The 72,089-nt window shown below is 41.3% G+C and overlaps 1 gene segment (V, D, J or C); it reads left to right on the forward strand.

Moving 5' to 3' along the window:
- The first annotated feature begins 45,018 nt into the window (after window positions 1-45,018).
- Window positions 45,019-49,793, forward strand: LOC311147398 (immunoglobulin heavy constant mu-like). The segment is given in 7 exons: window positions 45,019-45,060; window positions 46,279-46,578; window positions 46,786-47,058; window positions 47,189-47,506; window positions 47,851-48,168; window positions 49,032-49,186; window positions 49,708-49,793.
- The last annotated feature ends 22,296 nt before the right edge of the window (window positions 49,794-72,089 follow it).

Below are 72,089 nucleotides of genomic sequence, written 5' to 3' on the forward strand. Positions count from 1 at the left end.
CCACTCTCATGGAGTCTGTTTCTGACCGTTTGAGCAGACACATGCACATATGTGGCCTGCTGGAGGTCATTTTTGCAGGGCTCTGGCAGTGCTCCTCCTGCTCCTCCTTGCACAAAGGCGGAGGTAGCAGTCCTGCTGCTGGGTTGTGCCCTCCTACGGCCTCCTCGACGTCTCCTGGTGTACTGGCCTGTCTCCTGGTAGCGCCTCCATGCTCTGGACACTACGCTGACAGACACAGCAAACCTTCTTGCCACAGCTCGCATTGATGTGCCATTCTGGATGAGCTGCACTACCTGAGCCACTTGTGCGGGATGTAGACTCCGTCTCATGCTACCACTAGAGTGAAAGCACCGCCAGCATTCAAAAGTGACCAAAACATCAGCCAGGAAGCATAGGAACTGAGAAGTGGTCTGTGGTCACCACCTGCAAAACCAGTCCTTTATTGGGGGTGTCTTGCTAATTGCCTATAATTTCCACCTGTTGTCTATTCCATTTGCACAACAGCATGTGAAATGTATTGTCAATCAGTGTTGCTTCCTAAGTGGACAGTTTGATTTCACAGAAGTGTGATTGACTTGGAGTTACATTGTGTTGTTTAAGTGTTCCCTTTATTTTTTTGATATTTCAGCAAACAGAAATATACTCAAACTAAAAACAGTAATGGATCAATTATAGATCCCTGGGGAACTCCACAATAGATTCCCAAGAGGGGATAAGCAGTAAGAGATACATATAATTCAATACTAATTGTATTGTCCCACATAGGGAAATGTGCTTGTTTCTGTGCTGTTCAACATTGTATAAAATAAAAAAAACATATCTAGTCTGAAAAATATGAAGAGAATAATAAAGGAGAGATAATCAAGGAAGATCTCTCAGTCTCTATTTAAACCTCTAGAGGGAAGTCTAAGGTCTCCCTCCACTTCATCGCTTTATAGTCTGACACTCAGCTCTGGCCTTCTCAGTCTAGGCAGCTTGGACTGACATTACAGCAAGCCCTGCACTAACCTGACTAGCACCGAACATAGTTTAGTACTCTGTAATAAGTACGTGACAATATTCTGTGTCCACTAGAACAAATGTACCATAATTTTCAGGGATTTTTCAGAAATCAACTGCTACAAAGACGTCGCTGATTATGTGTGTGAGTGTCTTTTTGTCATTTCATTTCCACAGGTGTTCAGGGTGAGACACTGACTGAGTCTGAATCAGTGGTTAAAAAGCTTGAAAAATCCCACAAACTGACTTGCACATATGCTGGGTTTAGTAGCAGCTATTGGAATGCTTGGATCAGACAGGCTCCTGGGAAAGGACTGAAGTGGGTTTCCTATATTAGCAGTGGTAGTAGTTCTACTACCCCTAGTCAGTTCAGGGTCAGTTCACCATCTCCAGAGACAATAGCAAGCAGCAGGTGTATCTCCAGATGCTGTTTATTATTAATGCACGTCAAGACACAGTGACACGGGAGGCTGATCAAGGACTTCTCTTACACTCGTAGAAAAAAATTGTTCCAAAAGGGTTCTTTGGCTGTCCCCGTTGGATAACCCTTTTTGGTTCCAGGTAGAACTCTTTTGGGTTTCCATATTGATACAATGTTTTTTTGGTGTAATGATGTCATGTCATAGTATCGTGGGGAACAGGTTAGAGTTACTAGATAAGTGGTTATGAGACAGAAAGTCTACATTCCATTATGTCAAAGGAGATTACTGATGTTTAGGATAGCATGATTGATGGACAGGATACTGACTTGGGGTAAGGGTGATGAACATCAAAGACAGGGAGTGCCCATGGAGACTTACCAGATGTATGCCAAGAAGAGGGTAACAGAAGGTATATAAGGTAGAGAGTTGTTCAAGTTAGTTCGTAACACCAAGGGCAAAGCTCTGGTCATTGTTGTAACGAACCCGGTACCGATCATTAAACATTTGCATTAACTGTCTACAAAGTGTCTAAGTATATCCTTGCATCCTTGATTCTTTGATACCCGAGAAACTCATCATAATACATATAGAACCCTTTGTGGCAAGGGTTTTTACATGGAACCCAAAAGGGTTCTACCTGGAACCAAAAAGGGGTTTTCAAAGGGTTATCCTATGGGGACAGCCGAAGAACCCTTTGAGGTTGATTGTCAGACTCTGAGACAAATCTTTGCTCCAGTCTCTGTCAACATCAATCCCATGGCCCCACCAACACTGGGAAAGAATAGCCTAGACACATCAAACTCTAAATTATAACTCAAATATCCATAATTAGTTGAAAAGCATAAAACATACCTGTCATCTTTTGTAAGATAACTGTATGAATATCCTCATGAAACGTTCACTGAAAACTGTAAAGCCATTCAAAGTTAGTTAACATTGGCAAATAACCAACAGTATCAATTAGAAATGTGGTCATTCAGTAAAAGTATCATCAATGTCAAGCAGCTCAAACCATTTATTTTGTAATGTATTTCAATTAGCTTAGCTTATTTGCATGAAATCATATTTAAAATATATGCAATTCAGAGGTATTACATCAGCAAACATAATTAACATTACACTTTTGGGTAGCATATAAGGGTTATTAATGTAAAGTAAATATTGTAATGAACCAAGTACAGTATACTGTATGCCTCATGGGGAAAGCCAATAGTTACATTCTGCTGTTCTCATTCTGTTCCAAAAAACAACAACAATTCCAATAAGCATGCACAGTGATACAAGTCATTTATTTATCTCCCCCTTTCATGCCAACTCTCTCACTCTATGCAAAGCAACTCTCCTGTCTGTATATAAAGAGAAGTGTCCGTCTGTCTTTCACTCAGTTGCTGAAAAAGCAGTTCCCACTAGTTCAGCTTCAAAACAAACCATGTTCCCTGCATCTCTACTGCTGCTGCTGGCAGCTGCTTCCTGTAAGTTATTCTGGATGTGGGGATGGAATGACATGATGGCAAAGATAATAATAATATTTATTATAGAAGCAATTCTATCAATAGTCCAAACAAGTATTACTGATGTATACTATTTTTTTTTTTTACAGGTGTGCACTGTAGTGTTGAACTCACCCAGCCAAACTCATTGGGTGTAAAGCCTGGAGAGTCTTTGACTATCAGTTGTGCGATCTCTGGGTATTCTCTTACAGACAACAGCTACGCGACAGCCTGGATCCGACAGCCTGCAGGGAAACCAATGGAATGGATTTTTCATATTTGGGGTGGTGGTAGTTTTCACCAAAAGGATGCACTAAAAAACAAGTTCAGCTTTAGAAGAGACACATCCAGCAGTATTTCAATTCTAACAGGACAGAACCTACAGACTGAAGACACAGCTGTGTATTATTGTGCTCGACGACCACAGTGATACAAATCAGCATCAGACCTGTACTAAAACCTCTAGTCCCATGAGTAAAAAAAACTCTCAGAATGGCTTGTGTACGTTTTGTATATACAATAACTGAAATGATGTGCTGCAGTACGATCCATGTTCATTTGTACTGCACTTCTTGGTCCATCAAACATACTCAAACATACTCCATCAAATATCTAAACAATTATGTAATCATTATATAAAAGGAAGACGATATTTAGTTAACTTCTTTCTATATAATAGTTTAAGGCTTATCAACCATCACCTCCCGAATGGCGCAGTGGTCTAATGCACTGCATCGCAGTGCTAGCTGTGCCACTAGGCAATGATCCTGGTTTGAATCCAGGCTCTGTCGTAGCTGGCTGCGACCGGGAGACCCATGGGGCGGCGCACAATTGGCCCAGGGTAGGGGAGGGAATGGCCAGCAGGGATCTAGTTCAGTTGGTAGAGCATGGCATTTGCAACGCCAGGGTTATAGTAATAGTAATAGACAATAGTAATAGTAATAGTAGTCCAGAACAGACTCTGGGAAACGCACAGAACTACATAGAGCCATGACTACATGGAACGCTATCCCACATCAAGTAACTCATGCAAGCAGTAAAATCAGATAAAAACCCCCAGATAAAACTACACTTTATGGAACAACATTGACTGTGAAGAGACGCAAACACACACAAATACTCACACAAACGCTTGCACACACACTCTACACACGCACATTGTAATATTGTTGTATGGTGGTATAATACATGTTGTGTTGTAGATATGTAGTGATGTACTGATGTTATATGATGTACTGCTTTATTTTATTTTTTGGTTTGTTCATTGTGTTTGTTAAGTAGTGCCTTAATGTGTCTGGACCCCAGGAAGAGTAGCTGCTGCCTTGGCAGACGCCAATGGAGATCCATAGATCCATAATAAATCCAAATACAAACATAAACCATGTTCCCTGCATCTCTGCTGCTGCTGCCGACAGCTGCATCCTGTGATTCTCTCTCCATTTGGGGGGATAAAAATACACAAATAAATAAAGTATTATTATTTCAAAAGCCCAGCTAATTAGTAATGCTGAGTTACTCTTTTCACCACAGCTGGCCACCTTGTCATCCCCAGGTCCAAGTGCCATAGCTTCAGCGGCAGGGCCTTAAACAGGGTTGGTAGTAGGCTCTGGAACTCCCTTCCTCCATCACCGTCTTTCAGTCCCTCATAAAGACCCACCTCCATGACAAGGCAAGGCCTAGCCTTGGGTCTGAATAGTTATGTAAATGTCATTTTGGGAAAAGCATTGGAGTGGATTGGATTAATTTGTCACGATGGTAGCACATATTACAGTGATAAACTGAAAAACAAGTTCAGTATCTTCAGAAACACTTCCAGCAGCACAGTAACTTTAACAGGACAGAGTCTGCAGACTGAAGACACAGCTGTGTAATATTGTGCTCGATGACCACAGTGATACAAACCAGCACCAGACCTGTACTAAAACTTAATATGCATGAGAATCAAGCACAAGTGAAACATACAGTGCATTCGGAAAGTATTCAGGCCCCTTTACTTTTTCCACATTGTGTTACATTAAAGCCTTATTCTAAAATGGATTAAATACAAAACATTCATCAGCAATCTACACACAATACCACATAATGACAAAGCGAAAACAGGTGTTTAGAAATGTTTGCACATTTATTAAACAGAAATATCTAAGTATTCAAATCCTTCGCTATGAGACTCGAAATTGAGCTCAGGTGCATCCTGTTTCTATTGATCATCCTTGAGATGTTTCTACAACTTGACTGGAGTCCACCTGTGGTAAATTCCATTGATAGGACATGATATGGAAAGGCACACACCTGTCTATATAAGGTCCCATAGTTGACAGTGCATGTCAGAGCAAAAGCAAAAACCAAGCCATGAGGTCGAACAAATTGTCCGTAGACCTCCGAGACAGGATTGTGTCGAGGCAAATTTCTGCAGCATTGAAGGTCACCAAGAACACAGAGGCCTCCATCATTCTAAAATGGAAGATGTTTGGAACCACCAAGACTCTTCCTAGAGCTGAACGCCTGGCCAAACTGAGCAATCAGGGGAGAAGGGCCTTGGTCAGGGAGGTGACCAAGAACCCGATGGTCACTCTGACAGAGCTCTAGAATTCCTCTGTGGAGATGGGAGAACCTTCCAGAAGGACACCATCTCTGCAGCACTCCACCAATCCGGCCTTTATGGTAGAGTCCACTCCTCAGCAAAAGGCACATGACAGCCAGCTTGGAGTTTGCAAAAAGGCACCTAAAGACACTCAGACCATGATAAAATCAAGATTGAATTATTTGGCCTGAATGCCAACTGTCACGACTGGAGGAAACCTGGCACCATCCCTACGGTGAAGCATGGTGGTGACAGCATTATGCTGTGGGGATGTTTTTCAGCGGCAGGGACTGGGCGACTAGTCAGGATAAAGGCAAAGATTAACGAAGCAAAGTACGGAGAGGGCGTTGATAAAAACCTCTCCAGAGTGCTCAGGACCTCAGACTGGGGCTAAAGTTTACCTTCCAACAGGACAACGACCCTATGCACACAGCCAAGACAACGTAGGAGTGGCTTCGGGACAAGTCTCTGAATGTCCTTGAGTGGCCCTGCCAGAGGCCGATCGAACATCTCTGGAGAGACCTGAAAATAGATGTGCAGCATCGCTCCCCATCCAACTTGACAGAGCTTGAGATGATCTGCAGAGAAGAATGGGAGAAACTCCCCAAATACAGGTGTGCCAAGCTTGTAGCGTCATACCCAAGAAGTCTCAATGCTGTAATCACTGCCAAAGGTGCTTCAACAAAGTACTGAGTAAAGGGTCTGAAGAGTTATGTAAATGTCATGATATTTCAGTTGTTATTTTATTTATAAATTTGCAAAAAATTCTTAAAAGCTGTTTTTGCTTTGTCATTATGGGGTATTGTGTGTAGATTGATGATGGGGGGGGGGGGGGGGGGGGGACAATTTAATACATTTTAGAATAAGGCTGTAACGTAACAAAATGTGGATTGGGTAAATGGGTCTGAATACTTTCCCAAGGCACTGTATGGCCCTCAGTGATTCAATAGAATATAACAATATCAATCGAAGAACTGCCCTATAAAATACAACTTCTTATTGATACATTGGCACAATAAGTGAGTATGTCACTATAACATGTCAAACTTAATTCTTCAACAAACATTTCTCAACAGTGCCAAGATATGTAGTATATAGACCATTAAAGCTAAGGGGAAAGACATTTAACACCATGAAGATGCTAATGTGTGTCTGTTCATGTATACCCAAGGTCTCCTCCCATTTCAGTAGTCTGATATAACTGCGCTCCACAGACCATCTACCTCAGTCACGACAAGTAGTCCCAGTCTATGTGCCTCCTTTTTCAGAATTCTAGAACCGTCCCACAATGAGAGTTCTAGAATGTCTGTTCCTCCTGGCTCTCATCTCAGGTGGGTTACTGGAGTTATTTCTGTCCAGTGTAGAAGACACGAGAGGAGCTGTGCTACTTGGCTGGGGGGTCACATTCATCTAAACTCTCAGGGGTAGTCACGCACCTCCTCTGAGCCAGTGGTGAAGAGACCTTGAGAGTCAGTAACACTGTCCTGTACAGTGTCTGGTTTCTCTATGGGTAGCTACAACATGCACTGGATCCTTCAGAAACCAGGGAAAGGACTTGAGTGGATTGAGAGCATTGACACTAGTAATATATTTGCTCAGTCTGTCCAGGGCCAGTTCACCATCACCAAATACAGCTCCAAAAACAAGCTGTACTTAGATTGGGAAAGCTTGAAGACTGACGACTCCGTTGTTTATTATTGTTCTCAACAGCCAGAGTGACACGAGACTGCAGCACCGTACAAAAATGTATCAGGCACTTATTTTAATTTAGACAATTCTGAACTCCAGTCTCTGTCGACATCAATCCCATGGCCCCACCAACACTAGGAGAGAGTAGACATATCATACTCTTAATTATAAACCAAATATACACTGAACAAAAATATAATTTATCCACCTGACAGGTGTGGCATATCAAGAAGCTGATTAAACAGCATGAACATTACACAGGTGCACCTTGTGCTGGGGACAATAAATGGCCACTTCAAAATGTGCAATTTTGTCACACAATACAATGCCACAGATGTATCAAGTATTGAGGGAGCATGCAATTGGCATAGTGACTGCAGGAATGTCCACCAGAGCTGTTGCTAGATAATTTAATTTTCATTTCTCTACCATAAGCCACCTCCAACGTCGTTTTGGAGAATTTAGCGGTACGTCCAACCAGCCTCATAACCGCAGACCACGTGTATGGCATTTTGTGGGCGAGCGGTTTGCTGATGTCAATGTTGTGAACAAAATGCCACATTGTGGCGGTGGGGTTATGGGATGGTATGGGCATAAGCTACGGACAACGAAAACATTTGCATTTTATAGATAGCAATTTAGATGCACAGAGATACCATGACGAGATCCTAATGCCCATTGTGAGGCCCATATTTTAAAAAGTATCTGTGACCAGCAGTTGCATATCTGTAGATTAGGGTCTCATTTATTTCAGCTGACTGATTTCCTTATATGAACTGTAACTGAATAAAATGAAATTGTTGAATGTTGCATTTATATTTTTGTTCAGTATACATGATAACTTGAACATCTTAAATTACGCCTGTTAACCTGTTACGATTACTGTATAAATATCCTCATGAAACTTTAACTGAAAACCTTACAGCCATTCAAAGTCAGTTGGCAATAGCAAATAACGCCAAACTGGTGGACACTGATCTTGGTATGAGGTTTCTCAGACACAGATTAAGCCTAGTCCTGGACTAAAAAGCATTCTAAATAGAGAAGCTCAATTAAAGGTGTTTTTAAAAGTTTAAAAGTGCTTTTTAGTCAAGGCTTAATCTGTGTCTGGGAAACTGGCCCTATGATTATATGTTCCACTCATGGCATCAACAATACACATTGGTTAACATATGCCATGTCATACGCATGTTATACTCTCAAATCAATCTAAAAGAATATCTGCCATTTGGATAAGAATATGAAGTAAACTCAATAATCCAAATATAAATATGTAATGAGCTGAGTATAGATCCTTGAGAGACACCAACATTTAGATTACTATATTCTGTGACATTCCAAGAGACATTGATGGGGTGGCAGGTAGCTTAGTGGTTAAGAGCGTTGTGCCAGTAACTGAAAGGTCGCTGGTTCTAAGCCCTGAGCCGACTAGGTGAAAAATCTGTTGATGTGCCCTTGAGCAAGGCACTTAACCCTAATTGCTCCTGTAAGTCGCTCTGGATAAGAGCGTCTACTAAATGACTAAAAAATTATAATAATTTTCACTCAATTTTGTATTTCAGTTAGTAATACAGGTTGATGCAGTTTATAACAATCATACACAATGAAGTACAGTATATTTGCATAGTTGTTAGCACAACGTGGTGTTTATTTGGTAGTCAGCATCACTATGAATCCAGTATGTCCAGAATTCACATTCTAAAGGAGTACTTCGTCAAAATACCCTACATGATAAACATGATAAACATTTAATCATATTATGAAGTAATTTAAACGCTTAACAATCATCTAGACGTACAATACAGAGCCTCTTGAGTAGTGAAGTAATCCATGGACTGTATGTGATCTTCCCACCCAGTGAGGAGGAGTCAATGCAAAACTCTGAGCTCTTTCATCACTACTTATCTCACTGCAGAGTGGATGAAAGGCACACTGACTAGACTGAGGAACAGAGACACATCATACTGAATTCATCATGACATTTACTACTGTGTTTCTACTGATGATAATAGGCCTGACCGGTAGAAACTTTAATATTGTCAGAAGAAAACCTTCATATTGTTATTATGTGAGGTTTTGAGTCTAGCTATTAACTCTAATGTTACTTTGTCTCCACAGGTGTTCAGAGTCAGACACTGACTGAGTCTGGACCAGTGGTTAAAAAGCCTAGAGATGCCCACAAACTGACATGTACAGCCTCTGGTTTAGACATAAATGGCTACTGGATGGCTTGGATCACCATCTCCAGAGATGACAGCATGAAGCAGGTGTATCTCCAGATGAACAGCCTGAAGACTGAAGACTCTGCTGTTTATTATTGTGCCAGAGACACAGTGACACAGGAGGCTACAGCGCTGTACAATAATTGGTCGACACTGATCTTGGTATGAAAGTTTCTAGGGGGAGACAGATTAAGTCTAGTTCTGGACTAAAAAGCAAGCTCAATGGAGAATAAAAAAGAGACATGTGATCGTGTCTCAATGTAGTCAAGGTATGACATTTCTATTTTCAAATAAAATCTATTTTTGGGCTTAGTTGTGGTCAATTTGCAGTGTACACATTATCGCACAAAAATCAGCCTGCTGCTGAATCTAGTTGCCTACCCCTGGTCTAGGGCTTGGTTTCTCAGACACAGATTAAGCCTGATATACCACGGCTGTCAGCCAATCAGCATTCAGGGCTCGAACCACCCAGTTTATAATTTACTATATACCGGTATTAATGCATGAACCGGTTTGGGTTTTTACTTTACCTTCTATAACGGTATTTGAATGTTTGGTTTGTTAAATGTGATATGCCGTGTGTAACGTCCATTTTCATAATTTATACAGTATCTTCTAAATCAATGAGGAATAGGGGAAGCATGAATATGTTGGCTACATGAAGAAACATTTAATGTAGCCAGATTATAGGGTCCCCTAGGAAACACTGACCAACACTTTGGTTCCTACCCTGTCACAATAACTCATCATGTCAAACACTGTATTCAAAGTGCCCAGTATTATTTATATTCTAACAATAGAATTAGAATAAACATTCTATTTTCAAGATTCCAACAGATCACCAAAGTGTTTTGATCTAAATCACAAGTCATATCGCAACTGCAACATTTGGTTAAAAATAAGGCCTAGAGTTCATGCCCATATCATGCAGCCCTATGTGGCAGTGTGGAAAGGATCTCAAATGAGTGCAGGAAATGCAGAAATTGATGAAATTGCAGGAAATAATTTTGTGTTGAAATTGAATTGAACAGTATAAAACAATCAGCATGGAGAAAGACCCATTAATATCACTTAGAATGTATGTGTTGCCATCCTAGGGTCAAGCACTACTCATAAAGCAAATGTATAACTTTTATTATTCAAAAACATAAAATACCGTCATACCGTAAAAAATGTTAAAAATATTGTAACATTATATTTTGTCCATATCGCCCAGCCCTAGTAAAAATACAAATGTTTATCCTCTTATACCAGCACTGTACAAAAACTGGTCAAAACTGATCTCAGCATAAAACTCTCTATTAGTCTATAACTCATTGTCTGTCAGCATCAACCCCATGGCATCAACAATACACACACTGGTCAACACATACCATACTCACACAGACTAATAATGAAATATAAAAAACATAAAAACATTTGATAAGAATATAAACAACTTACAAATAGACATTTAATGGGCTGAGTATAAATCATTGAGGGACACCAGCAGTTAGATTGCTATGTTGTGCCATTGCAAGAAACATTGATGACAATTTACCATCCATCGAGTTGGACTCAACCATTACAAGCTACTCAGTAATGATCAATTAGCTGATATAGCAACTATTGAATCTGAAAAAGGGGAATTACTATCAGAACCCAAATTAATCAATCAAAGATTCTCCCGCTTCTATAAAGAACTGTACACCTCTGATTGTAAATCTACACCAAGCCAGACTAAGTCCTTTATAAAATAATTAAGAACTCCTCTTCTCTCAACAGAGGAAGCCATCTCACTGGAAGCCCACATCTCAATTCACTCAAAAGGGCATTTGATAGCATGAATAAAGGCACATTTTTACATTTACATTTACGACATTTAGCAGACGCTCTTATCCAGAGCGACTTACAAATTGGTGCATTCACCTTATAGCCAGTGGGATAACCACTTTACAATCTTTTTTTTGGGGGGGGGGGGGGGGGGGGTAGAAGGATTACTTTATCCTATCCCAGGTGTTCCTTAAAGAGGTGGGGTTTCAAATGTCTCCGGAAGGTGTTGAGTGACTCCACTCTCCTGGCGTCGTGAGGGAGCTTGTTCCACCATTGAGGTGCCAGAGCAGCGAACAGTTTTGACTGGGCTGAGCGGGAACTGTGTCTCAGCAGAGGTAGGGGAGCCAGCAGGCCAGAGGTGGATGAACGCAATGCCCTCATTTGGGTGTAGGGACTGATCAGAGCCTGAAGGTACGGAGGTGCCGTTCCCCTCACAGCTCCGTAGGCAAGCACCATGGTCTTGTAGCAGATGCGAGCTTCAACTGGAAGCCAGTGTAGTGTGCGGAGGAGCGGGGTGACGTGAGAGAACTTGGGAAGGTTGAACACCAGACGGGCTGCGGCATTCTGGATGAGTTGTAGGGGTTTAATGGCACAGGCAGGGAGCCCAGCCAACAGCGAGTTGCAGTAATCCAGACGGGAGATGACAAGTGCCTGGATTAGGACCTGTGCCGCTTCCTGTGTAAGGCAGGGTCGTACTCTCCGAATGTTGTAGAGCATGAACCTACAGGATCGGGTCACCGCCTTGATGTTAGCGGAGAACGACAGGGTGTTGTCCAGGGTCACGCCAAGGCTCTTCGCACTCTGGGAGGAGGATACAACAGAGTTGTCTACTGTGATGGCAAGATCATGGAACGGGCAGTCCTTCCCCGGGAGGAAGAGCAGCTCTGTCTTGCCAAGGTTCAGCTTGAGCTGGTGATCCGTCATCCATACTGATATGTCTGCCAGACATGCAGAGATGCGATTCGCCACCTGGTTATCAGAAGGGGGAAAGGAGAACATTTGTTGTGTGTCGTCTGCGTAGCAATGATAGGAGAGACCATGTGAGGATATGGCAGAGCAAAGTGACTTGGTGTATAGCGAGAATAGGAGAGGGCCTAGAACTGAGCCCTGGGGGACACCAGTGGTGAGAGCACGTGGTGCGAGACAGCTTCTCGCCACGCCACTTGGTAGGAGCGACCGGTCAGGTAGGATGCAATCCAAGAGTGAGCCGCGCCGGAGATGCCCAGCTCGGAGAGGGTGGAGAGGAGGATCTGATGGTTCACAGTATCAAAGGCAGCAGACAGGTCAAGAGTAGAGGAGAGAGAATTAGCTTTAGCAGTGAGGAGAGCCTCCGTGACACAGAGAAGAGCAGTCTCAGTTGAATGACCAGTCTTGAAACCTGACTGGTTTGGATCAAGAAGGTCATTCTGAGAGAGATAGCAAGAGAGTTGGCTAAAGACGGCAAGCTCAATAGTTTTGGAGAGAAAAGAAAGAAGGGATACTGGTCTGTAGTTGTTGACATCAGAGGGATCGAGTGTTGTTTTTTTGAGAAGGGGTGCAACTCTCGCTCTCTTGAAGACGGAAGGGACATAGCCAGCGGTCAAGGATGAGTTGATCAGCGAGGTGAGGTAGGGGAGAAGGTCACCGGAGATGGTCTGGAGAAGAGAGGAGGGGATAGGGTCAAGCGGGCAGGTTGTTGGGCGGCCGGCCATCACAAGTCGCTAGATTTTATCTGGAGAGAGAGGGGAGAAAGAAGTCAAAGCATAGGGTAGGGCTGTGTGAGCAGGACCAGCAGTGTCATTTAACTTAACAAACGAGGATCGGATGTTGTCAATCTTTTTTTCAAAATGGTTGACGAAGTCATCCACAGAGAGGGAGGAGGGGGGAGGGGGAGGAGGATTCAGCAGGGAGGAGAAGGTGGCAAAGAGCTTCCTAGGGTTAGAGGCAGATGCTTGGAATTTAGAGTGGTAGAATCACCTGGATGGGATGGTGTTCCTCTTGAGGTCTATTTAATATTTTTGAATCAATTAGTTATTGTTCAAAATGATTATCACAGATGTTAACAAGGGTTCATTTATTTTTAAAAAGATAAGGATGCCACCCAGTGTTCTCACTATCGCCCCCTATCTTTGATAAAGAGAGATACACTTTTTTTTCAAAACGTTGTCATCCCATCTCGAGACTTACTTACCCAAATTGGTCCACACCGACCAAAGCAGGTTTGTTAAAAAACATTTATCCATGGGATACCCTCCATCGACTATTACGTATCTTAAATGCTTCATCAGAAACCACAGCTTTGGCTGTATTATCTCTTAATGCAGAAAAAGCTTTTGATAGACTAGAATATCTAGAATATATCTCTGGTCTGTCTTGGAACATACGATTAAAATGCTATATGCCAATCCCTCAGCCATAGTTATAACCGACAATATCTGCTCTGCTAATTTCAGAATCAATAGAAGCAGCAGACAAAGCGTTCCAATTTCACCTTTGCTATTTTTATTATCCATGGATCCCCTGGCCCAGACAATTCGTCAATCGAAGGAAATAACACCAATTTCAATCAAATCTACTGATCACTTAATCTCATTATATGCAGACGATATTTTACTATATCTAGACAATGTATCTCAATCGCTCCCAAAAGCATTGAAGATCATAGATAAATTCAGCTTAATCTTAAATTACAAAATTAATCTAACCAAATCAGCCCTACTGCCTATCAAGACCCCGATGGAGGACTCCATCTCTACTTGTGGAATCCCAATTTTTTCCATTTAAAATATTTGGGAGTAGATATATTTCCTTCCTTAGATAAAACCATAACCAGAAACTTTAACAGAACGCTCAAAGCAATTCAATCCAACCTCACTAGATAGAATAATGTCCCAGTTGCTTTAACTGGCAGATTATCTATTGCCAAAATGAATATTTTGCCCTGGCTGAATTTCTGTAGTTCAACGCTTCCCATGGCTCCCCCTTCTGGCTATTGGGATACAATTCATAGTGTGCAGTTCCAAAATTGATATGGCAAGGTAAACGATCCTGGATAAAATTAACGAACATACAACGAGGGAAAGACGTAGGAGGACTATCCGTACCAAACTTTAAATTGTATTTCCAGGCACTAGAGGTGGTCTTCACTGATATAACCATTAAACAATGTAATCTACGATTTGGTCCTATTATTGCTCACACAATCTGATCTCTATAATATATAAACTACTTTTAAAAAAGCATGGTCCTCAGATCTAATTGAATCTAAACTCCTTAACTGGAACAGAATATGGAAAAATAAGACCTAGGCATCCCTTAATCCGAACTATCAATTTATACATTTTAAGTTTGTTCACAGACTGTATTTAAGACCAAGGAAACATTTTACAATGAAATTGGCCACACCTCCCAACTTTTCACTGTGTCCCCTAAATCAGGTAGGCACATTCCTTCATATGATGTGGGAGTGCCCTGCATTTAATTGCTTCTGGAAAAAAAGTTACATTCATTTAGAAGTGCATGAATGTAAACATTCAATGCTTTGCACCTACTATATTATGTTACTTAACGATGATAGCTCCTTGAATCTCTCAATCAATTAGAGATGATTACTGCTGGCAGGCAGCACTGCCAGAAAAAGTATATGTTGGCTCTAAGATGGAAATCACCTCACTCTCTCCCAATTTGCCAGTGGATACAGTTACCAGTAGAAGTTATAACATTATAATTATCGAGAGCGAGAATTAATGGTGCTAGTCAAGGAACAATTGAGGCCTGGACAAATATACATAACTCTGTAAAAGATCATCTCAGCTAAAGCCCAACACATGCATACAAACAAACAAATATATATATATTTACTCCAGTGCTTTTCCTGCAGGCTGTCGTACCCAGCCTGTACAGTAGGTGGTACTGGTTACTGAATACCCAGAGACCTTACAGGAGAGGGTTAGAGGCTGTCCAGGCTGCAGGGTCATAGTGCCTGCTGGTGGAGTTTAGTCTGACAGAACACACCTGTTCTATATATATATATATATATATACCTATTTAGATATGTTTTTACTTTCTTCACTTTTAGGCCCAAGGGGAAGGTGTGGTATGGGGAGGGTTTTCTCTGGTCGCCGAAAGGGGGCTGACGAGCAATCCTAGTTGCTTGGGGGCTGGGAAGTGGTGGGAAACATGGTTACCGGGAGGGGGCGGGGGGGGGGGGGGGGGGTTGGATGAAAGATGTTGGCTGGGTGGGGTTGGGGGAATGGGATGGGAGGTTTTCTTTTTGTTTTCTTTTGTTTATATTGCATATATTATTACTTAAACTCAGTATGTATTTATTACTGTTGTTTGTCTTTTGAGTGGTAGCCTACGGGTACATGTTTTATAAACGTATAAATTGAAATGGATAGCCTAATGTACCTGTAACCAACAAAAAAATACAAAACAAAAACTTGTCATGTCATTGTGATATTAGTTGTTTCACTCTCTACTTCTACGAACTCTCTCAACTGTATGCAAAGTCCCACACCTCTTCTCTCTGTTTATAAAGATACGTGTGTATCTGTTTGTCACTCAGAGTAAACAAGTGCAGCTCCCATCAGTTTAACTTCAACACAAACCATGTTTCCTGCATCTCTGCTGCTGCTGCTGGCAGGGCCATCCTGTGAGTTTTTGGGTCAGACACATGAACAGAGGAGTAATATTAATTGTAAAATGTATGGGAAAATATGATTAACTAAAAGTTCTACACTGTTTTGTTTGTTTTGTTTTACAGGTGTGTTCTGTCAGACTGAGCTCACACAGCCAGGCTCTATGACCCTGCAGTCTGGACAGCCTCTGACCCTCTCCTGTAAGGTCTCTGGGTATTCTTTAACCAGCACCTACTGTACAGGTTGGGTAGGACAGCCTGCAGGAAAAGCATTAGAGTGGGTTGGAGAAATATGTGGAGGTGGTAATATATACAGTGGGGAGAACAAGTATTTGATACACTGCCGATTTTGCAGGTTTTCCTACTTACAAAGCATGTAGAGGTCTGTAATTTTTATCATAGGTACACTTCAACTGTATGATTTTTAAGTAATTAATTTGCATTTTATTGCATAACATAAGTATTTGATCACCTACCAACCAGTAAGAATTCCAGCTCTCACAGACCTGTTCGTTTTTCTTTAAGATGCCCTCCTGTTCTCCACTCATTACCTGTATTAACTGCACCTGTTTGAACTCGTTACCTGTATAAAAGACACCTGTCCACACACTCAATCAAAGAGACTCCAACCTCTCCACAATGGCCAAGACCAGAGAGCTGTGTAAGGACATCAGGGATAAAATTGTAGACCTGCACAAGGCTGGGATGGGCTACAGGACAATAGGCAAGCAGCTTGGTGAGAAGGCAACAACTGTTGGCGCAATAATTAGAAAAGTTCAAGATGACGGTCAATCACCCTCGGTCTGGGGCTCCATGCAAGATCTCACCTTGTGGGGCATCAATGATCATGAGGAAGGTGAGGGATCAGCCCAGAACTACACGGCAGGACCTGGTCAATGACCTGAAGAGAGCTGGGACCACAGTCTCAAGGAAAACCATTAGTAACACACTACGCCGTCATGGATTAAAATCCTGCAGCGCACGCAAGGTCCCCCTGCTCAAGCCAGCGCATGTCCAGGCCCGTCTGAAGTTTGCCAATGACCATCTGGATGATCCAGAGGAGGAATGGGAGAAGGTCATGTGGTCTGATGAGACAAAAATATAGCTTTTTGGTCTAAACTCCACTCGCCGTGTTTGGAGGAAGAAGAAGGATGAGTACAACCCCAAGAACACCATCCCAACCGTGAAGCATGGAGGTGGAAACATCAATCTTTGGGAATGCTATTCTGCAAAGGGGACAGGACGACTGCACCATATTGAGGGGAGGATGGGTGGGGCCATGTATCGCGAGATCTTGGCCAACAACCTCCTTCCCTCAGTAACAGCATTGAAGATGGGTCGTGGCTGGGTCTTCCAGCATGACAACGACCCGAAACACACAGCCAGGGCAACTAAGGAGTGGCTCCGTAAGAAGCATCTCAAGGTCCTGGAGTGGCCTAGCCAGTCTCCAGACCTGAACCCAATAGAAAATCTTTGGAGGGAGATGAAAGTCCGTATTGCCCAGCGACAGCCCCGAAACCTGAAGGATCTGGAGAAGGTCTGTATGGAGGAGTGGGCCAAAATCCCTGCTGCAGTGTGTGCAAACCTAGTCAAGACCTACAGGAAACGTATGATCTCTGTAATTGCAAACATAATTGTTTCTGTACCAAATATTAAGTTCTGCTTTTCTGATGTATCAAATACTTATGTCATGCAAGAAAATGCAAATTAATTACTGAAAAATCATACAATGTGATTTTCTGGATTTTTGTTTTAGATTCCGTCTCTCACAGTTGAAGTGTACCTATGATAAGAATTACAGACCTTTACATGCTTTGTAAGTAGGAAAACCTGCAAAATCGGCAGTGTATCAAATACTTGTTCTCCCCACTGTATATAATCCTCTGTAGCTCAGTTGCTAGAGCATGGCGTTTGCAACACCAGGATAGTGGATTTGATTCCCGGGACTTACCAAATGTAAACTTCTTTGAACGTTGATAAACTTGTAACCTCACTTTTGAGAAAATGTGTGTGCATAAATACTGTGGCTGTTTGTAACCAGTGGCGACCCGTCATTCAGGGCGGAGCCCCACCTTTTTTTAGCCCAACATTTTAAGCTAAAATAATTAAATATATACACTTTTTTGGGGGGTCTTTCCTGTTTTGCATGTTATTTTGGCATTAATACGTGTCACATATCAGTTTGTAAACAATGTAAAAAAAAATCAGTGAGTTAATAAAGCCGCATACAAACATGGTCTCTTTTTTTACTTTCTTGAGTAAGGCAGCTCCAAAATGCAGGTGTTTCAGCCTAGCTCAGTGCTTTCTGTTGTGGTGGGGCAGAGAGTGGAAAATACAGAGCGTAGGTGTTGGTAATGTTCTCTAGTTGCACCGTGATTAGCTCAGTGTTCTGTCACTCGTTGGGACAGTACGTCACCGCCAAGTCTAAGGGTAGATCTCGAAAATTCAAACCCTTGGGTGCTGCCATAGAGTTACATTAGAAGTGCCCATCCAAGAAGGCTCAAGGTCATTGGCCACAGATAAAATGACGTCAAATCACGTTATATCTACTGTAGCTTTGATTGGACTGATCATGTCAAATCCTTTTTAATCCTTTTCATATGAAGAGAAATAATTAAGAGAAATTATAGATAAAACGTATCGGTGCTCATTGTCCATTGGACATAAACATTACATAACAAGTTGGAAATCGCAAATTCAACAATGAGTGGTTTGGAAGGAATCAGTGGCTAACTGCAAGCATTGCAAAGCAATCACTAGCCTGCTATTCAGTTATGCACTACTTATTTATCTGAGAATGAGGCAGATATATAGAATTTTGCAATTAAATGAAACCATCAAGTGATAGATTTCAAACAAATAAATGTCTGTCATTGAATAACGGGGCCAGATAGGTAGGTCTGGCCGGCCGGCCAAATAGGTAGGTCCGGCATGGTCGGCCAGGTAGGTCTGGCCAGCCAGGTAGTTAGGTCCGGCTGGCTGGCCGGCAAGTTACTGTAGGTCCAGCCTGCCGGCCAGATAGGTAGGTCCGGCAGGGTCGGCCAGGTAAGTCCAACATTTCTGAAAATGGATATATAGCGTTTTCGAATGAATCTCTTCAAATATACTTTTAGATACCAGATGAAAGTCATTCATGTAAACAAAAATCAGTAATGGACCAAGGAGAGATCCTTGAGAAACCCCCAAAATGTAATTATTATGTTCTGATTTAGAGATGTTCAGTGATGACTATAACAATGGAAGTGATAAAACTAATAATACACTGTTCTGTAAAGAAATTGACAATCCAAAATTGACAAAATGTTGTATTTCATTTTGACCGTTCATAATGCAGGTCAACCCAGTTTATAACAGTCTTATCCTTTTATACCAACTCTATATGCAAAGGAGCCTAACACACCACCCCTCTCCATATAAAAAGTGGACTGTCTGTCTCAGAGTCAGTTGGAGTAAAAGAAGAGCAGCACCCACCAGTTCAGCTTCAGCTTCCAACCATGTTCCCTGCATCTCTGCTGCTCCTGCTGGCAGCTGCCTCCTGATTTGGGGGAAGGAATGGGTTGATGTTCAGTAAAATATATTGAGAAAATATTATTTAAGAAATAGCCTTAACAGTCATACTGTGCTATCCTGTATAGCATATGACTAATTATGTTTTTCCCCATAGATGTGTACTGTGGTGGTCTTGAATACAGCCAGCCAAGTTTAATGGTTGTAAAGCCTGGAGAGTATCTAAGCATCACCTGTAAGGTCTCTGGGCATTCTGTTAGTGAGAGCATTATAAGCTTTGCCACAGGTTGGGTTCGAAAGCCTGCAGGGAAAGCAATGGAGTGGATTTCACTTATATGAGAAGATGGAGATGTACAAAAAAATTATGCTCTGAAAAACATCATATCATACTAAAGCCATTATATATAGTCAACACATCATACTAAAACCATTATATGTGGTCAACACATCATACTAAAGCCATTATATATAGTCAACACATCATACTATTGCCATTATATATAGTCAACACATCATACTAAAGCAACTATAGTCAACACATCATACTGTTGACATTATATATAGTCAATACATCATATTAAAGCCATTATATGTAGTCAAATGTCATGCTAAAGCCATTCCAGTCAACACATCATACTAAAGCCATTATATAGAGTCAACACATCATACTAAAGGCATTATATATAGTCAACACATCATACTAAAGCCATTATATATAGTCAACACATCATACTAAAGCCATTATATATAGTCAACACATCATACTATAGCCATTATATATAGTCAACATATCATACTAAAGCCATTATATATAGTCAATACATCATACTAAATACATTATATACAGTCAACACATCATACTAAAGCCATTGTTTATAGTCAACACATCATACTAAAGTCAATATATATAGTCAACACATCATACTAAAGCCATTATAAATAGTCAACATATCATACTATAGCCATTATATATAGTCAACACATCATACTAAAGCCATTATATATAGTAAACACATCATACTACAGCCATTGCAGTCAACATATCATACTAAAGTCATTATATATAGTCAACACATCATGCTAAAGCCATTATATATAGTCAACACATCATACTAAAGCCATTATATATAGTCAACACATCATACTAAAGTCATTATATATAGTCAACACATCACACTAAAGCCATTATTTACAGTCAACACATCATACTAAAGTCATTCCAGTCAACACATCATACTAAGCCAATTTCAGTCAACACATCATACAAAAGCCATTATATAGTCAACACATCATGCTAAATCCATTATATATAGTCAACATATTACACTAAAGCCATTATATATAGTCAACACATCATATTAACGCCATTATAAATAGGCAACACATCATACTAAAGCCATTATAAATAGTCACCACATCATACTAAAGACCTTAAATATAGTCAACACATCATACTAAAGCCATTCCTGTCAACACATCATGCTAAAGCCAATTCCAGTCAACACATCATACTAAAGCCAATATATATAGTCAACACATCAAACTAAAGCCATTATATATAGTTAACACATCATACTAAAACCATTTTTATAGTCAACACATCATGCTAAAGCCATTATATATAGTCAACACATCATACTAAAGCCATTATATATAGTCAACACATCATACTAAAGCCATTATATATAGTCAACACATCATACTAAAGCCATTATTTACAGTCAACACATCATACTAAAGCCATTATATATTGTCAACATATTACACTAAAGCCATTATATATAGTCAACACATCATACTAAAGCCATTATATATAGTTAACACATCATACTAAAGCCATTATATATAGTCAACACATCATACTAAAGCCTTTATATATAGTGAACATGTCATACAATTCAATTATATATAGTCAACACATCATACTAAAAGCCATTATATATAGGACTTTTTGATCCAAAATGGCATATCAGTGCGGTCGTGTTCTTTGTGTGTCCGTGTAAATAGCCTGTTTTTTGTATTTTCTTGTATTTTTCATACTTATTTCCCTATCACACTTTTCATCCTTCTACAAAATATACTTTCCTGCAACCCGCCTCACTCAATGTGGAACGGATTCTATTATTGATATACCCTTTATCTAGAATCTCCAGTTGAAACTAGCTAGCCAGCTAGCCAGCTAACTAGCTACTTGCTATTAGCCACCATTAGCGGTTTTCACCCAGAACACTGGATTTTCTGCCGGAATAACTGAATCACTGGACATTAACACCGGATCGCAACTAGCTAGCCGCAACCGGATGGATGTTGGTGTTGGCTAATCACCGCTGCCCCCGAAGCAAGCAGCAGTTAGCCTCGAGCTAGCCTCGAGCGAGGCCCATATCCCGGCTATCTACCTCGCTGTCTACCGGACGGGAGTAGCCAGCTAACTAGCTCCTTGCTATTAGCCACCGTTAGCGGTTTTTCACCATTGTCCGTGGCCTGCACTACCTACCAGCCAGCTCTAGCCTGGACTATTATCGGCCAGTCTGCACTGTCTGCACAGCGCGTTATCGACCCAGAACATATCGGTTTTTCTGTCGGAATCACTGAATCACTGGACCTTTAATACCGGATCATTGCAACTAGCTAGCTGCAACCAAATGGATGTAGTTGTTGGCTAATCAGCCCTGAGCTAGTCTCGAGCCAGGCCCATCTCCCGGCTATCTACCTCTCTGTCAACCGGACGGGACCTCCTAGTGTTGACATAGAGCCCCGCCGATCCAACACGACTGGTCTGCCGACGAAATCTTCTGATGTGGTTTCAACAGGCTTCCTGTTACGACCACAAAGATCCATCTGCTAGCCCCGGCCCGCTATCACACGCAAGCCGTGGCCTCTTGCTCGCCAGTGCTGTAGAAGCCCCCGAACTACCTCCGAACTCTCCTATTGCTAATTCAGAAATGTCCATCCCCAACTACAAAATTTTCCGTCTCGATAGAACTGCCAAAGGGTGTGGGTTTGCAATCTACTGTAGAGATAGCCTGCAGAGCTCTATCGTACTATCCAGGTCTGTGCCCAAAAAGTTTGAGCTTCTACTTCTAAAAATCCACCTTTCCAGAAATAAGTCTCTCACTGTTGCCGCTTGCTACAGACCCCCCTCAGCCCCGAGCTGTGCCCTGGACACCATATGTGAACTAATTGTCCCCCATCTATCCTCAGAGTTCGTACACTTGGTGACCTAAACTGGGATATGCTTAACACCTCAGCCAACCTACAATCTAAACTAGATGCCCTCAATCTCACACAAATTATCAACGAACCTACCAGGTACAACCCTAAATCTGTAAACATGGGCACCCTCATAGATATCATCCTGACAAATTTACCCTCTAAATACACCTCTGCTGTCTTCAACCAGGATCTCAGCGATCACTGCCTTATTGCCTGCATCCGTAATGGGTCCGCGGTCAAACGACCACCCCTCATCACTGTCAAACGCTCCCTAAAACACTTTAGCGAGTAGGCTTTTCTAATTGACCTGGCCCGGGTATCCTGGATGGATATTGAACTCATTCCGTCAGTAGAGGATGCCTGGTTGTTCTTTAAAAGTGCTTTCCTCTCAATCTTAAATAAGCATGCCCCATTCAAAAAATTCTGAACTAAGAACAGATATAGCCCCTGGTTCTCCTCAGACTTGACTGCCCTTGACCAGCACAAAAACATGCTGTGACGTACTGCATTAGCATCGAACAGCCCCCGCGATATGCAACTTTTCAGGGAAGTCAGGAACCAATATACACAATCAGTTAGGAAAGAAAAGGCTAGCTTTTTCAACCAGAAATGTGCATCCTGTAGCACTAACTCCAAAAAGTTTTGGGACACTGTAAAGTCCATGGAAAATAAGAGCACCTCCTCCCAACTGCCCATTGCACTGAGGCTAGGAAACACTGTCACCACCGATAAATCTACAATAATTGAGAATTTCAACAAGCATTTTGTTACGGCTGGCCATGCTTTCCACCTGGCTACCACTACCCCGGCCACCAGCTCTGCACCCTCCGCTGCAACTTGCCCATGACTCTGTCAACCACCGCATTCTTATTGGCAGACTAAATAGCCTTGGTTTCTCTAATGACTGCCTCGCCTGGTTCACCAACTACTTCTCAGATAGAGTTCAATGTGTCAAATCGGAGGGCCTGTTGTCTGGACCTCTGGCTGTCTCTATGGGGGTGCCACAGGGTTCAATTCTCGGGCCGACTCTATTATCTGTGTATATCAATGATGTCGCTCTTGCTGCTGGTAACGATCGGATCCACCTCTATGCGGACGACACCATTTTGTATACATCTGGCCCTTCATTGGACACTGTGTTAACAAACCTCCAAACGAGCTTCAACGCCATACAACAATCCTTCCGTAGCCTCCAACTGCTCTTAAACACTAGTAAAACTAAATGCATGCTCTTCAAACTTGCACCCGCCCACCCGACTAGAATCACTACTCTCGGCGGGTCTGACCTAGAGTATGTGAACAACTACAAATACCTAGGTGTCTGGTTAGACTGTAAACTCTCCTTCCAGTCTCATATTAAGCATCTCCAATCAAAAGTTAGATCTAGAATCGGCTTCCTATTTCGCAACAACGCCTCCTTCACTCATGCTCTCAAACATGCCCTCGTAAAACGGACTTTCCTACCGATCCTTGACTTTGGCGATGTCATTTACAAAATAGCCTCCAACACTCTACTCAGCAAATTGGATGTAGTCTATCACAGTGACATCCGTTTTGTCACTAAAGCCCCATATACTACCCACCATTGTGACCTGTACGCTCTTGTTGGCTGGCCCTCACTACATATTCGTTGCCAAACCCACTGGCTCCAGGTCATCTATAAATCACTGCTAGGCAAATCCCTGTCTTATCTTAGCTCATGGGTCACCATAGCAACACCCACCCGTAGTCTGCGCTCCAGCAGGTATATCTCACTGGTCATCCCCAAAGCCAACACCTCCTTTGGCCGCCATTCCTTCCAGTTCTTTGCTGCCAATGACTGGAACGAACTGCAAAAATCTCTGAAGCTGGAGACTCTTATCTCCCTCACTAACTTTAAATGTCAGCTGTCAGCTTACCGATCACTGCACTTGTACACAGCCCATCTGTAATTAGCCCACCCAACTACCTCATCCCATATTGTTATTTATTTTGCTAATTTGCACCCCAGGATCTCTATTTGCACATCATCTTTTGCACGTCTATCATTCCAGTGTTATTTACGAAATTGTAACTATTTTTGCCCTATGGCCTATTTATTTATTGCCTTACCTCCATAACTTACTACATTCGCACACACTGTATATATATTTTCTGTTGTATTTTTGACTTTATGTTTTGTTTACCCCAAATGTAACTCTGTGTTGTTGTTTTTATCGCACTGCTTTGCTTTATCTTGGCCAGGTCGCAGTTGTAAATGAGAACTTGTTCTCAACTGGCTTACCTGGTTAAATAAAGGTGAAATCAAAAATAAAAAAATAAAAAAAATAGTCAACACATCATACTAAAGCCATTATATATAGTCAACACATCATATTAAAGCCATTCCTGTCAACACATCATGCTAAAGCCAATTCTAGTCTACACATCATACTAAAGCCATTATATATCGTCAACACATCATACTAAAACCATTATATTTAGTCAACACATTATGCTAAAGCCATTATATATAGTCAACACCTCATACTAAAGTCATTATATATAGTCAACACATCATACAATTCCATTATATATAGCCAACACATCATACTAATAGCCATTATATATAGTCAACACATCATACTAAAGACATTATATATAGTCAACACATCATACTAAAGCCATTCCTGTCAACACATCATACTAAAGCCAATTCCAGTCAACACATCATACAAAAGCCATTATATATAGCCAACACATCATACTAAAACCATTATATATAGTCAACACATCATGCTAAAGCTATTATATATAGTCAACACATCATACTAAAGCCATTATATACAGCGAACACATCATAAATTGCATTATATATAGCCAACAGATCATACTAAAGACATTATATATAGTCAACACATATATAATAGCCATTATATATATATAGTCAACACGTCTCATAAGTAAAATCTGAACTACTGAGAGCTGAGCAAAGGACATGGAGGAGAGAGAATCAAGGAGGGTGGTCTATACAAAGTCTCCCTCCCATTCATCCCTTTATAATCAGACACTCAGATCTGGACTTCTCATTATAGGCAGCTTGGACTGACATTACAACATTACAAGTCCTGTACTAACTAATACTGAACAATGGAGCTTATGACTGTCTGGAGTTTAGTTCTCATTGTGATGTCCATACACAGTAAGTAAAGCATTACATGGTGACTGAAGAATATCTGAGTATCGTGGTTAAACTCGAAATTTGTGTTAATACCAGATCTTCAACTGAGTGTCAACATTTTTGTTTTGCAGGTGTTTTCTGTGATGAGATGGATCAGTCACCTTCTCAGGTGAAAAGACCTGGAGACACTGTTAAATTGTCATGTAAAATCTCTGGGTTTGATATGACAAGCTACTACATGAACTGGATAAGGCAGAAACCAGGCAGAACTCTGGAATGGATTGAGAGCATTAACTCTGGTTCAACAGATGCTCCAGACTACTCAGACTACCTGAAAGGCCAGTTCACCCTGACTGAGATCGTCTCCAAAAGCAGTTCTGAGAGGCCAAGAGTCTGAGAGCAGAGGACTCTGCAGTTTATTATTGTGCTCGAGAGACACACTGATGGAAGCTGGTGAAGCAGCTGTAGAGAAACCCACACCCACCCTAGCAATATGGATAGCTGGTGTACTACTTCCTCTCTTTGTGTCACACTAGAATAATACTGAGTATCATTACTGTAAATAATACAACAACAATATCACAAAGCACTACACAATAAAAGACTCCAGCCTCTAACATTCAAACTACACAATCAAACGATCTCTTGCCCAGTCTGGTCAAGCTTTCTCCTTGTCACACAAACAAGTAATTAACAAAGTATTCAGAACATGTAAATCTGTTCCCCATCTCTGAGTTCTCTATTTAATCTCTGTGTGATCTTCCCTGTGAGGAGGAGTCAATGCAAAACTCTGACCTCTTCCATCACTACTTATCTCACTGCAGAGTGGAGGAGAGGGACTGAAGCTCTGACTAGTAGACTGAGTGATAGACATTAACAACAGTCTAACATGTTTAACAAAGATTACATAATAGGGCTACTGCTACTGGTTATAGGACTGTCAGGTAAACACTTTGTTTTTACTTTCAACAGATGGTTGTGTGTCCTTAAAAGCTTTTCTTCAAGTTTGAAATGCTCTCTTTTTATCAACAGGTATTCAAGGTCAGACGCTGACTGAGTCTGGACCTGTGGTTAAAAAGACTGAAGATTCACACCAACTGACCTGTACATATGATGGAATCTCAAACATTAACACTGACATTGGCTGGATCAGACAGGCTCCTGGGAAAGGGCTGGAGTGGGTTGCATATATTTCCGCTCCAAGTGGTAGTGCTATCTCCTACTCCCAGTCTGTTAAGAATTGGTTCACCATCTCCAGAGACAACAGCAAACAGCAGGTGTATCTCCAGATGAACAGTCTGAAGACTGAAGACTCCGCTGTTTATTATTGTGCTCGAGAGGCACAGTGACACAGGAGGCTGCAGCGCTGTACAAAAACTGATCAAGCACATCTCTCACTGGCAGAGTCAAATGTGATGTGAGACAGACAAACTAAGGATCCAGCATAAATTCCAAGTTTATTGAAAGCATACCATTCCTCATCAACCTCAATGCAGCTTAATCCACTCTCTGGCCATGTGCTGTTAGTCAGTACACATATATCTTCTTGATGACAGCTTATTTACATTCACCTGTATATCAGCCTAATTCAATTCAGAGTTTGATTTACTGGTAGGGATTAATGTCCTCATTAAGCATAATGAAATATAGAAGCATAATTGTGATAGCAGATTTGATCTGTTAAAAAGAGTAATGGGCCATGTATATATTCTATCTTTGGGGGACACCAATAGTTAGATTCTCACCATCTGTGCCTTTTGTGCAGTTCTCCAAAGCATCAATTATAATGATTATAATAACACTGTTAACAATAAGCAGAACAGAACCATTCATAATGCAAGTCAATGCATCCCATAATAGATAATTGTATTATTATGATAAATAACTGTTCTCCTCAACATGTCACTTTGGTACTAGTAATTTATATAACTGTACTTCTCCTTTAATCCTAAATCTCAGACTTTGATGCAAAGCAATTCCCCTCTTTGTATATAAAAAAGGAGTCCCTCTCTCGTTCACGCAGATGGAGTGAATAAGTATCAGTTCAGCTTCCTCACAAACCATGTTCCCTCCATATCTGCTGCTGTTTCTGCTGCTGGCATTAGGTGATTAATGGCAAAATATAGGATACTATTTCTTGAACAAATATTACTATAACATAATAAAACTGTATAAATGTATCATGTACCTAATGTTAGACCATTTTCAAATATCTAGATTTTTCCCCCACAGGTGTGCACGGTATTGTTGGCCCAGATCTCACCCAGCCAAGCTCAATGGTTGTAAAGCCCAGAGAATCTTTGAGCATCACCTGTAAGGTCTCTGGGTATTCTGTCAGTGATGATTGCTATACCACAGACTGGATTAGATATCCTGTAGATAAAGCTATGGAATGGTTCAGATGGAAATTGCAAGGATTCTTTGAAAAGCAGGTTCAGCATCTCCAAAGATGGTTCCAACAACATAGTCACTTTAGAAGGGCAGAGAATTCAAACTGAAGACACAGCTGTGTATTACTGTGTCAGATATAATGACACAGAGTGGTGTGAAGAAAGCATGACGTGTACAAAAACAACAAATATGTCTGTCGCATGTAACCATCGTTTCCCTAAGGACTACCCAGTTCATATTGTCACAGTCAAAATGGACACTTCCTGGGAATGTGAGATAAACTGTCTGAAAAGCTTTATACATAATTAGTTTAATGCATAAATACATGCATCTGCAATCATATTTAAACCATGAATAACATACTTGTACATGTAAGTTCAAAACTGTTTAATGTTTATAAGCAGGTTAAAAGCAGATTTTAAACTAAGTTTAAATTACTTATTTTAGTGATAGGAATTATGAACATCCAATTGCACCAAAGGAGCTGGACCTAGTATTAAACAGAAATGTTAAACCATTCATATTGATGCTGACTGAATAACAACTATTAAAGGTTAAACCATTCATAATGATGCTGACTGAATAACAACTATTAAAGGTTAAACCATTCATAATGATGCTGACTGAATAACAACTATTAAAGTTTAAACCATTCATAATGATGCTGACTAAATAACAAGTGTTCAAGGTAAAACCATTCATAATGATGCTGACTAAATAACAACTATTAATAAAGGTTAAACCATTCATAATGATGCTGACTAAACAACAACTATTAGTAACTGTTAAACCACTCATAGTAATGCTGACTAAATAACAATTTAGGTTTTTGTTAAGGTGTGTATCACTGTGACTATATGGGGGCCACAGTGATATTACGCCGTACAAAAACCCCTTTGCTCCTCTGTGGACACATCAACACTGAACAGGTCAAATAAACACCCCCCACAACAATGGTACCAATGTAAACCTAATGAAACCTCACCATAAACATGATTTTGGCCATAGCCATGATATTGGGTTTAATACTGCAACATAAATCCATACATTTGCAAACAACTGTCACAACTGACATTGGATACACCTTTTGTCAGAAACAATAATACTAAACAATGAAGATTAATCCAACAACTCATAGATGAACATCATACTGTAAGAATCTTTAGTATTGTTAGATTATATTGTATCGTGCATGGTTTATTTTATTTTTATTTTTATTATACCTGACTGAGAGCAGACAGAGTCATATGGAATCCCTATGGAGATGTGAAGGAGGTGTTTTTGTGCTGGGGTATATCACTGTGATATGGGGTTTGGGGGCACAGTGAAATGAGGCTGTACAAAAACCTCAGAGACAAAACCTGCATTATATCTGCCTGAGTATAGGGAAAATGGGGAGAAACCATACAATATTATTCAAATGATCGTCTGATATTGGTATAACTCCATTGTAAATTGTTTTACATTTTTAAAAGAATGTTTTGATTGAGTGATGTCATGACATGGACCTGAGCAGCAGTTTTTAAAAGGTATACAAAACTGAATTCACATATCTGTACTCAAGAAATCAAGTGTATGATCATATTGTGATATTGCATTATATTCCATGTCTGTTGGATTCTGTATCATGACTTTAAAGCTGCCTATTGAGGTGCAGGGTTTTTGTACAGGCAGTGAATGGAGACATAGCACTGTGATGCTTTTGACTTGGATAACAATAATCTGCTAAATGACAAAAATGTCAAAAGTAAATGTTTTACATACAGATCTCATATTAATGTAGTTATGTACTACTTATTTTGCTAAGAGTGAGGCAGATACATAGAATTTTGCAAAAAAACATGATTATTTGTCTCTCTGAAATGAAACCATCAAGTGACAGATTTTGAACAAGTACATGTCTGTCATTTAACAACCCCATGCCATGATTAAATAGTGAAAAAACACACTATTCTGTTTCACAAGTTGTTTAAACAATAAAAGCTAATTTAGCAACATTTCTGAAAATGTATATATAGCGTTTTGGAATGAAACTCTTCAAATATTATTTTAGATACCGGATGAAAGTCATTAATGTAAACTAAAATCAGTAATGGACAAAGGATAGATCCTTGAGAAACCCCCAAAATGTAATGATTATGTTCTGATTTAGAGCTGTTCAGTGATGACTATAACAACGGAAGTGATAATAGTAATTATATACTGTACTGTAAAGAAATTGACAATCCAAAGTTGACTACATTTTGTATTTCATTTTGACCGTTCATAATGCAGGTCAACACAGTTAATAACAGTCGTATCCTTTTATACCAACTCTATATGCAAAGGAGCCTAACACACCACCTCTCTCTCTGTATAAAAAGTGGACTGTCTGTCTCACCAGTTCAGCTTCAACACAAACCATGTTCCCTGCATCTCTGCTGCTGCTCCTGCTGGCTGCTGCCTCCTGTGAGTCTCTTGGGATTCGGGGGAAGGAAAAGAATTGATGCTCAATAAAATATATTGAGAAAATATAATTTCAACAATAGCCTTAACACTCATACTAATTACCATAGTGTTACCATTATGTTTTTTTCCCTTAGATGTGGTGGTCTTGAACTCAGCCAGCCAAGTTTAATGGTTGTAAAGCCTAGTGAGTCTCAGAGCATCATTATATATAGTCAAACATCATACTAAAGCAATTCCAGTCAACACATCATACTACAGCCATTATATATAGTCAACACATCATACTAAAGCCATTATATATAGTCAACACATCATACTAAAGCCATTATATATAGTTAACACATCATACTAAAGCATACTTCTCATTTACAACTGCGACCTGGCCAAGATAAAGCAAAGCAGTGCGATAAAAACAACAACACAGAGTTACATATGGGGTAAAACAAAACAAAGTAAAAAATACAACAGAAATACAATTAATATACAGTGTGCAAATTTAGCAAGTTATGGAGGTAAGGCAATAAAATAGGCTATAGTGCAAAATAATTACAATTTAGTATTAACACTGGAATGATGTGCAAGAGATGATGTGCAAATAGAGATACTGGGGTACAAATGAGCAAAATAAATAACAATATAGGGATGAGGTAGTTGGGCGGGCTAATTTCAGATGGGCTGTGTACAGGTGCAGTGATCGGTAAGGTGCTCTGAAAACTGATGCTTAAAGTTAGTGAGGGAGATAAGTGTCTCCAGCTTCAGAGATTTTTGCAATTTGTTCCAGTCATTGGCAGCAGAGAACTGGAAGGAATTGCGGCCAAAGGAGGTGTTGGCTTTGGGGATGACAAGTGAGATATACCCGCTGGAGCGCAGACTACGGGTGGGTGTTGCTATGGTGACCAATGAGCTAAGATAAGGCGGGGATTTGCCTAGCAGTGATTTATAGATGGCCAGTGGGTTTGGCGACGAATATGTAGTGAGGACCAGCCAACAAGAGCGTACAGGTCACAGTGGTGGGTATTATATGGGGCTTTGGAGACAAAACGGATGGCACTGTGATAGACAACATCCAATTTACTGAGTAGAGTGTTGGAGGCTATTTTGTAAATGACATCGCCGAAGTCAAGGATCGGTAGGATAGTCAGTTTTACGAGGGCATGTTTGGCAGCATGAGTGAAGGAGGCTTTGTTGCGAAATAGGAAACCAATTCTAGATTTAACTTTGGATTGGAGATTCTTAATGTGAGTCTGGAAGGAGAGTTTACAGTCTAACCAGACACCTAGATATTTGTAGTTGTCCACATACTCTAGGTCAGACCCATCTAGAGTAGTGATTCTAGTCGGGTGGGCGGGTGCAAGCAGCGTTCGGTTGAAGAGCATGCATTTAGTTTTACTAGTGTTTAAGAGCAGTTGGAGGCTACTGAAGGAGTGTTGTATGGAATTGAAGCTCGTTTGGAGGTTTGTTAACACAGTGTCCAATGAAGGGCCAGATGTATACAAAATGGTGTCGTCTGCGTAGAGGTGGATCTGAGAGTCACCAGCAGCAAGAGCGACGTCATTGATATACACAGAGAAAAGAGTTGGCCCAAGAATTGAACCCTGTGGCACCCCCATAGAGACTGCCATAGGTCCAGACAACAGGCCCTCCGATTTGACACATTGAACTCTATCTGAGAAGTAGTTGGTGAACCAGGCGAGGAAGTCATTTGAGAAACCAAGGCTATTTAGTCTGCCAATAAGAATGCGGTGGTTGACAGAGTTGAAAGCCTCCTGTGTCAACACATCATACTAAAGCCATTATATATAGTCAACACATCAAACTAAAGCCATTATATATAGTCAAGACATCATACTAAAGACATTATATATAGTCAACACATCATAGTAAATCCATTATATATAGTCAACACATTTACATTTACATTTACGTCATTTAGCAGACGCTCTTATCCAGAGCGACTTACAAATATATAGCCAGTGGGATAACCACTTTACAATTATTATTATTTTTTTTGTTTTTTTTTTAGGGGGGGGGGGGGGGGGGGGTAAAGGGGGGGTAGAAGGATTACTTTATCCTATCCCAGGTATTCCTTAAAGGGGTGGGGTTTCAAATGTCTCCGGAAGGTGGTGAGTGACTCCGCTGTCCTGGCGTCGTGAGGGAGCTTGTTCCACCATTGGGGAGCCAGAGCAGCGAACAGTTTTGACTGGGCTGAGCGGGAACTATGCATCCACAGAGGTAGGGGAGCCAGCAGGCCAGAGGTGGATGAACGCAATGCCCTCATTTGGGTGTAGGGACTGATCAGAGCCTGAAGGTACGGAGGTGCCGTTCCCCTCACAGCTCCGTAGGCAAGCACCATGGTCTTGTAGCAGATGCTAGCTTCAACTGGAAGCCAGTGGAGTGTGCGGAGGAGCGGGGTGACGTGAGAGAACTTGGGAAGGTTGAACACCAGACGGGCTGCGGCATTCTGGATGAGTTGTAGGGGTTTAATGGCACAGGCATGGAGCCCAGCCAACAGCGAGTTGCAGTAATCCAGACGGGAGATGTCAAGTGCCTGGATTAGGACCTGTGCCGCTTCCTGTGTAAGGCAGGGTCGTACTCTCCGAATGTTGTAGAGCATGAACCTACAGGATCGGGTCACCGCCTTGATGTTAGCGGAGAACAACAGGGTGTTGTCCAGGGTCACACCAAGGCTCTTCGCACTCTGGGAGGAGGACACAATGGAGTTGTCAACCGTAATGGCGAGATCATGGAACAGGCAGTCCTTCCCCAGGAGGAAGAGCAGCTCTGTCTTGCCAAGGTTCAGCTTGAGGAGGTTATCTGTCATCCATACTGATATGTCTGCCAGACATGCAGAGATGCGATTTGCCACCTGGTTATCAGAAGGGGGAAAGGAGAAGATTAGTTGTGTGTCGTCAGCGTAGCAATGATAGGAGAGGCCATGTGAGGATATGACAGAGCCAAGTGACTTGGTGTATAGCGAGAATAGGAGAGGGCCTAGAACTGAGCCCTGGGGGACACCAATGGTGAGAGCAGGTGGTGCGGAGACAGATTCTCGCCACGCCACTTGGTAGGCGCGACCGGTTAGGTAGGACGCAATCCAAGAGTGAGCCGCGCCGGAGATGCCCAGCTCGGAGAGCGTGGAGAGGAGGATCTGATGGTTCACAGTATCAAAGGCAGCAGACAGGTCTAGAAGGACAAGAGCAGTCATACTAAACCCATTATATGCAGTCAACACATCATACTAAAGCCATTATATATAGTCAACACATCATACTAAAGCCATTATATATAGTCAACACATCATACTAAAGCCATTATAAATAGTCAACACATCATACCGAGCAATAGTGTATAGTCAACACATCATACTAAAGCCATTCCAGTCAACACATCATACTAAAGCCATTATATATAGTCAACACATCATACTATAGCCATTATATATAGTCAACATATCATACTAAAGCCATTAAATATAGTCAACACATCAAACTAAAGCCATTATATATAGTCAACACATCATACTAAAGCCATTCTATATAGTCAACACATCATAGTAAAGCCATTATATGTAGTCAACACATCATACTAAAGCCATTATATATAGTCAACACATCATACTAAAGACATTATATATTGTCAACACATCATACTAAAGACATTATATATAGTTAACACATCACACTAAACCCATTATATGCAGTCAACACATTATACTAAAGCCATTATATATAGTAAAGACATCATACTAAAGCTATTATATATAGTCAACACATCATACTAAAGCCATTATATATAGTTAACACATCACACTAAACCCATTATATGCAGTCAACACATCATACTAAAGCCATTATATATAATCAAGACATCATACTAAAGCAATTATATATAGTCAAAAAATCATACTAAAGCCATTATAAATAGTCAACACATCATACCATAGCAATTGTGTATAGTCAAAACATCTTACTAAAGCCATTACAGTCAACACATCATACTAAAGCCATATATATAGTCAACACATCATACTAAAGCCATTATATATAGTCAACATATCATACTAAAGCCATTATATATAGTCAACACATCACACTAAAGCCATTATATATAGTTAACACATCATACTAAAGCCATTATATATAGTCAACACATCATACTAAAGACATTATATATAGTCAACACATCATGCTAAAGCCATTATATATAGTCAACATATCATACTAAAGCCATTATATATAGTCAACACATCATACTAAAGCCATTATATATAGTCAACATATCATACTAAAGCCATTATATATAGTCAAAACATCATACCAAAGCCATTATATATTGTCAACACTTCATTCTAAAGCCATTATATATTGTCAACACATCATACTAAAGCCATTAGATATAGTCAACACATCATACTAAAGCCATTATATGCAGTCAACACTTCATACTAAAGCCGTTATATATAGTCAACACATCATACTAAAGCCATTATATATAGTCAACACATCATACTTAAGCCATTATATATAGTCAACACATCATACTAAAGCCATTATATGCAGTAAACACATCATACTGAAGCCGTTATATATAGTCAACACATCATACTAAAGCCATTATATATAGTCAACACATCATACTAAAGCCATTATATATAGTCAACACATCATACCATAGAATTGTGTATAGTCAACACATCTTACTAAAGCCATTCCAGTCAACACATCATACTAAAGCCATTATATATAGTCAACACATCACACTAAAGCCATTAAATATAGTCAACACATCATACTAAAGCCATTATGTATAGTCAACACATCATATTAAAGCCATTATATATAGTCAACACATCATACTAAAGCCATTATATATAGTCAACACATCATACTAAAGCCATTATATATAGTCAAAACATCATACCAAAGCCATTATATATTGTCAACACTTCATACTAAAGCCATTAGATATAGTCAACACATCATACTAAAGCCATTATATATAGTCAACACATCATACTAAAGCCATTATATGCAGTCAACACATCATACCAAAGCCGTTATATATAGTCAACACATCATACTAAAGCCATTATATATAGTCAACACATCATACTTAAGCCGTTATATATAGTCAACACATCATACTAAAGCGATTATATGCAGTAAACACATCATACTGAAGCCGTTATGTATAGTCAAGACATCATACTAAAGCCATTATATATAATCAACACTTCATACTAAAGCCATTATATATAGTAAACGCATCATACTAAATCCATTATATATAGTCAACACGTCATACTAAAGCCATTATATATAGTCAACACATCATACTAAAGCCATTATATATAGTCAACACATCATACTAAAGCCATTATATATAGTCAACACATCATACTAAAGCCATTAGATATAGTCAACACATCATACTAAAGCCATTATATATAGTCAACACATCATACTAAAGCCATTATATATAGTCAACACATCATACCAAAGCCTTAATATATGCTCAACACATCATACTAAATCCATAATATATAGTCAACACATCTTACTAAAGCCATTATATGCAGTCAACACATCATACTATAGCAATTGTGTATAGTCAACACATCATACTAAAGCCATTCCAGTCTACACATCATACTAAAGCCATTATATATAGTCAACACATCATACTAAAGCCATTATATATAGTCAACATATCATACTAAAGCCATTATATGCAGTCAACACATCATACTAAAGCCGTTATATATAGTCAACACATCATACTAAAGCCATTATATATAGTCAACACATATCAAATCAAATCAAATCAAATTATATTGGCCACATGCGCCGAATACAACAGGTGCAGACATTACAGTGAAATGCTTACTTACAGCCGTTGTGCATTTATTTTTAATAAAGAAGTAGAATAAAACAACAACAAAAGTGTTGAGAAAAAAAGAGCAGAAGTAAAATAAAATGACAGCAGGGAGGCTATATATACAGGGGGGTACCGGTGCAGAGTCAATGTGCTGGGGCACCTGCTAGTTGAGGTATTTGAAGTAATATGTGTGTGGGTAGAGTTAAAGTGACTATGCATAAATAATTAACAGAGTAGCAGCAGCGTAAAAATATGGGGTGGGGGGGCAGTGCAAATAGTCCGGGTAGCCATGATAAGCTGTTCAGGAGTCTTATGGCTTGGGGGTAGAAGCTGTTGAGAAGTCTTTTGGACCTAGACTTTGCACTCCGGTACCGCTTGCCGTGCGGTAGCAGAGAGAACAGTCTATGACTAGGGTGGCTGGAGTCTTTGACGATTTTGAGGGCCTTCTTCTGACACCGCCTGGTATAGAGGTCCTGGATGGCAGGAAGCTTGGCCCCAGTGATGTACTGGGCCGTACGCACTACCCTCTGTAGTGCCTTGCGGTCTGAGGCCAAGCAGTTGCCATACCAGGCGGTGATGCAACCAGTCAGGATGCTCTCGATGGTGCAGCTGTAGAATTTTTTGAGGATCTGAGGACCCATGCCAAATCTTTTCAGTCTCCTGAGGGGTAATAGGCTTTGTCGTGCCCTCTTCACGACTGTCTTGGTGTGTTTGGACCATGATAGTTCGTTGGTGATGTGGACACCAAGGAACTTGAAGCTCTCAACCTGTTCCACTACAGCCCCGACGATGAGAATGGGGGCGTGTTCAGTCCTCTTTTTTTTCCTGTAGTCCACAATCATATCCTTTGTCTTGGTCACGTTGATGGAGAGGTTGTTATCCTGGCACAACACGTCCAGGTCTCTGACCTCCTCCCTATAGGCTGTCTCATCGTTGTCGGTGATCAGGCCTACTACTGTTGTGTCGTCGGCAAACATAATGATGGTGTTGGAGTCGTGCCTGGCCATGCAGTCATGGGTGAACAGGGAGTACAGGAGGGGACTGAGCAAACACCCCTGAGGGGCCCCCGTGTTGAGGATCAGTGTGGCAGATGTGTTGTTACCTACCCTTACCACCTGGGGGCGGCCCGTCAGGAAGTCCAGGATCCAGTTGAAGAGGGAGGTGTTTAGTCCCAGGATCCTTAGCTTATTGATGAGTTTTGAGGGCACTATGGTGTTGAATGCTGAGCTGTAGTCAATGAATAGCATTCTCACGTAGGTGTTCCTCTTGTCCAGTTGGGAAAGGGCAGTGTGGAGTGCAATAGAGATTGCATCATCTGTGGATCTGTTGGGGCGGTATCCAAATTGGAGTGGGTCTAGGGTTTCTTGGATAATGGTGTTGATGTGAGCCATGACCAGCCTTTCAAAGCACTTCATGGTTACAGACGTCAGTTCTACGGGTCGGTAGTCATTTAGGCAGGTTATCTTAAAGTCCTTGGGTACGGGGACTATGGTGGTCTGCTTGAAACATGTTGGTATTACAGACTCAGTCAGGGACATGTTGAAAATGTCAGTGAAGACACTTGCCAGTTGGTCAGCACATGCTCAGAGTACACGTCCTGGTAATCCATCTGGCCCTGCGGCCTTGTGAATGTTGACCTGCTTAAAAGTCTTACTCACATCGGCTACGGAGAGCGTGATCACATAGTCATCCGGAACAGCTGGTGCTCTCATGCATGCTTCAGTGTTGCTTGCCTCGAAGCGAGCATAGAAGTGGTTTAGCTCGTCTGGAAGTTTTGTGTCACTGGGCAGCTCGCGGCTGTGCTTTCCTTTGTGGTCTGTAATAGTTTTCAAGCCTTTCCACATCCGACGAGCATCAGAGCCGGTGTAGTACGATTCAATCTTAGTCCTGTATTGACTCTTTGCCTGTTTGATGGTTCGTCGGAGGGCATAGCGGGATTTCTTATAAGCGTCCGGGTTAGAGTCCCGCTCCTTGAAAGCGGCAGCTCTACCCTTTAGCTCAGTGCGGATGTTTCCTGTAATTCATGGCTTCTGGTTGGGGTATGTACGTACGGTCACTGTGGGGACGACATCATCAATGCACTTATTGATGAAGCCAGTGACTGATGTGGTGTACTCCTCATTGCTATCTGAAGAATCCCGGAACATGTTCCAGACTGTTCTAGCAAAACAGTCCTGTAGCTTAGCATCTGCGTCATCTGACCACTTTTTTATTGACAGAGTCACTGGTGCTTCCTGCTTTAGTTTTTTGCTTATAAGCAGGAATCAGGAGGATAGAGTTATGGTCAGATTTGCCAAATGGAGGGTAAGGGAAAGCTTTGTATGCGTCTCTGTGTGTGGAGTAAAGGTGGTCTAGAGTTTTTTTCCCCCTCTGGTTGCACATTTAACATGCTGGTAGAAATTAGGTAGAACGGATTTAAGTTTCCCTGCATTAAAGTCCCCGGCCACTAGGACCGCTGCCTCTGGATGAGCGTTTTCCTGTTGACTTATGGCCTTATACAGCTCATTCAGTGCAATCTTAATGCCAGCATTGGTTTGTGGTGGTAAATAGACAGCTATGAAAAATATAGATGAAAACTCTCTTGGTAAATAGTGTGGTCTACAGCTTATCATAAGATACTCTACCTCAGGCGAGCAAAACCTCGAGACTTCCTTAGTATTTGATTTCGTGCACCAGCTGTTGTTTACAATCCCCGAGTGGCGCAGTGGTCTAAGGCACTGCATCGCAGTGCTAGCTGTGCCACTAGAGATCCTGGTTCGGATCCAGGCTCTGTCGTAGCCGGCCGCGACCGGGAGACCCATGGGGCGGCGCACAATTGGCCAGCGTCGTCCAGGGTAGGGGAGGGAATGTCCGGCAGGGATGTAGCTCAGTTGGTAGAGCATGGCATTTGCAACGCCAGGGTTGTGGGTTCGATTCCAGTATAAAAATGTATGCACTCACTAACTGTAAGTCGCTCTGGATAAGAGCGTCTGCTAAATGACTAAAATGTAAATGTAAATGTACAAATATACACAGACCACCACCCCTTGTCTTACTGGAGTCAGCCGTTCTATCCTGCTGATGTAGAGTATAGCCCGCTAGCTGTATGTTGTCCGTGTCATCGTTCAGCCACGACTCGGTGAAACATAAGATATTACAGTTTTTAATGTCCCGTTGGTAGGATAACCGTAATCTTAGGTCATCCAATTTATTCTCAAATGATTGAAGATTGGCTAATAGGATTGATGGGAGTGGCAGTTTACTCGCTCGCCGTCGGATCCTTACAAGGCACCCCGACCTACGTCCACGATATCTCCGTCTCTTCCTCATGCGAATGACGGGGATTTGGGCCTTGTCGGGTGTCTGTAGGATATCCTTCGCGGCCGCCTCGTTGAAGAAAAAATCTTCGTCCAATACGAGGTGAGTAATCGCTGTCCTGATATCCAGAAGCTCTTTTTGGTTATAAGAAACGATGGCAGAAACATTATGTACAAAATAAATTACAAATGACGCGGAAAAACATACATAATAGTACAATTGGTTAGAGGGCTGTAAAACGGCAGCCATCTTCTCCGGCGCCATTATTATCATACTAAAGCCATTATATATAGTCAACACATCATACTAAAGCCATTATACATAGTCAACACATCATACTAAAGCCATTATATATAGTCAACGCATCATACTAAATCCATTATACATAGTCAACACATCATACTAAAGCCATTATATATAGTCAACACATCATACTAAATCCATTATATATAGTCAACACATCATACTAAAGCCATTATATATAGTCAACACGTCTCATTAGCAAAATCTGAACTACAGAGTGTAGAATGAAGTACATGGAGGAGAGAATAAGTGCTATGGAATAGTACAGAAGATCTCTCCCTGTCAGTCTGTATTTAAGCCTCTAGAGGACGGTCTATGCAGTCTCCCTCCCATTCATCCCTTTATAATCAGACACTCAGATCTGGACTTTTCATTATAGGCAGCTTGGACTAACATTACAAGTTCTGTGCTAATTAATACTGAACAATGGAACTGATGACTGTCTGGAGTTTAGTTGTCATGGTGATGTCCATATGCTTGTAAGTAAAGCATTACATGGTGACTGAAGAATTTCTGAGTATCATGGTTAAACTCTTAATCAATGTAAATACCACATCTTCAACTGAGTGTCAAAGTTTATGTTTTGCAGGTGTTTGTTGTGCTATAAGACTGGATCAAACTTCTTCTCAGATGAAAATACCTGGACACTTTGTTAAAGTGTCCTGTACAATCTCTGGTTATTCAATAACTAGCTATGACATTCACTGGCAGAAACTAGTGAAAGTACTGGAGCAGATTGGGAAATGAACACTGGTTCAGGCACAGATGTTATCTATGCAGACTCACTGAAAGGACAGTTCACCCTGACTGAGGATGTCTCTACAAGCACACAGTTCTCAGCTGTTTATTATTGTGCTCGACAGACACATTGACTGGAGCTGGGGAAGCAGCTGTACAAAACCCTCCTAACAACTCGGCTAGGTGGTGTACTACTTCCTCTCTTTGTGTCACACTAGAATAATACTGAGTATCATTACTGTAAAGAATACAACAATATCACAAAGCACTACGCAATAAAATAATCCAGTCTCTAACATTCAAACTACACAATCAAACGATCTCTTGCCCAGTCTGGTCAAGCTTTCTTGTTGTCACATGAACAAGTATTTAACAAATTATTCAGAACATATGAACCTGTTCCCCATCTCTGAATTCTCTATTTAATCTCTGTGTGATCTTCCCTGTGAGGAGGAGTCAATGCAAAACTCTGACCTCTAAAATCACTGCTTATCTCACTGCAGAGTGGAGGAGAGGAACTGAAGCTCTGACTAGACTGAGGAACAGATACACACCATAACTACTAATAGTTCATCATGATGTTTACTATTGTGGTTCTACTGATGACAATAGGCTTGACAGGTGAACACTTTTAGACCGTTTATTGTTTGATAAAGAATAATCACAGAGGTTTTGAGTCCAGGGATTTGTTACTTAGTTTCCACAGGTGTTCAGGGTCAGACACTGACTGAGTCTGGACCAGTTGTTAAAAAGCCTGGGAACCACACAAACTGACCTGCACAGCCTTTGGTTTGGACATGAATAGCTACTGGATGGCTTGGATCAGACATACTCCTGGGAAAGGACTGGAGTGGGTTGCAACTATTACCCGTGACAGCAGTGGCACTTGCTACCCCCAGTCTGTTTGGGGTCAGTACACCATCTCCAGAGACAATAGCATGAAACAGGTGTATCTCCAGATGAACAGTCTCTGCTGTTTATTATTGTGCCAGAGACACAGTGACACAGGAGGCTGCAGCCCTGTACAAAAACTGATCAAGCACTTCTCTCACTAGCAAATCAAATCAAATCAAAACAGAGTCAAATGCGATGTGAGACAGACAAAATAAGGATCCAGCATAAATTCCAAGTTTATTCAAAGCATACCATTCCTTATCAAGCTCAATGCAGCTTAATCCACTCCTCTGGCCATTTTAGTCAGTAAACATCATCTTGATGACAGCTTATTTATATTCACCTATATAGCAGTCTAATCCAATTAAGAGTTTTAATTACTGATAGCAGACTTTTACTGTTATCTAAAAAGAGTAATGGGTCAAGCATATACTGTATCTTTGGGGACACCAATAGTTAGATTCTCACCATCTGTGCCTTTTGTGCAGTTCTCCAAAGCATCAATGATAACGATTATAATAACATACTGTAAGCAATGAGCAGAACAGAACCATTCATAATGCAAGTCAATGGATCCCATAATAGATAATTGTATTATTATTAATAGTATTATGATACATACTTGTTCTACTCAACATGTCACTGTGATTCTAGTAATTTTACTGTACTTCTCCTTTAATCCTAAATCCCTGACTTTGATGCAAATCAATTCCCCTCTTTGTATTAAAGAAGAGTCTGTTTCTCTTTCACTCAGTTGGAGTAAATAAGTATTATTCCCATCAGTTCAGCTTCCTCACAAACCATGTTCCCTGCATTTCTCCTGCTGCTGCTGGAAGCTGCCTCCTGTTTATTTTTTAAATACATTTTACAATAACATAATCAAACTGTATAAATGTATCATGTACCTAATGTTAGACCATTTTCAAATATCCAGATTTTCCCCCCGACAGGTGTGCAAGGTATTGTTGACCCAGAACTCAGCAGCCAAGCTCAATGGTTGTAAATCCCAGAGAATCTTTGAGCATCACCTGTAAGGTCTCTGGGTATTCTATCAGTGATGATAGCTATACCACAGACTGGATTAGACATCCTGTAGATAAAGCTATGGAATGTTCAGATGGAAATTGCAAGGATTCTTTGAAAAGCAGGTTCAGCATCTCCAAAGATGGTTCCAACAACATAGTCACTTTAGAAGGGCAGAGAATTCAAACTGAAGACACAACTGTCTATTACTGTGTCAGATATAATTACACACAGTGGTGTGAAGCATGTTATAAGCAGATTTTTAAATTAAGTGATACTAAGTTTTTTCTTTGTTATTTTAGTGAAAAAGATGATGAACATCCAAATGCACCAAAGGTGCTGGAGCACTTAGTATTAAACAGAAAGGTTAATCCATTCATAATGATTCTGACTAAATAACAACTATTATAAGGTTAAACCATTCATAATGATGCTGACTGAATAATAACTATTAAAGGTTAAACCATTCATAATGATGCTGACTGAATAATAACTATTAAAGGTTAAACCATTCATAATGATTCTGACTAAATAACAACTATTATAAGGTTAAACCATTCATAATGATGCTGACTAAATAACAACTATTAAATGTTAAACCATTCATAATGATGCCGACTAAATATACATTATTAAATATTAAACCATTTATAATGATGCTGACTAAATAACAACTAGTAATTGTTAAATCATTCATAATGATGCTGACTTTGTAACAAATATTAATAAAGGTTATACCATTCATACTAATTCTGACTAAATTATTTTGAGTGAGTTGAAAATGAAAATATCATAATGCTTATTAATAAAAAGTCTCATACATGTTTTTAACAGTTATAAAGCATTGTACCTGCAGGATTTAGTTATAATATATAATATTTTAAAATATTCAAAAATATTTGAAGAAATAGTAGATATGTGTGTTATTACCTATCCACAACCATCTGAATGTGTTGCTATCCTCATAGAGGAGGTGTGTGGTACTGGTGGGAGGTTTTTGTTATGGTGTGTAGTGATATTACGCCGTACAAAAACCCCTTTGCTCCTGTATGGACACATCAACACTGAACAGGTCAAATAAACACCCTCCACGACAATGGTACCAATGTAAACCTAATGAAACCTCACCATAAACATGATTTGGCCATAGCCATGATATTGGATTTTATACTGTGACATAAATCCATACATTTGCAAACAACTGTCACAAACTGACAATGGATACACCTTTAGTCACAAACAATAATAACAAACATTGAAGATTAATCCACCAACTCATAGAGAATATAATACCGTAAGAATCTGTAGTAAAGCTACTATGTATAGTTTTAGCCATGGTTTTATGTTTCTTATACCTGACTGAGAGCAGACAGTCATATGGAATCTCTATGGAGATGTGAAGGAGGTGTTTTTGTGCTGGGGTATATCACTGTGATATGGGGTGGGATACACCGTGAAATTAGGCTGTACAAAAACCTCAGTGACAAAACTTGTATTATATCTGCCTGAGGATAGGGACAATGGGGAGAAACCATACAATATTCTTCAAATGATCGTCTGATATTGATATAACCCCATTTTATATTGTTTTACATTTTCAAAAAGTATGTTTTGATAGAGTGATGTCACGACATGGACCTGAGCATCAGTTTTGAAAAGGTATACAAAACTGAATTCACAACGTATGTCCTTAAAAAATCAGGTGTATGATAATATTACGATATTGCGTTATATGTTAATGTCTATTGGATTCTTTATCATGACTTTAAAGCTGCCTATTGAGGTGCAGGGTTTTTGTACAGGCAGTGAATGGAGACATAGCACTGTGATGCTTTTGACTACTGGGGTAAAGGGACACAAGTCACCGCAACTTACATTTATTACATCCATCAAATGTTTAATTTTCCCATTCTATTTTCTGTGTAGAAATAACATATGTTGTCTTGTGCGTTTTTCAGATGCAAAACGTCATTGAATAGACCTGTTCATAGTCCACTAAAGAAATTATTTACCTCAATTTGCTTATTTCCTTGAAAGTCAAATAGTTCCTCAATTTCTAGGTTCTGCTGTTGTAGAATAATGCAGAAGTTTGTTTCCTAAAGTCTTCTAAATAGAAAACCCTTCGTTCCTCAGAAAAAAATGACAGTCTAAGAGAAAATGATCCATATTGTGGAAATATATTGTTGACCAAGTGTGACTATGTTAGAATGTAGTATCTATTTAGATTTTATTTTACAAACCTAATTACTTTGGTTTAGTGATGAAGTTATCAAGATTAGTTGAAACCAATTGCTGTAAAGAGGGTAGTTTTTGTACTGCCTGGCATATGCCCTTGTCACACTGTGTTTAGCTACTTTGACTATTGGGGGAAAGGGACAATGGTCACAGTATCATCAGGTAAGACATCGTTTAAAAAAAAATAATGTATGCAGTTAAATTTATAAGGTTTGTAGATAAATCATTGTTTTATGGAGGAACGTTGAAATTATAACTTGGATACTGTTGTTAGTGTAGCACACCTAGGTAGGGCAGTATTGCTTGGTCATCTCCTCACATACTTCTTTCACTGTTTGTGATTGGTGTTTAATTGGTTAATTATGTAGGCTTTGCTTTAAGTCGAAATTGACCCTATGAAAATGAAAATATAGGAGTCAAACACATAAACCAATTAAAGGGTATGATAAAATGAGCAGAGTTCATCTTAGCCCATATTGAATTGAGTGTTAATTGGCATCACCTTAATCCATATAAATCATTTAATTAAAATGATTTCAATTAATTGGTATTAGAGGAACAGCATGTTATATTTTATGGTTGTTTTCACTGGTAAATGTGTCTGCAATTGAATGTGTTAATATGTACTTAATTGTGCCTTCCTGAATGATACCTTTTCTAAAATGTTTTTTCTACTCTACTAAGCCAGTTACTTAATGTTCGAATTATTCACTTTTATTAATTCTTATTGTTGTTGCATTGTTGAGAAGGAACCTGCAAGTAAGCATTACGTTAGACGGTGCATACCATGTGTATCCTGTACATACGACTAATAAAATATTAAACTTAGAGATAGTTATACCTCAAAGAATACAAGACAACCAACTACATGGAACTAAATGGTGCCTTATAGGGGCGGCAGGTAGCTTAGTGGTTAAGAGCGTTGTGCCAGTAACCGAAAGGTCGCTGGTTCTAATCCCTGAGCTGACTAGGTGAAAAATCTGTCGATGTGCCCTTGAGCAAGGCACTTAAACCTAATTGCTCATGTAAGTCGCTCTGGATAAGAGCATCTGCTAAATGACTAAAATGTAAATATAGTGCAAGATTAAATGAACAATTAGTTCTTAGGTTATAACTGTGTAATGACCATTTTACCATGGTAATTCCTAGTAGTTACCAGGTCATTTCTGTACATTCAAATTAAGTTTTACTTTCTTTCTTTCTTTCTTTCTTTCTTTCTTTCTTTCTTTCTTTCTTTCTTTCTTTCTTTCTTTCTTTCTTTCTTTCTTTCTTTCTTTCTTTCTTTCTTTCTTTCTTTCTTTCTTTCTTTCTTTCTTTCTTTCTTTCTTTCTTGCTTTCTTTCTTGCTTTCTTTCTTTCTTTCTTGCTTTCTTTCTTGCAGCAACCACAGCCCCCACTACTCTGCTCACTCTTATGAACTGTGGAACCCCTACTAACAACGTCTACAGCATCGGTTGTGTCGCTACCGGGTTTTCGCCTTCCTCACTCACCTTCAAATGGACAGACGCCAGCGGGAGTGCGCTGACGGACTTCATCCAGTACCCGGCGGTCCAGAGCGGGGAAACCTACACAGGAGTCAGTCAGCTCCGCGTGGATGAGAATGTCTGGAAAACCTCAACGACTTTCAAATGTTCCGTGGAACATCCTGGAGGTAAAAAGACAGCAGACATCAATAAACCAGGTAAGATGTGGTCATTATATTATATTGAAGTTGGCTCTATTTTTCTAAAGATTGCATTTTAATGTTTGTGATGTAAACTATTTATGTTTAGAAAACCTGATTATACCTTTAGAATGATGCTTGGTGTTTATCCTGGATGTCTTTGAAAATATCAGTATTATTTCAATAAGGGGTTAAACTAACATGTGCCCATGTCTTTTCTCTCAGTCTCAGTGTCTTTGCTGTCGGCGCCCATTGGAACCACCCAGTACCTGATGTGTATGATTGAAAATTTCGCCACCAAGGAAGTCACTGTCACCTGGAAGAAGAATGACACGGAGGTGGAGGGCCTGACCACTACTGTAGGACAACAGCAGTCAGGCCTCTTCTCAGCCAGCAGTCTGCTGAAGGTCATCAACACTGACTGGAACAACAAGGTCCAGTACAGCTGTATGGTGCAGCACCAGAAACAAACCATCACCAAGACGATCTCCAAAACAGGTCTGTACATAGGAGTAGACTGTACTACAATTGATGTCATGCACACATACAGGATCTCTATTATTTAGTGAAGTTCCTCATCAGTAACATTAACATGTCATGCTTTCCCACTGCTTCCTTCCCCTTTCAGAACCACTGACGGTGACTCTGAACCCACCGAGTGTGAAAAAGGTGTTCTCGGACAACCAAGCAGTGCTGGACTGTGTCATCACTCGTACAGACCAGGACACAGTGTCTGGTACCACTATCATCTGGCAGGTCAATGGACAGGCCAAGATGAAAGGCATCATTCTGAAACCTATTGAATCAAAGGGCAACCTGAACAGCAAGGTCAGCACTCTGACCATAGACCAGCCAGAGTGGACAAATGTGAACAAAGTCCAGTGTTCTGTCACGAAGAGTGGTGAAGTCACACCGGTCATTCAGGACCTCAGCTTCACCAAAGAAAGTAGGTCACTGAGACTTCTCAATGTGGTTGTGATAAGTGGTCACATACTCCAGGTTCTGGAGAGGAAGCCACAGGATGTGCAGACTTTTGCTCCAGCCTAGCGCTAACACACCTGAGTCAGAAAATCAACTAATCATTAACTAATCATTAACGCTTATTTGCTTACTTGAATCAGGTATGTTAGTGCTGGGCTAGAACAGAAACCTGCACACCCCTGTGGTGCTCCAGAACCAGGGTTAAGGACCACTATGTTGGATTTTAAACTGATATTCAAATACTGGTTTTCATAGGTGCCTACACATACATGAGTGTAACGTTTCTCCTTAAAATCAATCCTCTTGCAGGTCGAGCCCCTTCAGTGTCCGTCCACCTTCTCCCGAAGGAAGACACCGAGAAGGAGGAGAACGTGACTCTGGTGTGCCTGGTGGTCAGCCCGTCTCTCTGTGACGTCTACATCATGTGGAAGGTGGGCAGCGGCGAGTACCAGGAGGGGGTCACCAGCCCTCCTCAGAAAACCCCGAAAGGCAACTACTCTGTCACCAGCGTCTTCACCACCACCAAGGATAAGTGGGAGACAAACGTGCTTTTCACATGCGCCGTCAAGTACGCCGGCTCGGACAACAACACCGCACCTAAGGAGAGGAGTGTGTCGAACTCCATGGGTAACTCATGTGAAGACAAGTGATTTTAATCTGTGTGTGTTTATTCTGTTGTGTTGCCTTATTGACTCCTATGTGGGTCAGAATAGCCATTTACTAGGTGTGTCCCCTGTTGTCCTTTTTGATGTCATTCATTGTTGTCCTTGTTGAGTTAAAGTTAACATGTTAGTGTTGTCATAGTTTTGTTGACTGTAGACATGTATATTGTCTAATGTGATATTGTCCAGTCTATTGTGTTGTAAGATGTCAGTCCTATTGCACAGTCTTGTGTTACCATTGTTGTCCTTTGTCACTGTTCAATGTGTCTTCCTAATGTGGAGGCTGGCTAATAAACAATACCGCATATGAGATCACATGGTTTCGTGTTCCTATATCAATTACTTCAAGTATTAGAAAATATACTGGTCTATTGTAAATATAAAAACAGAATGAAGACAATTGTTTTGGCATGAAAAGACACAACAGTACTGAATAGCCTACATAGTAGTACTATGCTTCCAGTAAGTTGGTCATGGATGTATTATTTAGTGTATAGGTATAGTTTGACATAAATGTGAGTGGGTGTGCATGTTAATAGTAGGACAAGATATAAGTCTGCACAGCTCAGTTTAATGTGGTCTTTGTGTGTTGATGTGTGTGTCTGTGTGTGTCCATATCATTTGAACTCATGTAGCTGTATTTGTTAGAATATGATAAAGACTAATATAGGTTTACAATACACATATGAACACAGACACGCACATATGCAGACACACATGAACACGCAGACACACGCAAACATGCAGACACACATGAACACACTTGCGCAAACACGCAGACACAGTGTATGTCCGTTCCTCACCACCTGTCTCTCTCCCTGTTCTCAGAGAACATCCTACTGACTGAGCCTGAGGCGGGCTTCGCTCTGAGCTGCACGGACAACGATGAGGATGAGTTCAGCAGCCTGTGGTCCACCACCTCCTCCTTCATCATCCTCTTCCTTCTCTCCCTCACCTACAGCACAGTGCTCAGCCTGGTCAAGGTACTGACACCGCTTCTTTTTATTTTTATTGTTTTATTTTTTGTCATTTAGCAGACGCTCTTATCCAGAGCGACTTACAGTTAGTGAGTGCATACATTATAATTTTATTTTTTCATACTGGCCCCCCGTGGAAATTGAACCCACAACCCTGGCGTTGCAAACGCCATGCTCTACCAACTGAGCTACATCCCTGTAGCTTATTTCATGTGATTGTAGACTTCTGATGAAGGCCATTGGCAGCTGAAACGTCATGATTTTAAATGAAAAAATAATGTATCAAGTGTTTAATTGAACAAAAGCATTTCGCTACACAAGCAATAACATTAGCTAAATATGTGTATGTGACCAATATCATTTGATTTGATTTGATTGTGAGCGAGAGTTGCTCCTTTCCCTTCCAAATATGATTATATACACGGAGGAGAGGTGAGAAACTCTTTGTGGGCCAAAGGAAACCTGCGTTTTTCCACTTCGCTGTCTGTTTATTGTAATAACCTGTATCTGTCTCTGCCTCTTTTCAGATGAAGCAGTGAAGAACACATGATGGACTGCAGAGATAGATATGTCTAGATTAGAAAGGAAATGGTCTGGGATGGTTATGGCATAGTGTTCTTCAGTAATAATGTTATGTATATATCCAATACAGTATTGATTATGATTGATTAGTATTGTTGTTGTCAATATTATACAAGCATTGTGGTGATATGTTATTTTTCATTCATTGATTTATATTGTATCCTGTGTATCCTGTGATGTTTGTGTGTCCTTTTTCACTTTAATAAAGTCTAACTTTTAGTTGTTGTCTTTTTATTGAGACATCCACTGGATTCTAATACAAGGACACATCCTATATCCAAAGACATTACTGATTGGAGTGTTTCTGCTTGGCAGAGTTATCTATGGAGCCAATGTACAGCTGTAGTCCCTCCCAGGACAGATTAAACAACATTGGGCTATATCTGTAATACTCAACTAAGACTTCAACATTCTGTTATCAGTTGATCTGAGGTGGTTTCTTGGTTCTCTAACTTGTCTAATAATAGTGTCATGCAAAAGCAGCTTCCTCTCTCTCTATCCCCTTGATACCGCACCTGTGGCACTGAAACTGTCCAGCAACTGCCAGGAACACAAATACACTTCCTTGAAAGAGGAGAAACACTGCATGTACGAAAGCAACGCATGCACGCACACACCCACACAAGCACACACCCATATACTGTATATAAATATATATATTAACAAAACCCTAAGTATTTTAGTGCTTTGATTTTCCTATGTATGTCATATGGTCGTGTGAACTTCGGTGTGTCGCGTTGTATTTCTATAATTGGGCTACCACGCACACGATAGATTTTTCCACTATTTTCAACAGTTTGGAACTATCTTATGTCATAAAAGTCATTAATTTCGTTCAAATGTAGGTTTCTTTTCTAAGTTGTTGATTATTTGGTAACTTAGATCAGTGGTTGTCACGATCGTCTGACGAATGAGACCAAAGCGCAGCGCGTTGAGTGAACATGGCTTTAATTGGTTAAAGTACTCAATGCCAAAACAACAAACAATGACGATACGTGAAGTCCACAGTGACAAAGACTGAATACGGAACAAAAACCCACAACACTAAGGTGAACACTGACAGTTTAAATATGGCTCCCAATCAGAGATAACGAGCCGACAGCTGACACTCGTTACCACTGATTGGGAGTCACACGACCAAACAAGGAAACACAACCAAAACCAAACCAAACACAACAAAACGAACACACCCTGGCTCAACATACAAAGTCCCGGAGCCAGAGCGTGACAGTACCCCCCCCTAAAGGCGCGGACTGCGACCGCGCCTCAAAAACCCCAAACAGGGGAGGGCTGGGTGGGCATTACTCCTCGGAGGCGGCTCCGGCTCCGGGCTTGACCACCACCCTTCTTCAATCCCCCCGTAGCGCCCCCGGTCCGATCTGACCCAGCTGGTAGGATCTGGACTGACGACGCGCACCCCTGGCTTGGCGCGTGAGGCAGGAACGGACCGGACCTGGCTGACGATACGCACCCTAGGCTTGATGCGTGGAGCCGGAACGGGCCTCACCAGGCTGACGACTCGCATCCCTGGCTTGGTGCGAGTAGTAGGAATGGGCTGGATCAGGCTGACGGCTCGCACCCTTGGCTTGGTGCGAGTAGCAGGGACGAGCTGAACCAGGCTGACGACTTGCACCCTTGGCTTGGTGCGAGTAGCAGGAACGGGCTGGACCAGGCCGACGACTCGTACCCCTGGCTTGGTGCGAGTAGCAGGAACGGGCTGGACCAGGCTGACGACTCGCACCCTTGGCTTGGTGCGAGTAGCAGGAACGGGCTGGACCAGGCTGACGACTCGCACCCTTGGCTTGGTGCGAGTAGCAGGAACGGGCTGGACCAGGCTGACGACTCGCACCCTTGGCTTGGTGCGAGTAGCAGGAACAGGCCGGGCTGGGCTGGCGACGCACACCGTAGGTTTTGTGCGTGGAGCAGGAACAGGCCGGGCTGGGCTGGCGACGCACACCGTAGGCTTTGTGCGTTGAGCAGGAACAGGCCGGGCTGGGCTGGCGACGCACACAGTAGGCTTTGTGCGTTGAGCAGGAACAGGCCGGGCTGGGCTGGCGACGCACACCGTAGGTTTTGTGCGTGGAGCAGGAACAGGCCGGGCTGGGCTGGCGACGCACACAGTAGGCTTTGTGCGTTGAGCAGGAACAGGCCGGGCTGGGCTGGCGACGCACACCGTAGGTTTTGTGCGTGGAGCAGGAACAGGCCGGGCTGGGCTGGCGACGCACACCGTAGGCTCTGTGCGTTGAGCAGGAACAGGCCGGGCTGGGCTGGCGACGCACACCGTAGGTCTGGTACGTGGAGCAGGAACAGGCCGGGCAGGGCTGTCGACGCACACCGTAGGCTTTGTGCGTGGAGCAGGAACAGGCCGGGCTGGGCTGGCGACGCACACCGTGGACTTGGTGCGTGGAGTAGGAACAGGCCGGTCCATACTGGGAACACACACCACTGGCCTTAACCGGGGATCAGGAACGGGCCGGACCGGACTGGTAACACACCTCAGTCTCTCACGCCGTGCCTCAACTACTTCCCTCCCTCTACTCGCCAATGGCTCCCGTAATCCGGTAGCCTTCTCTCCACGTCTCCCTGTGGCAGCCTCCTGCTGCCCAGCCGCCCAAGCCATGTGCCCCCCCCCAAAAACTTTTTGGGGTTGCCTCTCGTCCTTCCGACGATGACCCTGCTGACGCCGTTGCTCCTCTCCATCCTGGGTCTCCCCCTTCATCGCCCTCCGGTACCGGACGGCCTCCTCCTTCGTAATATGCCCCCAGCCGAGGAGGACATCCACCAGCGTTACCTCCTGCGTGTGTTCCTGGACACGCTGCTTGGTCCTGGTACGGTGGGTTTTTCTGTCACGATCGTCTGACGAATGAGACCAAAGCGCAGCGCGTTGAGTGAACATGGCTTTAATTGGTTAAAGTACTCAATGCCAAAACAACAAACAATGACGATACGTGAAGTCCACAGTGACAAAGACTGAATACGGAACAAAAACCCACAACACTAAGGTGAACACTGACAGTTTAAATATGGCTCCCAATCAGAGATAACGAGCCGACAGCTGACACTCGTTACCACTGATTGGGAGTCACACGACCAAACAAGGAAACACAACCAAAACCAAACCAAACACAACAAAACGAACACACCCTGGCTCAACATACAAAGTCCCGGAGCCAGAGCGTGACAGTGGTTCCCAATCGATGTGCCGCCACACACTGGTGTGAGTTGAGGAACTCTCAGGTATGCTTAGAAACTTTTCCTAATCCTGTTTTTTTTAAATGGAACACTCAATAAATGAATAAACACAGAATTTTGACTTGGGAGCACTAGTGGCGGTCAGATAATACATTGAATGGCACATGGTTACATCTGTATCGTTGTTTCAAGTCCAGTGCCCTCTGGCTGTTGAGGGGCAACCAACAAGGGCATTCCACTAACATATGGAATTGTTTTAAGATGGTCATAACATGGATCATTTATCTATTTGATTTTGAATTGTAGGACCCCTTTAGGTATCAACAAAAATATATAAACAAATTACAGTATTTGATAAAATAGTGAACTTGGCCTTTACTGCTATATAGTCCACAGAAATGCATTGAATAACACATTTATAAATGGCAAGAAATACAAATCTATCAAAAGTAATATGGTTTTGAAGTGTCTGTCCTATATCTAGGAGATATGAGAAAGCTCCGGATATTTTATTTACAAACCGGTAGGGGGTTACCTTCATGATACTTCTGGGGGTTGTAGGACAAAACGGAGAACACCATTGTGTTTGTGAGAGTCTCATCTTGTTGGCCAATCCATTCAGACACCACAGATTTTCATGAGAACACCGATTTTCGAGATGTCCCCTGGTCTGGCAAACAGCGCTGTAGCTCTGCCACTTTCCACCGCGGATGTTGAAGGCAGCCCATACACAAAACAGATATATCCCTAGCTTAAACTGACAGATTTAGATTTAGATTTTTTTTATTATTTTAGTTACGTTAACCCGGGACCAATCAACGTTTAAGGACAAATTAACCATAATGAGTAAGAAACTATAAAAACGATGAACATATTTATCATAAACCCTATGTAATTTATTACAAAAAAATATTTGTCACAAAAAATAGATGATTTGTAGAATGGATCAGATGAGATGGAGGTCGTTACTACTAAATTAATTAATAGGGAAAGTTTACGTGTGCTACAGAATGTTATATCCCATCACGGTTGTGAACCACTGACTTAGATAAAGGTCACTTTCTAGGTGTGCAAATGCTACTGGAGACTAACAAGCTGCCAGGCATCAGAGCTGCTATCCACAGCAACACTTATGTTCAGTGCATGAGGCTACTTCTGCTAACAATTATAGGGAGCTTCAGGACAGCAGCTCTTGTTAAGCAGCTAAACACTATCATTTAGTATGAAAAATAAATAAAATAAAAAATAAAATGTATTACCTCACTAACTGTAAGTCGCTCTGGATAAGAGCATCTGCTAAATGACTAAAATGCAAAAAAAATGTAAAATGTAGTGGAAATCTGAAGTCACACCATGAAGGAAGTATTTTTTAACTGTAATAAGAGACTGGCCCTCATCTCAGCCATATATAATACAATAAGTATTTTTCAGAGAGAATGATGTTGAATAGTGCTGAGATCAAACTAGTGATGTTCAACATAACTCTTTTTGAATATGGAATGAAATGATCCAAAAGATGGAAAAGTCTATCTTATGCAGCATTTGGTAATAAATAGTAAGTCTATTCAGTGACAGGTGTAGAACCTACAGGAGATAAGTTGAATAGCCCAGTGCCAGCTGTGGCAAACCTCCAGAGGGAGAGCTAAGCAAACTTACTTCCCTTCCCACTCTGTGTATAAAGCAGCATGTTGCCAACTCATCACTCAACTCATACAATAGTTACTAGAGTTATATGACATTTCAGAACAGAATGATTTTGCACAGCTATGGATTTGTTATTTTCACGCTAGCATGCATATAGGGTGAGTACGAAGCCAGTACATTTCCACCAGAAAAGTTACATCTGTTGAATTAATAATTTACTACATGAACTGGATAAGGCAGAAACCAGGCAAAGCTCTGGAATGGATTGGGAGCATTAACTCTGGTTCAACAGATGCTCCAGACTACTCAGACTCCCTGAAAGGCCAGTTCACCCTGACTGAGATCGTCTCCACAAGCAGTTCTGAGAGGCCAAGAGTCTGAGATCAGAGGACTCTGCTGTTTGTTATTGTGCTTGAGAGACACCTTGACTGAAATTGCTGGGGCAGCTGCACCAAAACCACCCAGCCAAAACTATGCCACCTATGCACACGCAATACCTCTGTGGCCCACCTAGGGGTCACTGCCTCTTCTTAAAATACCACTGTTCTACAGTATGATGTCCCAATACTGTACCATAATATGTAACACTCTCCACATTCTTACAAATTCCATTCATATTCCTGTAGTGCAAAGAACATTCATTTCACAACCTAAAGAGATGCTGCATAACTCACTCTAAGATGTATTATTATCCATGCTCATCTGTGCACTCTCTCCTCCAAATGCAACGGCCGGTGAGAACGGAATGGATTGGCATTTTTTCATATACATTCGGATTATAAAATCTGGCAAGATCAACTATACTGGCTAAAGACACATTTCCAAGGTAAAAATAAGATCATTCATTGAATCAGAGAGACTTGTGATGACTCCAGGGAAATATGACAGGTACCTGATAGATGTACTGGTCTCTGGTGTGTGGAGAGGTTTTTGTGTGGGTGTGTGTCATCGTGATAACTACGGGGGCACAGTGTTACACACCATAACAAAAACCACTGTGGTGGAATATGGCTACCTACTTCATCTCATACGCAATTACAAGAGAAAACATTTAAACAGCTACTCCAATTATTGGATTCTGACAACAGAATGTATTTGTAAAAAAAATATATACATATCTTTTTCACTTTAAATAAGAACTAAAAATTAACTTAATTACTGTGTATAAAACTGTCCACAGCAAGGTTCTTTAATCATTGTCATGGTCAAACTGCCTGACAGAGGAAAAGCTGAAAGCCCAAACTAATCAAAGAGTTATTAATAAGTAGTAAAACATAATTTGACATAATGTTCATCAGATCAAAATCAATAGATCATGTTATGGTTGTTGTGAAAAGTTGCACATGTTTATTCCAGCTTTGGCCCTGCACGGATTTGTGAGGAGGTTTTTGTACAGGGTTGAACTACTGTGCCATATAGCGGGTCACAATGATACAGTCCATGACAAAACACTCCCGAGTGGCGCAGTGGTCTAAGGCACTGCATCGCAGTGCTAGCTGTACCACTAGAGATCCTGGTTCGAATCCAGGCACTGTCGTAGCCAGCCGTGACCGGGAGACCCATGGGGTGGTGCACAATTTGTCCAGGGTAAGGGAGGGAATGGCCGGCAGGGATGTAGCTCAGTTGGTAGAGCATGGCGTTTGCAACGCTGTTGGTTCGATTCTCACGGGGGACCAGTATGAAAAAAATAAAATAATGTATGCACTAACTGTAAGTTGCTCTGGATAAGAGCGTCTGCTAAAATGTAAATGTAAAAACCTACCACCTCTCCCAAGCACAGAGTGTGAGAGTGCTGACACCACAGGCATGTACATTCTGATTATCTATAGGCAGCGAACCTAAACGTGCTTTCACATTTTCAACTCAAACAAATGTCCATACTCTTTAGACCTTTAAAACAGACACAATGGGGAACAACCATTTTCTGTACACTGTAAATCATGTGATCTAAAAATTAGCTTGAATTGAACTTCCATGGTGGTTGTAAATGACACAGGATTGGAAAAGACATGGTCCACATTGAGACATTGGAGGTTTCAGTGAGTTTTACTGAGAGGATACTGTGGCTGTATGTGACACACAATCACTAGCACAAATACACGTACATTGTAATATTGTTGTATGGTGGTATTATACATTTTGTATTGTAGATATGTAGTGGTGTAATAATGCTATATGATGTACTGCTTTATCTTTTGTTTTATATGTAATGTAAGTGCCTCAATGTGTTTGGACCCCAGGAAAAGTAGCTGCTGCCTTAGCAGGAACTAATGGGGATCCCTAATAAATACAAATACAAATACATCGGTTTTTGTAATGGCGTGAGTCACTGTGTACCTGAGTGGCCACAGTGATAGAAAAATACAATACAAAAACCTCTGCATGGACATGAGGGTTGACACACTGCACACTGCACATGAGGGTCTGCACACTGCACACTGACTGCACTCTGGACCCATATGGGAGATAATTTCACTGCTATGAATTGAATGGTCATATTATCATCTCAATTCCATTATTGGTTGCTATTCTGCTATTGTGTCCTATGTTTCTGATTTCATACTGATTTCTACTGTGCTGTTTTTAGCCAAATTATTGAATGACAATCATGTTTATTTTTCTGACAGTCTAGCACCCTTTCAAGGTGGTCTATCCTGACATTAAAGATGTAAAAATCAAGGTTATCACGTTGCCCAGACATATAGCTTTATTTACATTTTACATTTACATTTTCGTAATTTAGCAGACGCTCTTATCCAGAGCGACTTACAAACTGGTGCATTCACCTTATGATAGCCAGTGGGACGACCACTTTACATTATTATTATTATTATTATTATTATTATTATTATTATTATTATTATTATTATTATTATTATTATTTTTATTTTATTTTTTTGGGGGGTGGGGTAAGGGGGGGTAGAAGGATTACTTTATCCTATCCCAGGTATTCCTTAAAGAGGTGGGGTTTCAAGTGTCTCCGGAAGGTGGTGAGTGACTCCGCTGTCCTGGCGTCGTGAGGGAGCTTGTTCCACCATTGGGGTGCCAGAGCAGCGAAAAGCTTTGACTGGGCTGAGCGGGAACTGTGCTTCCGCAGAGGTAGGGGGGCCAGCAGGCCAGAGGTGGATGAACGCAATGCCCTCGTTTGAGTGTAGGGACTGATTTGAGCCTGAAGGTACGGAGGTGTCGTTCCCCTCACAGTTCCGTAGGCAAGCACCATGGTCTTGTATCAGATGCAAGCTTCAACTGGAAGCCAGTGGAGTGTGCGGAGACGCGGGGTGACGTGAGAGAACTTGGGAAGGTTGAACACCAGACGGGCTGCGGCATTCTGGATGAGTTGTAGGGGTTTAATGGCACAGGCAGGGAGCCCAGCCAACAGCGAGTTGCAAGAATCCAGACGGGAGATGACAAGGGCCTGGATTAGGACCTGTGCCGCTTCCTGTGTAAGGTAGGGTCGTACTCTGCGAATGTTGTAGAGCATGAACCTACAGGATCGGGTCACCGCCTTGATGTTAGCGGAGAACAACAGGGTGTTGTCCAGGGTCACGCCAAGGCTCTTTGCACTCTGGGAGGAGGACACAACGGAGTTGTCAACCGTGATGGCGAGATCATGGAACGGGCAGTCCTTCCCCGGGAGGAAGAGCAGCTCCGTCTTGCGGAGGTTCAGCTTGAGGTGGTGATCCGTCATCCACACTAATATGTCTGCCAGACATGCAGAGATGCGATTCGCCACCTGGTTATCAGAAGGGGGAAAGGATAAGATTAATTGTGTGTCGTCTGCGTAGCAATGATAGGAGAGGCCATGTGAGGATATGACATAGCCAAGTGACTTGGTGTATAGCGAGAATAGGAGAGGGCCTAGAACTGAGCCCTGGGGGACACCAGTGGTGAGAGCACGTGGTGCGGAGACAGATTCTCGCCACGCCACCTGGTAGGAGCGACCTGTCAGGTAGGACGCAATCCAAGAGTGAGCCGCGCCGGAGATGCCCAACTCGGAGCGGGTGGAGAGGAGGATCTGATGGTTCACAGTATCAAAGGCAGCAGATAGGTCTAGAAGGACGAGAGCAGAGGAGAAAGAGTTAGCTTTGGCAGTGCGGAGAGCCTCCGTGACACAGAGAGGTTTTGACATCTTGAAACAAAACCCATGCCCTGTTAATTAGAACCAATGAATTTTGAACATGTAGAGACTTAACTAAACTTAAGGTCCAGTCTATCCTGTCTCAGGTGCCAGACTTATTATGGGCAGAGCACTCCATCTTCAGTGGACTGTTACTTTTCAAACCGTTATTATGCTTTAAGACATGCAAATATACAGAAAGGATGAAAATGCAGATGTTTTCAGCTACAGTTGTGGTCTGTAGCATCACCAAGGACTATTCTCCGATGACGTAGACCCTCTGAGAATACTGAACCAGGAGAACTTTACCTTCTAAGAATCTGACTTTCTGGGCCTGAGATATTGAAACTGTAATGTCATTTTTAAGAGGTAAAATGTACAAGTAGCCAAATAGTCACAGATTCTGACCAAATTGATTGAACATATCAATATAAACTGACTATTTAATCGTACATACTTACAGTATGGAATAAACATATTTATAGTTACTTATGTCATAATAATTACGCTTTAAGTCACAGAAACAGCATCATTTCCATCATTTTGGTCAAACTGTATGAGAAGTAACTATTAATGCATCCATTCCATAGTCTAAGGGTTTATGTTTGATAATCCATTCCGTTCCACACAGGCCCTGCTCTCCTTTTATCAGTTGTGTCTGTTTCTCTCACATACCCCACCCCTCTCTCTTCACCTCTGTGACCCTCACAGCTGTGTGGCACCACGCCTGGTGAACTCCAATCTTTCACCTGAGCGTTTCAGGGACCCAGTTTAGCATCTCTGATGATTCAGATAGACAGTTAAAGCAGTTAAGTAGCCCAGGGACTGCAGGGACTGTCCCTATACACTTTCATCATCTAATTCTCACTACCTTGTTTCAGCTGAGGAGAAACAGCCTTTTGCATAAACCAGCTGGTGGCTGTTAACCATACAATGTTTCAACCACATGAACACGATTTGCATTTGGTTTGAATAAATGGTGAGATGGATAAAAGAATCAGACAATTGAATCACTATTTCATTTATATTATAGACCTTGTCAACAGTTGTATTAATTATATTATTTAATATTCTCAGTCACTCACCGCTACTCATCACACACAACTTTATTGACAGACCATATTCATGGTTTGTGTTTGAAAATAAATATAACACACTTTTCAAGAATTGCATTAAACAATGAGTCCTTATCTAAAATAACAAATTGCTCTATGTGGTTTCTCATACAGTGGGGAAAAAAAGTATTTAGTCAGCCACCAATTGTGCAAGTTCTCCCACTTAAAAAGATGAGAGAGGCCTGTAATCTTCATCATAGGTACACGTCAACTATGACAGACAAAATGATAAAAAGAAATCCAGAAAATCACATTGTAGGATTTTTAATGAATTTATTTGCAAATTATGGTGGAAAATAAGTATTTGGTCAATAACAAAAGTTTCTCAATACTTTGTTATATACCCTTTGTTGGCAATGACACAGGTCAAACGTTTTCTGTAAGTCTTCACAAGGTTTTCACACACTGTTGCTGGTATTTTGGCCCATTCCTCCATGCAGATCTCCTCTAGAGCAGTGATGTTTTGGGGCTGTCGCTGGGCAACACAGACTTTCAACTCCCTCTAAAGATTTTCTATGGGGTTGAGATCTGGAGACTGGCTAGACCACTCCAGGACCTTGAAATGCTTCTTACGAAGCCACTCCTTCGTTGCCCGGGCGGTGTGTTTGGGATCATTGTCATGCTGAAAGTCCCAGCCACGTTTCATCTTCAATGCCCTTGCTGATGGAAGGAGGTTTTCACTCAAAATCTCACGATACATGGCCCCATTCATTCTTTCCTTTACACGGATCAGTCGTCCTAGTCCCTTTGCAGAAAAACAGCCCCAAAGCATGATGTTTCCACCCCCATGCTTCACAGTAGGTATGGTGTTCTTTGGATGCAACTCAGCATTCTTTGTCCTCCAAACACGACGAGTTGAGTTTTTACCAAAAATTTCTATTTTGGTTTCATCTGACCATATGACATTCTCCCAATCCTCTTCTGGCTCATCCAAATGCACTCTAGCAAACTTCAGACGGGCCTGGACATGTACTGGCTTAAACAGGGGGACACGTCTGGCACTGCAGGATTTGAGTCCCTGGCGGCATAGTGTGTTACTGATGGTAGGCTTTGTTACTTTGGTCCCAGCTCTCTGCAGGTCATTCACTAGGTCCCCCTGTGTGGTTCTGGGATTTTTGCTCACCGTTCTTGTGATCATTTTGACCCCACGGGGTGAGATCTTGCGTGGAGCCCCAGATCGAGGGAGATTATCAGTGGTCTTGTATGTCTTCCATTTCCTAATAATTGCTCCCACAGTTGATTTCTTCAAACCAAGCTGCTTACCTATTGCAGATTCAGTCTTCCCAGCCTGGTGCAGGTCTACAATTTTGTTTCTGGTGTCCTTTGACAGCTCTTTGGTCTTGGCCATAGTGGAGTTTGGAGTGTGACTGTTTGAGGTTGTGGACAGGTGTCTTTTATACTGATAACAAGTTCAAACAGGTGCCATTAATACAGGTAACGAGTGGAGGACAGAGGAGCCTCTTAAAGAAGAAGTTACAGGTCTGTGAGAGCCAGAAATCTTGCTTGTTTGTAGGTGACCAAATACTTATTTTCCACCATAATTTGCAAATAAATTCATTAAAAATCCTACAATGTGATTTTCTGGATTTTTTTTCTCAATTTGTCTGTCATAGTTGACGTGTACCTATGATGAAAATTACAGGCCTCTCTCATCTTTTTAAGTGGGAGAACTTGCACAATTGGTGGCTGACTAAATACTTTTTTCCCCCACTGTAGCTGTCCTGGGCACCTCCCCCTAAATACTTTAGTATGTCTTGATTATAATTGTTTATAGGGGAGAGAGTTTCAGAATGTGTTTTTATCAGGCGTGTCTATCAAAATGAGAGTTGGGCGCAGTAGTTCAAAGCTACCCAAGCATGACTTCTACCCCAGGATGCACCTGCACTCTGATAAAGACATTTCCCTTATATAGTATCTTGATTAACCCTAAAAATGGACCAATGTAACATTGTAAAAGTGCAGTAACACATTTAAAAACTAAATAGATTCACTGTTGCTATCGAACTCATTCCAAATGGTAGGTTTAACAGAGCAAATTAAATGTGACCATACTTTCATATGATAGGGAAGCTAATCAAAACGTTGCAGAGAGCCTATCCAACTGACAATCTCTTAGAAAAATATATAAATCATTGGAACCAAGATTGAAAAATAACAGATATTGGCACAAGATGGAGGGAATGTTGGAACATAACTAACAAGATTACAGTTAACTAACATTTAGGCTTAATCATGTATACATTAATGTATAGAATGTATTATACAAGAGACACAATTCACAAATTCTACAGCACAAGGGCAGAGTCATGTCTGAAGTGTAAAACTAATTATTCATGCCTTTTAGGAATGTTAAAAAGTCCAAAAGTTATGGGCAGAGTTGGAAAGATGGCTGTCAGAAGTATTACACTGTAAATGTAATTTGTCTGTCTACTTATTTCAAGACATGGCAAATGAGGGTGCAGTGAGAGACCCGATGGGTTGGACAATACTTTACTCATCAATCACCTTAAAACAACTGTATACTTAAAAACTGGAAATCAACCAATTGCCCGTCATTCACGCAATTGAAAGGTCAAATGCTTTACCATCATAAAATTGAAAGTGCGTGGGCGACGGAGAGAAACAGAATCGTGAGGTTTGAGGCCATGTGGCAGAAAGTGATCCGGGAGCTGGTGATAGCGGTGAGGGCTAGTGGGTCTGGGCAGGTGTGATGTAGTTGATGTTTGTATGATGTCGGTGTTTGTATGTGTATGTTTTCTATTGTTGATAAGAGGTAACATGCATAGGCCATCTGCAGGTCTGTGGAGATCTTCACAATTGCACCAGCATTGATCACCTGCACCATGTATTTTTTATGTAATCTCAACTGAAATCCAGGCCATTTGGTTCTGATATTAGATTAAGCACAGATATCACATTAATCTGTTGTATAATTAAACAATATATCTGACATTGTATTCCCATTTGAACTTCGCTATGCTTTTGAATGGTTGAAAGCGCAGTGATATCCCTTTGGGTGACTACCAAACCAAAAATCGGACATTGTTTATCCGTTGGAATTCGGCTATGCTTTTAGATGGTTGAAAGCATAGTGATTACACATTGGAAATTCAACTAACTTTTGGTTGTCTTTTTCAGAGGGTGAATATAGCTTGTAATCTCATTGATCAACGTCTCAACCAAATATTACCCAATTATGCACGTTGAAATGACAGTGCGCCCAGTCGTTAGCCATCTAAGGCAAGTCGTTTGGTGACAGTTGCTGACCATGTGACGTTGAAACAATAGGAACACATTTCAGGGGAGAGTACATCAAGATGTGAATTGTACTTTTTTTTTGTCTTGTTTGATGTGTTTAATAAAAAGTTTTAACATTTTTAAGGTATTTTCTGACTATTGAACAGATAGAGAGAGGATGACAGTGATAAAAGACAGAGAGAGGTTGTGTCAAAGGGCAGTAGGCCAGAATCAAACCTATGCTGACAACATGTGACAAGATACCGCAATTTATTTAAGGCACCACTTGTATGAATGTGATGGTGATATTGTTGTGATAATATTAAAGTGCAATATGATTAAATATAAATTATTTAATGACTGTTCTTTATGTTAATTGTTGAAAAATACACAAAAAACTACGACTTTACTGTCTGAACAATACAGAAAATGTTTGCTGATCGGCAGTAAACGCTGATGTATGGCGTTGTCTTAGAATTGAATATTTACCTTGAAACCTCTTTTATATGCATGTGACATAATACCACCCAACCATGGTTGTCATGCAAATTCTGTCTCCCAAGACTGTGTACTTATATGATGTTTTCTACAATGGGTGAATTGTCTTCCATCCTGAAAAGATGACAGGCAAACTACACCTCCTCCTGGTTTTGCTGGGCCTCTGCAGTATGTACTCAATAAACTAGCAATTTATTGGAACAAAGTATTTTACGTATAGAGATAATGATAATATCCATTGAATTAACATATTAGTGATCTATTGTCTTCATTCTCTTTTCTCTATTAGGGGTGTATGGTCAGAGTCTGGAGGCCATTCCCTCCAGTCCAGTCCTGAAAAAGCCTGCAGAACCTCTCAGCCTCTCCTGTAAGGGATCTGGATTTACTTTTAGTAGCTACAACATGGCCTGGATACGTCAACCTGCAGGAAGAGCACTTGAATGGATAGGCATTATATGGACTGGTAGTGGAACTGCATATGCAAAAAGTGTTGAAGGACGGATTGAAGTCACCAGAGACAATTCTAACAGCATGGTGTATCTGAAGCTGTCTGGTCTGAGAGCAGAGGACTCTGCTGTGTATTACTGTGCAAGAGACACAGTGGTGTGAGTGAGTGGAGGATCCGTACAAAAAACCCTCAGAGACTCTAACTGCCAGCAGAGTCAACAGAGGGCAGTAGAGCATCAGTACAACAGCCTACAAACTGCACATATTCCCCTGAGAACCAAGCAACCAGTAAACCATCAACTGAACTACTGTTAACATGAGCATTGTCCTATAGGCAAGAGTAGAAAGTTAGAAGTTAGAAAAAATGATTAAAGTGTCACTCCACAATACATACTGATATATTAATTGACCAATGCCTGCTGACAGTTCCATCTGAAAAGGATCACTGCATCTCCATAAGAATATCATGTTAATGTTGCTGTACGAATCATCTCTTGTATTTATCTCAACTTGCACATTATTTCCCCTTGCTTCCAGCCTAGCATTTAGTTTGGTATAGTTAATATAAGCCTAACTTTCTGCCTATCAGACCTCTGAAGATTTGTTTTACTTTTGAAATGCGAACTCCCCTGTAGAGAGAATGATCGCGTTCCCCTTCTCAGACGTTGCATGCATCAACCCATGGTTGCGTGCCACATCATTGACTGTGTCATCGACTGACAGATTGCCATAGAGATCCTATCACATTTCTAATTCCTAGTTCTATGCAGATTGCAATAAATGATAGGTAAAATACCTATCCAGGTGTTGTAAGATTTGGTAGGCGTCAGCAACGCCTGGGCTATCGCTTCGGGCCGAACAACGCCATTTACCTGTGACTGAAGTCAGCACATAGCACGGCCTCTAGTCCCTTATTGCTTAATTACATCATCTATACACATGTATGCAGAAACAAAACAAAGTACAGGCTATGTGAGGTGATGCATCTCATTATGCTGTGTTCATTCATGACAGAATATATAAATGTAAAACATAATCTTTTTTTGTAATGATTGATTTTGCTTAACAGCCCCATTGGAGACATGTCCTGTGAATACTAGTGTATTGTTTTTGTTGTTAATTATTTCCTTGACAAATGGATGTTTATACAGTATATGCCATTTAATTGAACCCACAATAAATTGAAATCATGAAGGTTCTCAATATTTAGAAAATGATCATGTTCCCCACAGTTCCTCCAGTCCTTGAGTCAGTTATGTGTGTGGTGAGTAGGCCCTGGAGGTTTTTCTGACTAAGTGACCTGAACAGGAAAAACTCCTGGCACTACTGATGAGCCATAAATGGACCTCTGACCTCAGAGTCATCAGCCCCTCCCCCATGACATCATGATTTAAATCCAGAACCCTCAGAGTTCATATATACTTATGTTCTGCTGCTGACTTGTTGTCTTGTTGTCTTGTGTGGAGCAGCTGAGTTCATATCTCCACCTTCAGTATGATGGGAAAACTGTACCTTCTGCTGCTCTCTCTCTGTCTAACCTGTGAGTTCTGCTTGGTTTTACTCCTTTCTTAACTGTTCTTATGCAGAACAAAGACTGACGACAATTTTCCATTGTAACCTCTATCTCCTTCATGCTTTTCTCAATATTCCACCCTCTCTCCTTTCTCCTCTTCCTCTGTTTCCTCTCTCTCTTTCTCTCCTTCAGGTTTAAATGATCAGACTATGGTGTCCATTCCCTCCAGTCCACTCCAGAAAAAGCCTGGAGAAACTCTCAACCCCTCCGGCAGAGGAACTGGGTATACCTTTACAACATATGGTATGAACTATATTTGCCAACCTACAGGGAAGCCATTGGAATGGATGGGCTGGATCATCACCAATACTGGAGCAGCAGGCTATGCCAAACCCTGGAGGGGCGGATTGAACTGACCAAACAGAGCTCAGTGAGCATGACACATCTGAAACTGTCTGGTCTGAAGGTGTATTACTGTGTACGCTGGGTCCAGTGATGTGAGTGGTGGTGGAGCTGTTCAAAAACCCTTCAGACATAAATAGAGACAGTCTGTGGAACATGTACAGAAACACACACTTCATTAACCCTTCTCTGCAAACAGTGGGATAGACAACCTTATACTTGAATATGAGAGCTCCCCATCTCAGAAACACTGTCTATGCTTCATGAATAAGGCCTCTGAGTTTTTCAAAGTTGTTCCTTACTTTCTTTTGAGAAAGAGCAGAAAATACAGTAAATATGTACAAGTAATTGTGTGTAGGAGTCATCTTTTACAATGGCAAGGATTTTGCTCTAGCCCTAATCTAACACAACTGAATCAAATTAGCTGCCCATAAGGATCTTGACCGTTCAAATCAGATTTGCAAAAGCCTGCACACCCAGTAGCTCTCCAGGAAGAGGGTTGGCCAACCTTGGCTTAAAAGGATGGAACCCAGTGACAACCTCTGAATTGTGAAAATCAATTTTATTTAATAACAAAATTACATTTGACAACATTCCTATCTGAAGATAATGTAAGACTTTTTCATAATTAGTTGTGATACTCGATTTGAAAGAAGAGTGCTACGATTCTGTAAAATCACACAGAAGTATTTGCTGAGCATGGATTCTACAGAAAGGTTTTTAACAGGGTGATCCTGGAAAGAGTAAAAACATTGGTGGATACCAAACTCAGAGACCACCAAGCAGGGTTCTACGAAGATCTCTCTTGGAAAGAACCTTCAGACAGAAGACACAGCTGTGTTTTATTGTGCTGGTGGCCACAGTGATACAATGCAGCACCAGACCTGTACAAAAACCCATCCTCTGGGGATAAACTGTATAAGAAGCGGTTTATAACCAAATATTTTACGTACACTACCTACTCATTCAAGGGTTTTTCTTTATTTTTACTATTTTCTACATTGCAGAATAATAGTGAAGACATTAAAACTATGAAATAACACATATGGAATCACGTAATAAACAAAAAAGTGTTTAACAAATCAAAATATATTCTATTTTTGAGATTCTTCAAATAGCCACCCTTTGCCTTGATGACAGCTTTGCACAATCTTGGCATTCTCTCAACCAGCTTCACCTGGAATGCTTTTCCAACAGTCTTGAAGGAGTTCCCACACATGCTGAGCACTTGTTGGCTGCTTTTCCTTCACTCTGCGGTCCGACTCATCCCAAACCATCTCAATTGGGTTGAGGTCGGGGGATTGTGGAGGCCAAGTCATCTAATGCAGCACTCCATCACTATCCTTCTTGGTAAAATAGCCCTTACACAGCCTGGAGGTGTGTTGGGTCATTGTCCTGTTGAAAAACAAATGATAGTCCCACTAAGCCCAAACCAGATGGGATGGCATATCACTGCAGAATGATGTGGCAGCCATGCTCGTTAAGTGTGCCTTGAATTCTAAATAAATCACAGACAGTGTCACCAGCAAAGCATCCCCACCCCATAACACCTCCTCCTCCATGCTTTACGGTGGGAAATACACATGCAGAGATCATCCGCGCCTCAATTCCACTCATTTTCTTGAAAAATAAATGTTTTATCCATAACATACTAAATAAGAATATCTAGCCTATCTTCTTTGGTAATAAATCGGAGGAGAAATAGTCAATATATCAAATGCACCTCAAATAACAGGGGACAACTTATACTAAATTGTTTTGCAAAATATTGACTGGCCTTGTCACTAGGTTCTGTAACAATACATGGAGTAGAATACCACAATTACTGAAATTATACATGTGACAAGCTATAGGACACAGCAATTCATCTTCCCTGGCCAAAAGACGGTGCCATTACAACACAGTTCCTTACTGCCACAACTGGCACTCATTATTTACATACAGTGAGGGAAAAAAGTATTTGATCCCCTGCTGATTTTGTACGTTTGCCCACTGACAAAGACATGATCAGTCTATAATTTTAATGGTAGGTTTATTTGAACAGCGAGAGACAGAATAACAACAAAAAAATCCAGAAAAACGCATGTCAAAAATGTTATAAATTGATTTGCAATTTAATGAGGGAAATAAGTATTTGACCCCTTTGCAAAACATGACTTAGTACTTGGTGGCAAAACCCTTGTTGGCAATCACAGAGGTCAGACGTTTCTTGTAGTTGGCCACCAGGTTTATACACATCTCAGGAGGGATTTTGTCCCACTCCTCTTTGCAGATCTTCTCCAAGTCATTAAGGTTTCGAGGCTGATGTTTGGCAACTCGAACCTTCAGCTCCCTCCACAGATTTTCTATGGGATTAATGTCTGGAGACTGGCTAGGCCACTCCAGGACCTTAATGTGATTCTTCTTGAGCCACTCCTTTGTTGCCTTGGCCGTGTGTTTTGGGTCATTGTCATGCTGGAATACCCATCCATGACCCATTTTCAATGCCCTGGCTGAGGGAAGGAGGTTCTCACCCAAGATTTGACGGTACATGGCCCCGTCCATCATCCCTTTGATGCAGTGAAGTTGTCCTGTCCTCTTAGCAGAAAAACATTTACATTACATTTACATTTACGTCATTTAGCAGACACTCTTATCCAGAGCGACTTACAAATAGGTGCATTCACTTTATAGCCAGTGGGATAACCACTTTACAAATTTTTTTTTTTGGGGGGTGGGGTGTGGGGGGGGGGGGGGGGGGGGGGGGGTTGGGGTAAGGGGGGGGGGGGGGGGGGTAGAAGGATTACTTTATCCTATCCCAGGTATTCCTTAAAGAGGTGGGGTTTCAAATGTCTCCGGAAGGTGGTGAGTGACTCCGCTGTTCTGGCGTCGTGAGGGAGCTTGTTCCACCATTGGGGTGCCAGAGCAGCGAACAGTTTTGACTGGGCTGAGCGGGAACTATGCTTCCGCAGAGGTAGGGGAGCCAGCAGGCCAGAGGTGGATGAACGCAATGCCCTCGTTTGGGTGTAGGGACTGATCAGAGCCTGAAGGTACGGAGGTGCCGTTCCCCTCACAGCTCCGTAGGCAAGCACCATGGTCTTGTAGCAGATGCGAGCTTCAACTGGAAGCCAGTGGAGTGTGCGGAGGAGCGGGGTGACGTGAGAGAACTTGGGAAGGTTGAACACCAGACGGGCTGCGGCATTCTGGATGAGTTGTAGGGGTTTAATGGCACAGGCAGGGAGCCCAGCCAACAGCGAGTTGCAGTAATCCAGACGGGAGATGACAAGTGCCTGGATTAGGACCTGTGCCGCTTCCTGTGTAAGGCAGGGTCGTACTCTCCGAATGTTGTAGAGCATGAACCTACAGGATCGGGTCACCGCCTTGATGTTAGCGGAGAACGACAGGGTGTTGTCCAGGGTCACGCCAAGGCTCTTCGCACTCTGGGAGGAGGACACAACGGAGTTGTCAACCGTGATGGCGAGATCATGGAACAGGCAGTCCTTCCCCGGGAGGAAGAGCAGCTCCGTCTTGCCAAGGTTCAGCTTGAGGTGGTGATCCGTCATCCATACTGATATGTCTGCCAAAAACACCCCCAAAGCATAATGTTTCCACCTCCATGTTTGACGGTGGGGATGGTGTTCTTGGGGTCATAGGCAGCATTCCTCCTCCTCCAAACACGGCGAGTTGAGTTGATGCCAAAGAGCTCCATTTTGGTCTCATCTGACCACAACACTTTCACCCAGTTCTCCTCTGAATCATTCAGATGTTCATTGGCAAACTTCAGACGGGCCTGTATATGTGCTTTCTTGAGCAGGGGGACCTTGCGGGCGCTGCAGGATTTCAGTCCTTCACGGCGTAGTGAGTGTTACCAATTGTTTTCTTGGTGACTATGGTCCCAGCTGCCTTGAGATCATTGCCAAGATCCTCCCGTTTAGTTCTGGGCTGATTCCTCACCGTTCTCATGATCATTGCAACTCCACGAGGTGAGACCTTGCATGGAGCCCCAGGCCGAGGGAGATTGACAGTTCTTTTGTGTTTCTTCCATTTGGGAATAATCGCACCAACTGTTGTCACCTTCTCACCAAGCTGCTTGGCGATGGTCTTGTAGGCCATTCCAGCCTCGTGTAGGTCTACAATCTTGTCCCTGACATTCTTGGAGAGCTCTTGGCCATGGTGGAGACTTTGGAATCTGATTGATTGCTTCTGTGGACAGGTGTCTTTTATACAGGTAACAAACTGAGATTAGGAGCACTCCCTTTAAGAGTGTGCTCCTAATCTCAGCCTGTTACCTGTATAAAAGACACCTGGGAGACAGAAATCTTTCTGATTGAGAGGGGGTCAAATACTTATTTCCCTCATTAAAATGCAATCAATTTATAACATTTTTGACATGAGTTTTTCTGGATTTTTGTTGTTGTTATTCTGTCTCTCACTGTTCAAATAAACCTACCTTTAAAATTATAGACTGATAATTTCTTTGTCAGTGGGCAAACGTACAAAATCAGCAGGGGATCAAATACTTTTTTCCCTCACTGTATACAAAATGTATGCATGTATGTATGTATGTTTACTTGTTTATTTTGTTTGTTTATTTAGATCACCATTACCTTTTGCAGAGGCAGCAGCTATTCTTCCTGGGGTCCACAAAAAAACACAAAATATTAGAAGTAACTAAACATTGATAGACAAGGACATTCACACAAATGTAAAATAAAACGATGTACAAGCAATACAATAAATACACATTTACGTATGGATGGATAGATGTGCATATATTATGAGTACATTATGCATATAGAATGCATCCAGTGACGTGTCAAACACCTGTCTTTGTAGCACAGATAGTTCAAAATGAACACCCTCCCTCTGCTATATCAATGAACTGTTCTGACACAACCTTCATCACCACAACCACCCTGTCTGTTAGTACCCAGACAGACACCGTCTGCCATACAACAGAGAAACATGTTTCTTACATCCCTCCTCCTCCTGGCATTCCTGCCATATAATTGGGGGGGATTTTAGTCTCTTGAATACAGGACACGAAACATTGTGTTTGTCAGTTGTTTTGCGATTGTGTTAGTCAGTTGTTTTCCCATTGTGTTAGTTAGTTGTTTTCCCATTGTGTTAGTTAGTTGTTTTCCCATTGTGTTAGTCAGTTGTTTTACCATTGTGTTAGTCAGTCGTTTTACCATTGTGTTAGTCAGTTGTTTTACCATTGTGTTAGTCAGTTGTTTTGCCATTGTGTTAGTCAGTTGTTTTACTGTTGTGTTAGTCAGTTGTTTTCCCATTGTGTTTGTTAGTTGTTTTCCCATTGTATTAGTCAGTTGTTTTACCATTGTGTTAGTCAGTTGTTTTGCGATTGTGTTAGTCAGTTGTTTTCCCATTGTGTTAGTTAGTTATTTTCCCATTATGTTTGTTAGTTGTTTTCCCATTGTGTTAGTCAGTTGTTTTACCATTGTGTTAGTCAGTTGTTTTACCATTGTGTTAGTCAGTTGTTTTGCCATTGTGTTAGTCAGTTATTTTGCCATTGTGTTAGTTAGTTGTTTTGCTATTGTGATATAGTTTTTGATGAATGCCTCTCATCTCTCTTTCTCTACACTCCCATCTCTTTCAAATATACACAGCATTAGTTTGACCTCCTCCCCTGCTCAACTCAAACCTCCTGGAGAGTCAGTGAAACTATCTTGCCAAGTCTCTGGCTATGCCCTGACGGACTATGGTACAGGTTGGATACGACAGCAGCCATGGAAAACACTGGAGTGGATTGGGATCATCTGGGATGGTGGATCCATCAACTATGGAGCCTCTTTTAAGAGCAGATTCACCATCTCCAGAGACAGTAGTAATGTACTGTACTTAGACATCACCAGTCTGCAGGCTGAGGACACAGCTGTGTATTATTGTGCACAAACTGGAGGCACAGTGCAACCGCTCAATGGAAGACCTGAACAAAAACATCAAACTAACATACAGCCTACTGTAAGAACAACAGAGTATGATAGAATGACAGCTTTAAGAGCTAAATGTTCAAAATCACAAACAGTGAAATTCAATATACAACAAATTCACAGCAAATTGTTATGTCGATTTTTCAGTGTGAAAGTTGCACAGTGTTGATTTCTAAACTATTTGACTCTAAATGGAACACTCTATGGTCATAAATACAACACTCCCAGAGTT

Source organism: Coregonus lavaretus, assembly GCF_964263955.1.
Source record: "Coregonus lavaretus genome assembly, chromosome: 2".
NCBI lineage: Eukaryota > Metazoa > Chordata > Actinopteri > Salmoniformes > Salmonidae > Coregonus > Coregonus lavaretus.